The 57,021-nt window shown below is 34.5% G+C and overlaps 2 protein-coding genes across 7 annotated transcripts; both read right to left on the bottom strand.

The window, feature by feature from the left end:
• Window positions 1–21,646: 21,646 nt before the first annotated feature.
• LOC123541584 (uncharacterized) lies at window positions 21,647–45,787 on the bottom strand. Of its 6 annotated transcripts, XM_053526436.1 has the most exons (16): window positions 45,548–45,785; window positions 40,900–40,979; window positions 40,199–40,285; window positions 37,769–37,798; window positions 37,357–37,389; window positions 35,659–35,715; window positions 35,250–35,312; window positions 32,563–32,595; window positions 32,215–32,247; window positions 31,956–32,009; window positions 30,740–30,760; window positions 30,294–30,326; window positions 26,834–26,920; window positions 25,152–25,244; window positions 23,678–23,808; window positions 21,647–22,431 (listed from the first exon to the last, which is right to left on the bottom strand). In XM_053526436.1, exons 2-16 carry the CDS (start codon window positions 40,952–40,954, stop codon window positions 22,132–22,134), a joined length of 1,110 nt encoding a protein of 369 aa, XP_053382411.1. In that variant the 5' UTR covers window positions 40,955–40,979; window positions 45,548–45,785; the 3' UTR covers window positions 21,647–22,131. The 6 variants fall into 6 exon arrangements, with proteins under 6 accessions (XP_053382411.1, XP_053382413.1, XP_053382412.1 ...); XM_053526438.1 differs by lacking the exon at window positions 31,956–32,009 and having other exon boundaries at window positions 45,548–45,786; XM_053526437.1 differs by lacking the exon at window positions 32,215–32,247 and having other exon boundaries at window positions 45,548–45,786.
• Window positions 45,788–49,575: 3,788 nt separating this feature from the next.
• LOC123544333 (neuronal acetylcholine receptor subunit beta-4-like) lies at window positions 49,576–56,724 on the bottom strand. Its single transcript, XM_053527506.1, has 4 exons — window positions 56,351–56,724; window positions 55,006–55,246; window positions 53,115–53,212; window positions 49,576–51,964 (listed from the first exon to the last, which is right to left on the bottom strand). The coding sequence occupies exons 1-4, from the start codon at window positions 56,512–56,514 to the stop codon at window positions 51,181–51,183; spliced, it is 1,287 nt and encodes a 428-aa protein (XP_053383481.1). The 5' UTR covers window positions 56,515–56,724; the 3' UTR covers window positions 49,576–51,180.
• Between the last annotated feature and the right edge of the window lie 297 nt (window positions 56,725–57,021).

Here is a 57,021-nt window from a genome sequence, read left to right as displayed (position 1 = left end):
TTCCTTGTCGCCAAAACTCGCCATCAGTTTAGCCTGAATTATGGTGTAGAGAACCGAAAGGACACTCATAAACAGTAGGACAATGATGAACAGAAGGAAGTAGGATATTTGAAGGGAGTTATCGGGGAGGGTAACGCTGACAATTGTAACGAAGATACCGTAAGAGAGAAAGATCGTGATGGCAAAGGAACCTTTCTCGCCGGAACCAATCGGAACCAAAAATATACAGATATTTAGAAAGGCTAACATCAGCAAAGGCATGATCAGTGTAAATGTCGCGAAACTGGCTCTTCTCTGAAGTTTGAATTCCACATCTACATGGTACGTGTTATACAGCAGGTATCGCCTCTTGGAAACACTGGTTATCAGCCATGCGGAGTTTTCCGTGTATTCATCCAGTTTGACATCGTCAGGGTGGTCCAACTCAACAGTTGCAATTGTTTCGTCAGACACGTAGTATGTCAGTGCGCATGTCTGTTCATCGAATGGGTAATATTTGATGTCCACTTGACAAACAACGCTGTAAACAAATAAAAAATGATTTAAAACATTTCATTTTAATGGATTTGTGAGCAGAAGTCATCGCAAAGAAGCTCTGCCACTGAGGAATACTAATATATATACTCTTTATTTTAGTCTCATCAGTGTACAACATATATTACATAACAATAAAATATCAATAAAATGCACACTGCCACTCTATAAAAGAGTTATAAGAGACTTATAACTAAAACATATCAGTATTACTTTGACTATTATATAAAACAACATCTTAAAAGAAAGATGTAGTTGCTAATAAGCTCAAATAAAATGTTGAGACATGCCAATAAAACCATAAATGAGAAAAAAGCCAAATTTAAATTTAGTAGTACTAAAAAAAGTAAAATGATTTTATCTCATCAAATTGTTGATGAGCTAATTACCACCTTCTTCTTAGCAAAAATTATACATGAAAAAATAACAATCATTTAAATATCAAGAGCTGTCCGCAAGACAGCTTGCTCCACTATTCGGCAATTTGAAGGTAAAATAAATTTATTTCTCAATAAAGACCTCTACTTACATACAAAAGCTATGTCTATAAAGGAAGCTTCCGGGAACATGACCTTGACCTTATGTATAGTATGTCCAGCCCCTTACTAATGTATGATTATTGACAGACTTTTTTCAGGTTTGGTAATGAAATTAAGACGGTTACAAATAGCCGGGAAATTCCAAAAAGTTATTGCTATCACCAATAAAGACTAAAGTAACTAATGTACATTTAAGACTATTCATAACTGTGGTTTCTTGTATAACAAAAAAAAAACGTCTGATGTAGAAAAGGTGACAAAAAAGTATTTATTTGGCCCCTTTTTCAATTTATTAGGAAACTCCAGTCGATATCTGGAACAATCAGATCTCACAAGATTTTCAAATTCAATGCATTTTGAACTTGTACAGTCTCGTTTTTCACAGTGATAGAACCCTGATGTAACGCGAAACGCATTGCGCATTTGTCAATTCCGATTAACATGATTAAATGTCCAATGCATGCGGAATCTGTTGAAAGGATGTTGTTTATGTTCATAAACTCGTACGTGTAAGTGTAGTTTCATTTTATCTTGCAGGTAAATTGTTTTTTAAATTTACGTTCTTCGTAGCAGAGAATTTTCAATTCATTTCGGAGATTTGTTATTTTAGAATAGAACTGTATACCTGTAGATGCCTTCAGAAACCCATTGAACAAACCCTTCTGATGATATTTTGGATATATCTCTTTTTCAACTGCCGACAACACCATCGCCATCAAAAGCCTAATGTACAATAGAATGATACAAGAAACGTTTTACGCTTTGAATTTTCGAACTGGCAAATTAATAAGAATAGGTTTATAAGATGACTCGTTGCTTAAAGGTCCACACCACTTACAGTCTGACATTTACAAATTTGTCTGTCCTACTGGTCCTTTAAAAATATCTATACAAGAATGTTAATAATAACAGAAATACCTTTAATATGAGGAGACTTGGGGTCCATATTTCATATATCATCACTTTGATGCAGTTCGTGTCTGCGTAATCGCTAGGTTTCCAAGTAATTACTTCGACTTGCCAACGAAGCCGGAAGTATCCAAGAACAGAAAACTTCTGATGTGTCGAATTCCAGCAAGCTCTGTGGAATGAATGTCGAATTAATCTTGATGATCTGAGACTGGTTCACGCGTGGTCTTATTCTTGTATCGTACCTTAGAAGAAGCAAGTCAACAAGTGTTACAATAAAATTACGCTTATCTTTCTTCACACTATTATCAGTTATGCTTTCATTATGTATATATACTATATGCAATAAAAAGAAGTAGTTCACTGCGCATGTCCATGTCCATGTTTTACTTTCGTTTTCTTCAAAATATATCAAAAATAGGCGCACACGGCTTGTCTATAGGCGCATATCAGATATAAGCGCATAGTTTTAGCTTAAGTATAACACTTAAATATATCACAAAGCACAAGTAAACAAATACCATAGGGCAAAAAATAATGTTTCAAAATACTTCATTTTATTTTTTCTAATCATTAATCGTTTTATTTATTCGGGTGGTGTTTCAATAATTTCACAGAATCAAAGAACTATCACTTACATCATTCCTACAAGCCTCGTCTGTCCCGATGATTTGGTGAACTGTTAAAAATACCGCCCGAATAAATGCAGAAATTTTATACTGCTGCGATAGGTTTACGTTAAATGCTCTTAATTTCGTTTTGTCGCGAAACGAGATCTGACATTACAAGTAGAAGTTAAGAATTACAAAATTCTACTTTTAGCTGTACAATCATCTCAATTGTCGTGCTATAAAATTCAGCTTTTCAATGGAATTTCTTACTGCAAAAAGTTAAAATTAACTCTTTTTAATCTCTACTTTTCCTGCTAAATTTTGGGTGTAAATGTTGAAATTTTGAAGACAACAGTCGTGTCGAAAGCTTCAAGACTTTGTACGACAGGTAGATTTACAGGCAGAAAAGTTGAAAACTAACGCTCAGTTTCCAGTTGTCATGTGTCTGTCTGGCCGAAAAGTCAATTGTGGAAATAGGATTCCGTATTATGGTAGTTCTGCACGTTTGACAAATCGGATCATGGCGTAACGTTATTGCACATTATTTTGAAAATGGTGGAAGCAAGAGGTTTGAAACCTGATGCATGAGGTCTACTTTTCATGACAAAGTGAAGACTATTAGTCAAACCTTATAAATATAAATAGTTGAAAAAATTGAAGTTGTGTTCAACTGATTTACTGAGTTGAGCAAAATACGACCATGATTTATGGTGTTACATTATACCTTTTGTCTGTGGTTTCTCATTTTGGTCCACATTGCTGTCTGTTTCTGATTCTGAAATGAGAAAGAATTGTGTGCATTGTCTGTCAGTGTTTTGCTATTTTTTAATTTAAATTTAAGATCATTATGCATATGTCTACAAAGGACACATTTCACATGGAAAGTACATTTTGATCTCAATCTCTAGGACAAATGATATACCTTATATCTGAGTTTTTCTTTCCTTCTATAACAGGGGCAGTCAAAAGGCCATTTATTCCCAGAAAAAAATATTTTATATCAGGCAGTTGTCCCCAAAATTTGACTTTGTCCAAATACTGAGAGCTATTTCCCCAAAACATAGTCCTCTTCTTAAAACCATTCAGTGCCTATGAGGGAATCACAAAGATGGTAATTCCAACAATTTATGTCTTTGCGAAGATTTTTAAAGGTAGTGAATAAATAGGTACTAAAACTGGGAATACATATGTAAATATCATTCTCCTAGTAGGATTTCACCATTCTCCTATTGTTTTCAACCATTTATTGATGTCCTTTGAATTCATTAAAGATACAGCTGGAGGTAATGGCAATGGTGATTTTTTTTTAACCGTAGCTTTTTGAAACATTTAAAATCTATAACGCTCTGCAGAGCTTATGAAAGACCCTATTTAACCCTTACCCTGCTATATTTCTATAATGGACTGGTCCATCTTTCAATTTGGACAGTACCACTTATTACTCAAAGGGGTTTTCACTGAAAATTTACTGACTGAATAGCGAACAGTGCAGATCATGATCAGACTGCACGGATGTGCAGGCTGATCTTGGTCTGCACTGGTCGCAAAGGCAGAAATATTCGCCGCCAGCAGGCTAAAGGTTAAATAACAGTTAAAACCAGTTATACCTTACCCTAAGCAAATTACCTATATTCATTTACAGCTGGATCGGCTGAGCCTCAGGCAGACGAGATAAAGTGTCTTGCCCAAGGACACATCGCAATAGGAGTAGCCAGGATTTCAGGTACGCATTTTTCAACATCAGTAACAACAACGAACAACCGCTGTGTGTTTAACCCTTACCCTGCTAAATTTCTATAATTCACTTGTCCATCTTTTAATTTGGACAATACCATTTACTGTTATAAGGAATGCTTACCGAAATTATACCGACTGAATGGCGAATAACCCATACCATAATCAGGCTGATCCTAGTCTGTACTGGTCGCAAAGGTAGAAAAAATGCCACCAGCAGGCTAATTGTACACACTGCGTATAACAGGTGGGGGCAAGGGCACAGACACCCTCGGCCCGACCCTGGATCAGGGCATGTGTAAGAAAATAAAATAAATAAAAAACTGTAGCAAACTGTTAAACGTTGAATCTATTTCGTCTCTTAGTTTTGGGTTCGCTTGAAAGAAGACACTGTGAAAATATAAAAGGTGAACTTTTAAACTGGTGTAGCTGATTCCCATGAAAATTATTCTTAAAAAAGTAATGATAGAGTTCCGGCAAACATAACTCAATAAATCTACCCTTCCTTGTGTTACGGGCAGAGGTATAATGTGACAGTAATGAAAGCCGGTAAATTTAGACTATGTAATATCACAAATAAATGATCCAGACATCTCTAGTCTCTACATCTAATTTAAGAGTCAAATATGTTGTAACATTCAATACAGAGTCAGAGATCTATTCTCCACATCTAAATTAAGAGTCAAATATGTTGTAACTTCAATTCAGAGATCTATTTTTCAAGTGTATGTTGTCTTTTACATATTTATAAGAGTACCAAGAGTATTAAGACAACTAAAACCTTACCTTTGACCCCTTTCTTTAATTGATTTTGAGCATAACTCTTGGCTAGTGTAATGCAAAATTGCAATCTAAAGTGCAAAAAAAGACACGAGGCCACATGACGTAATTATATCTCATAGACGATGACGTCATTTCCATTTCGTCATACAGTATTACTTGAGCGCTCTCTTGTCGCTTGTAGTAGCATTTCACTGTTCAATTGCACATTATTCTTTAACAAGAAACGCGGCAATGCCACGAAACCAGGTTTTCAACACTTTTCATAAGAATAAACAAGAGTGCCAGAATGTCACAATATACGCCCATCAAAGCAAATTTCTTTACTCTAGAACCTGTATTTGCTGATGTAATTTTAATTTTGTGGTTGTTTAGTAATCATTGTAATTCTTTTGTTTTTCTAAGTCCACAAAAAACTCCTTACCAGGTAGAGATACCATAAAATACACCTAAAATTAGAAAGTAACAACTATGTTGTACCACAGAAAAGTGGTCTTGGTTTTTCCCTACGGTCAATTATAAAATAGTTACAATATAAGTTATTTATAGTAACAACTAAGGGAAGTTAAAAGAAAAAAAAAAAAAAAAAAAAAAATACAAAAAAAAAAAAAAATTGTAAGTCCACACAGAAATCCTTACCAGGTAGAGATTGGTCAAAATACACCTCAAAGTTGGATGTAACATGCATGTTGTACTACAGAAATGTGGTCTCGATTTTTCCCTACGTCTAGTAATGAAAAAGTTACAATATAAGCTATTTATAGTAACAACAAAGGGAAGTAATTCTAAAGAAGGGAACTGCGCAAGACACTTCGTCTCATGATGGTGTATAATTGTGCCAAGTTACATCAAAATCCCTCTATGCATGAAGAAGATATGCTGCGGACAAAGTTTTCATTCTTGTATCCTTTGACCTCTAAGTGTGACCTTGACCTTAGACCTAGGGACCTGGTTCTTGCGCATGACACTCCGTCTCATGATGGTGAACAATTGTGCCAATATTCATCGGAATTCCTCCATGCATGTAGAAGATATGCTAACCCTAACCCTAACCTAACCCTATTTTTAGTAACAATGACCTTGACCTTGATCCCAGAAATCCCAAAATCAATCCCAAGCTACAACTTTATATAAGTTTTCTATACACCAAGTTTCATCATGATAGCTCATTGACCGGAAACCCTTTTTCTATTTTAAGTAACAGTGACCTTGACCTTGACCCTAGAAACCCCAAAATCAATCGCAGCCTTTGTCTTGATATAAGCTACATACATACCAAGTTTTATTCAAATATCTTTACCGAAACAAAAGTTATTGACCGGAAACCCTTTTTCTATTTTAAGTAACAGTGCCCTTGACCTTAACCCCAGAAACCCCAAAATCAATCCCAGCCTTTGTCTTGATATAAGCTACATACATACCAAGTTTTATTCAAATATCTTTACCGAAACAAAAGTTATTGACCGGAAACACCAGTTTGACGCCGCCGCCGCCGCCCGCCCGCCCGACCGACATCTACCCCAATCTAATAACTCAGGTTTTTGTTGAAAACCTGGTTAAAAAACAACTTCTTAAAATATAGACGCGGAAAATTTAAAACAGAGCAGTATATTAACTAAAGCTACAACTTTTGAGAAATTTTTTGATGCTAAATAAGATATAGACTAGTGTCACGAATTAAGCTTTCAGTATTGACAAAATTCGATATTTAACAGAAGTTCAGAGTTATCGACGACCGTAAAATAGATCTACATCTTTTGACGAAGTTTGAATGTAAAATTAAGATATTTGCACGTAAGAAAGACTAATTTATCGGAAAATTCTAAAATAAGACAATAAATGACATCCATGTCGGAAAAACTCGGATTATTCTACGACAAATCACACTTGGGAACTTGTTATTTCGATTCTAACACGACACACTAGTATCAACAGTGTTAGAAAAAATGGAAACTACTTTTAACGACCGTGCTATGCACCTGGATCGGATGACGTCATTGCACGCGAGTGGTTTATTTCAGAATAACCCGAGATAGATTTTGCTCTACATGTATGTTGGTTATTCGCTGGTCGTGTTAGAATACAGGGTACGGATAGCCGGAGTGAAATGACATATGACTCTGTTCGATATCAACAATATGAAAGCATATGATTTTGTTCGATATCATCAATATAGAAGTATATTACAGGCAAATGATTGTCACAGAAAAATGAATTATGACCTTTCTGTATATCACCAGTATAGAAGTATATAACAGGCCAAGGATAGCCACAGTAAAATGACATATAACTTTATTGGATATTATCAATATAGAGGTGTATTATAGGCCACGGATAGCTACAATAAAATGCAATATGGCCTTGGTTAATAGCATCAATATAGATGAATATTACAAGCCTCGGATAGCAACAGTGAAATGCCATATGACCTTGTTTGATATAACCAATAGAAATATATAACAGGCCGCAGATAGCCACAGTTAAATGACATAGGTCTTTGTTGGATATCATCAATATAAAAGTATATTTCAGGCTAAGGATAGCCACAGTAAAATGACATTTGACTTTTCTGTATATCACCAAAATATAAATATATTACAGGCCAGGGATAGCCACAACGAAATAACATATGCCTTTGTTCGTGACCGGCCATATAATGATATATTACAGGCCAAAAGCCCGCCCGCTTAGCTCAGTAGGTAAGAGTGTTGGTCTACGGATCTCGGGGTCGCGAGTTCGATCCTCGGGCGGGGCGTATGTTCTCCGTGACTATTTGATAAACGACATTGTGTCTGAAATCATTAGTCCTCCACCTCTGATTCATGTGGGGAAGTTGGCAGTTACTTGCGGAGAACAGGTTTGTACTGGTACAGAATCCAGGAACACTGGTTAGGTTAACTTCCCGCCGTTATATGACTGAAATACTGTTGAAAAACGGCGTTAAACCCAAAACAAACAAACAAACAAATATTACAGGCCAAGGATAGCCACAGTAAAATGACATGATTTTGTTGGACATCATCAATATAGCAGTATATTACAGGCCACGGATAGCCACAGTGAAAGGCCATTTGACTTTATTCGATAACGTCAACAGAGAAGTATATTACAGGCCTCGGATACTCACAGTGAAATGACTTATGACTTTGTTCGATATCATCAAAATAGAAGTATATTCCTGACCAAAGATATCCACAGTGAAATGACGTATATATTGGATATCACCACCAATATAGATGTATATTACAGGCCTAGGATAGCCACAGTGTAATGCAGTATGCCTTTGTTCGATATCATCAGCACATAACTATTTTACAGGCCACGCATACTCACAGTGAAGTGATATATGTGTTTGTTCGATATCACCAAAATAGAAGTATATTACAGGCCCAGGATAGCCACAGTGAAATGACGTTTGTCTTTGTTCGATATCATCAGTATAGAAGTATATTGCATACCAAGGTTAGCCACAGTAAAATGACATATGACTTTGTTTGATAAAAACAATATAGAAGTATTTAACAAGCCCTGGATAGCAACAGTAAAATGACATATGACTTTGTTTGATATCAGCTATATAGAGGTATATTACATGCCAAGATGCCAAGAATTCTCACAGTAAATGACATATGTTACGCCTGTATAACACATGTATAGAAGTTTATTACAGGCCAGGGATAGCCGCAGTAAAATGACATATAATTTTTCTTTATACAGCCAATAGAGAGGCATATTACAGGCCCAGGATAGCCACAGTAAAATGACATTGACTTTGTTGTATTGTATCTCCAATATTATTAATCAATGGGTTTGGTACTGACCCTCTACGGAAATATGTAGTGTCAGTATGCTTTATAGAGGGCGAGGGTATTGACCCTACATATTTCCGTAGAGAGTCAGTAACACACCTAATAATTGATTGGTTTTACCGACCACTTAATTACTACTCCCTGGCAATTAAGGCTCTCTCATTCATTGAATAGTCAACCAAAAAAATGAAACGTTAAATCATAATTTAAGAAGAAATACAAATGCAAATTTCCGCCATTTTTTATTGCAATTCTCATGTAGGGTAGCCGCGGATAGCCACAGTAAAATGACATGTGACTTTGTCAGATATCAGCAATATAGAAGTATTTTACAGGCCAAAGATAGCCACGGTGAAATGAAATATGACTTTGTTGGATATCAGGTATATAATAGAGGTTTATTACAGGCCAAGGATAGCCACAGTGAAATGGCATATGACTTTGTTCGAAATATATTGCAGGCCACGTATAGCCACATTTTAATGACATGTGACTTCGACCTTGGCCTTGAGCAGACATAGCTGACTCATGAGGTATGCACATTGTCTTGATGAGGTGATCATTTGATCAAAGATGCACGAAAATCCTTCAAGGGATTTAGTAGATACAGACTGGACACAAAATGGAAAGCTCAAAATTTGACCTTTAGTTTTGACCTTGACCTTGAGCCGACATTGCTGACTCATAAAGTCTGCACATTGTCTTGAAAAGGTGATTTTGTTACTAAAGTCTAATGAAAATTCTTCAAGGGGTCTAGGAGAAACAGACCGGACACAAATAGAAAAGCTCAAACCGTTGACCTTGAATTGTGACCTTGACCACGAGCCAACATGGCTGACTCATGAGTTCTGCACATCGTCTTGATGAGGTGGTTAATTGACCCAAGCTTCTTGAAAACCCTTCAAGGGGTTTGGAGATACAGAGCGGACACATTAACAAAATGGAAGGCTCAAACCTTTGACCTCGAATCTTGACCTTGAGCCGACTGTGACAGGAAAGGCCGTACCGGCGACAGTAACCATCAGAACAAATCAACACCCTTTACAATATTTACAAATTTATTTACATAAGATGATTATTAACAATGAATAGATATGAAAAGAAAAAAAAACTGATTATAAGAAAGAAAAAAAAAAAGTTCAGTATCTCTAGATACAAAAGTTCTTAAATTCCATTCTAATCTGACGTGACACAGTTCTTTAATTCAATTGTGAACTTTAAGTAGCACAAACAAAACGCAGCTTCTAAATTCAAAATACAGTCCCTTTAAACCGTGAATACGTTGATTCCGTGTTGGCTCCCTATGGTGGTAGGTGATTGCATCCCTGAGCTGACTTCAGAGGATAACAAAAATCATCGTCTTTGCGGTTTACGGCACAACCATGGGACGAAAGCTCTGCGCTGGGAATATCACATCCAGGCGAGTGAAGACAAGTGAGCCTCGGGCATTGTACTTCCGGGTTATGACATCACCAGGTAAAATCGTCTGGCGGAAGAAGCTAAAATATATAACATATGGTAAGCACCATAGCAAAACAAATAAGTCAGGGCATAAAACTGCTCCTTTGGGTACACCATACCTCCGTAGGCTCCCATAAATAATACGTGCTACTTATACAAAACATATGTGCTACTAAGTTCAAACGTCACATGATTAAAATACGTCACTTATTACTTCCATTATTACAAAGATTACTTACTTAAAAGACTAAAGTTAAAGTATGAAAAAGATATGAAAAGTATATGATGAAACATTATAGATACGGACATGATAAACTGCAGCTATTATTTACAACTACAAATTAACAAAATTCAATATAAATCAAACGTTATATCATAGTTGGCATCCATATAATATCAAATGCCATACACTACAACGGACATTAATTAGATGTGCTATAGACTGGCACACAATTACAAATTACAACAATATATTATATACACAGTACTAGACTTGCCATATAGATTTATACATAACAATACAATGCAGTAATGGCGTTCCATAATTAACAAAAATGTTTGACATAAGTTTTTGAAACAAAGTACTTTATAAATATCATGTTACAAATTTCAGTACAAATTTTACATCTTATATAAACGAAACATTTTAGATTCCTCTTTCGAAATAATTTACAAAAGTCTGAAAAATTTAATAAATCATCCTGACATACCGAAACTAGCTAAAATCATATGCCGAAAAGTAAATGTTACAGAATTCTGTAGAATGAACAAAAATTTACCAAAGAAAAATCGTAATGCAAAAATCATACAAAAATCTAACAAATAAATTTCTTACCTCGATCGAGCATAAAGGGGGGGTCGCAGTTAGGTGTCTGCGCAAAATGTTTTTTGATTTTCTCTATATTTTATGACAATATACCTACATGTATTAAGTTTCATTCACAAGTGTTACTGTTATCAGTTTTGACTTACTTTTATAGAAATTTACATTTAAAGTGGGTGGGGTAATTTGACATGTCACCAGCCCGGAACACAATCTCCGCCGCGTTTTTAAAAATGGTTCAAACTTTTTACCTGGAACTTTCGTGATAAAATAACTATGCAATGGACATTTACACAACATGTTGCGTTTTAAATTGTCTTGAATACTTTTTTCAACACAGAGCCACAAAGTGGCCTAATCAAATTTACTGGTTTTCAATGGACGAACTTCACCAAAAACCTAAAACATTTTTTATTAGTTGAGATATTTAGGTGTTATTTTCAGCAGATATTGTAAGCTAAATAAACAGTAAAATGACAATATATCAGTACACTCTGATTAATATTGGAAGAGTGGTACACTCTCAAACTAGGGAAAAGTGGGTGGGGTAAATAAACATGCGAAGCTAAACATTCGAAGCAACACAACTATAGGAATAATAATTTTGCAGTTCAAGAAATGGCCTCAGATTATCTACTTCTATCTTAATTATTCCCGTATGAGTGGTGGGGGCATATAGATTTGGTCTTGTCCGTGCATCCGTGTGTCTGAGGGTCAGTCCGTCGCCCGAAGTTCTTGACGCACCTAGCTCAAAAAGTATTTGATATAAATTGATGAAAAATTGCATGAGCTTTTATCGTGATATGTACTTGCGTACCTTTTATTTTTTGTCTGGCTCCGCCCCTTCTTTCCAGAATTATGGCCCCTGACATAGTCAAAAACACATATTTTCACCTTGTGACACGCCTAGCTCAGAAAGTATTTGATATAGATTGATGAAACCTTGCATGAATCTTAACCATGATATGAACTTGCGCACCTTTTATTTTTCTACGGTCTATACACCCTTTTTCCAGAGTTTTGGCCCCTGAAATAGTCAAAAATGCACATTTTCACGTTGTGATGTGGATAGCGCAAAAAGTATTGCATGAATCATTATTGTGATATGAACTTGAGCATCTCCTATTTTTTGCCTGACTCTGCCCCCTATTTCTAGAGTTATGGCCCCTGAAATAGTCAAAAATGCACATTTTCACCTTGTTGTGCGCCTAGCTCAGAAAGTATTACATATAAATTGATGAAACCATGCATGAGTCTTTATCATGATATGAACTTGTGAACCTCCTATTTGACGTCTGACCTCTATTTCCAGAGTTATGGCCCCTGAAATGGTTCAAAATGCACATTTTTACCTAATGACGTGCCTAGCTCAGAAAGTTTGATGTAAATTCATGAAGCACTGCATGAGTCTTGATTATGATGTGACCTTGCACACTTGGCATTCTTCTTGAGAACCTTAGCGCTTATTACAGAGTTATTGCCCTTAAAATAGCCAAAATAGTGGATGTTTTGTTTGCGATGCTCATAGTTCAAGAGGTATATGGCCTAGAATGATGAATCCTTTGTATAAAATGTTTGTTGAGGCTATATCCCCTTAAAACTGCAAACATGAATCATTGAATTATTGCCCCTTATTTTTGACAAATGTACAAGTGGGGGCACACCGTGTGTCCTACAGACACATTCTATATCAAATACTTTCTGAGCTAGGCGTGTCACAAAGTGAAAATATGTGTTTTTGACTATGTCAGGGGCCATAACTCTCGAAATAAGGGACGGAGCCAGACAAAAAATAGAAGGTACGCAAGTACATATCACGATAAAGACTCACGCAACTTTTCATCAATTTGTATCAAATACTTTTTGAGCTAGATGCGTCAAGAACTTCGTGCGACGGACGGATGCTCACATGCACGGACAAGACCAAATCTATATGCCCCTACCACTCATAGAGGCATAATTAAGATAGTAGTAGATAATCTGAGGCCATTTCTTGAACTGCAAAATTATTATTCCTATAGTTGTGTTGCTTCGAATGTTTAGCTTCGCATGTTTATTTACCCCACCCACTTTTCCCTAGTTTGAGAGTGTACCACTCTTCCAATATTAATCAGAGTGTACTGATATATTGTCATTTTAATGTTTATTTAGCTTACAATATCTGCTGAAAATAACACCTAAATATCTCAACTAATAAAAAATGTTTTAGATTTTTGGTGAAGTTCGTCCATTGAAAATCAGTAAATTTGATTAGGCCACTGTGTGGCTCTGTGTTGAAAAAAGTATTCAAGACAATTTAAAACGCAACATGTTGTGTAAATGTCCATTGCATAGTTATTTTATCACGAAAGTTCCAAGTAAAAAGTTTGAACCATTTTTAAAAACGCGGCGGAGATTGTGTTCCTGGTTGGTTACATGTCAAATTACCCCACCCACTTTAAATGTGAATTTCTATAAAATTATGTAAAAGCTGATAACAGTAACACTTGTGAATGAAACTTAATACATGTAGGTGTATTGTCATAAAATATAAAGAAAATCAAAAAACATTTTGCGCAGACACCTAACTGCGACCCCCCCTTTCTAGCAAGAAAATAATTCAGACATAGATTCGTCTATAAAGTCGTAAGGTGGTGTGCGCAAGGCATATCTAGTCCAGTCTATTTAAAGGGTAATGTCCCGCCAAATACTAAATTTCATGGGATTCACGGCTAAGCCGTGGACTCTTACTATTTCTATTTTCACGGGATTCACGATATAGCCGGGGAATCTAACTACTTTGGCGCGAATTTAAATTGACAATTTGAGGCCCATTATAGTGGTTTTGGGGATAAAAACATAAATTACTGAAGTTTATAAAATATCAACTTTCTTGTTACTGAACCGAATTTAATGAAATTAACATGGAAATTTAAGTTATGAAATACAGAAAAATATTAGAGGTATTTTATGCATGAAATCTGACATTTACCTCAATAACTCAAAAATTTACAAAAAGATGATGCAATACCTGCATTTACAATACATATAAAATAAGGCCCGTATGTCAATTTGTGACACCGACATGGCTGTGTCATGAGTTCTACATATCGCCTTGATGAACTGGTCATTTGACCCAAGTTTTATGAAAATACTTCAAGGGGTTTAAGTGATATGGATCGGACACGAAGTGTTACGGACGTACGAACGGACCAGTCATTTAACCCTCCCCTCACCGCCGTAGCCATGGCAATTAACTAGGCCCCAGAATTGTCATATTATGAACAAATCAATTTTAGAATTTGGTGGTACGGCACCGTCCCAGCGTGGATAGCCAGAAATGTATAGGGTAGCGGATAGATAAATAGGCAATTAGTTCATCATTCTGTTCACATGGGTTTATATCAATTTATATTTAACAGGTCAGCATGTATTATGTACCCGTGTTCTAGAAATTAGATCAGGTATGGAAAATGTAAACAACGGAACAATGAACTGTAACATGTAACAAAGTGAACATAATTCAGAATCTGTTTTTCAAATTGAAATTGTGTTTTCAGTTTTTATAACTGAAAAATCTAAATGAATTTTGAGTATGTAGGCTACTTTGCAAAGTGAATGTGCAGTTGCTAAATGTGCACGAAGACGGATCAACATTCCGGAATCTTGTTGACACATGGTGAGTTTTGTATTTTCATAGGTTGGATATGGACCACCCGAGTTGGGAACCGGAACTGCACATGAATTTAGCTGAGAATTTTCCTTGGTGTCAGTTGATATTTGGTGAGGATTTTAGACATCTTCATTTTCTGCTCTGTTGTCGTTCCTCAGCTGTACGACCGAACAGATGCTTCGTTACGATGTCCGGTTATAAACATTATATGCTCACATCCGGCATCATGCAGCCCCGGGAGCACGAAGGCAGTGTGGGTTGTGTCTGAAAATGCAATGGTACCGTACAATAAGATACAATTTTCGGTGTTTATGTAAATTAGTCGTAAACTTCTTGACAGGATATATATCAATGGACCGCAGAAAAATGCCATTCAATTCTTATTTGAAGATCTGTGTGAAATATTCAGTATTGATTTTTAGAATCCAACTTTTTTAAAACAAAAAATTGAAATGAAATTAACTGGAAACATTATTACCGCGTGTCAAAACCTGCATTTCCTGAAATATCGCCCATAAAACTGGTGAATTGTTTGGTGCTGACTGATTCAGTGTTGTACCAAATCTGACAAAAATCTGGAGCCTCCAAAACTAGTCTGTTTACATGGCAAAATAGCTTTTCAGCTCTTTGGTCATAGTGAGCCATAAAAGCCTTCAAGTTCTATACAGTACAATTTTCACTGTCACCTTCTATAGCATAAATTCTCTTTTCATTTGTGACGCCACTTTGATTTTGTTTTTCCTTTACGTCATGGGTAAGACGAATGTACTCCCTGCCTTCCTCATCAGCACAAATCTGAAGGCTGTTGCGGTTCAACTGTCGGTTAAATTCAAGGCCCCGAGATACAAACTGTATACTGAGGATGAACCAGGTATCTGAGTGCTATAGGATCATTCGCTTCCAGATAAGAAGGTATGTATTCAGATCTTTAGGTGGAATGATTGGTTCGTGGGCAGTTGCTAGGTTAAGTCAGCTTTTAGGTTAGATTTTAGTTTCGCGTCTAAACATCATTTGCCTCCTGAAAAGCAGTATCACGGACAATATCTATGCTCCTGCTAATGTCACGGAAATGTCTGTTAATGGCTGCTCGTGCATTTTTCATTGTGTTACGTTGGTATTCTGAAGCTAGGTTTGTGTCTTGAAATTTTCTTTTACTCTCTGGTGTAATTTTGGGTTGTGCTTCTGCATAGAATTGCTTTAAATAGTTGTTCAGTTGCCCCTTTTGGGCAGTTTCCAGATTAATTTTATGACCATATCTCCCAATGCTCCATTCTTAAAAACAATAATTCAGTTATCATATAGACTACTAGGTACTTGTAAATTTGGCATTTTTAAGCATGCAAGAAGTTTAAAGAAGTATATTACAATTTAGGTATAAGGCCTAAAAAAGGATTGTTTGTTTCCGGTAACATGCTAAAGAAAAAAAAGAGTAGGTATGTTGGTAAATTTTTTTGTTTCTTTGAATGTTTATTAATTGGCACTTTTTGGAAACTACTTTTGTATGTAAAAAAATGAATAGAAATAAGGGGTTATTTTTTAGAGCATAAGTGAGCTGATTTATAACATTAAAGACAATGGCTTATTAAAAGCATAAAAAATGCAGTTTTACAACGTTTTGTTAAATATTTGAAGAAATAAAAACTCCTACAATGTCATTTTGGGTTGGGCCAAACATTTCGGGTAGGTCGGGATACCGGAAACAAACTTTTTTTCTACGCCTAATTGGTATTTGTTTGATACAATGTTTGTTAATAATTAAAATATGATTTTATGTTATATTAAAGTGAGAATTTCAGCAGGCTAATTAGAAAAAGGTGGTAAATCAGCTTAAATGCATAGCTGACTTGGTAGAAAACTTGAATCATTACTGAAAACCCCCATATCAATTTCTTTTCCCATTTTAGCGCTCCGTTTTAGCTTTATAAACCAGAAATCAAAAAATTATCTTAAGTGTTTTTGCCAGTTCCACTGACCAGATAGCTCAATTGGCAGAGAAACCCAAAATTGTGGAAATTACATATGGTAATTTGCGTTTTGGGGAGGTTCCTGGTTCGAATCCTGGTCTGGCTGTGCAAACTGTCGCATTGTCAAGTTTAACTTGATTAACTTTTATCGGTTTTTTATGGAGGATACCGGTTAAATATATAGATGCATTTTTTTTAATTAATATATTGCTGTAACACAGTATTTACCTTGAAATAAACTTATTCCACACTTGGTATTTTGTTTAGTCTTGGGGCATATTTGTTCTCTTTGATTTTTAATTTCTTCTGGTGACAAGTTTTTAAATCTGGGAGGAGCAGCAGTCTGTGTTACATTTACAGATTTAGCTTCAACAACTACAGTTTCTGATTGTTCTGCATTATTCCCTATGACTTCACTTTCACTTTCGTCTTTGGTGCCAGTAGACTCCGGGTTGTTAGTGGTTTCACTTTCAGTTTTAGATTCGCTTTCTATTTCAAGTTCATTATCGAAAGGAAGAGCCAAGAGGGCCTAAATGTCATCGGAAATTTCTTCTTGACTACTTTCTTCTGGCTCATACAATTCGAAAGTGCCTTGCTTAAACAAAACAAAATCTGATTCCCCTTCGGCCATTGTTGTTGTTGTTGTTGTGCAGACGAAGTTTACAGAACGCTAGATGCGGCAGCAAATATATACATGTTTAAAAAAAGATTAAAAGGAAAAATAAAATAATTCATATAAAAATGAATAATTCATATTAAATATTTTATTTTTTTCCATTTTTGTTCCATGATATATGGTCAGAAAATGTACTAAAACATCATTAACATCGGCTAATTGAAACTGAAAGTGCGTGGCCCAGAAACGAAAAAGTAGTCCGTAAAGTTATGAATATTAATTAGATCTAATGAATACGTTGTGCTGAAGCAGCCAACCAGAAACGCGCAAATCTATGAATTTAGTAATAGTTGTAATTATATCGGCTCTAGTACCGGCTTTGGTTTCGATGATGGCCGTGTCTTTGGTACAGGATTCGGCTTAACTGTAATTCAAACATAGGTATAGTAGGAATGTGTATTGTAAGGGATCAACCAGTAAAGACACAGAAAGTTAAATACCACTCTTTTTACGATACAGGATGACAAATTTGAATATTACATATATAACTACTAAATTGAGTAGGCAAATATATTTTGATGTTGCTTTTTTGTTGTTTGTTTGTTTGTTCGTTTTTTTAAATAACCAAAGAAAATGCATTAATGATAAATTACTTAACGTGCTCATTGTCTTTCTCTTGATATTTTATTTTGCATAGAATTTTATCTTATGTCAAATGTAAAAATGTTAGTAACTGAATAGTGTTCCTGCTACAATGGATTTGTCGTTGCAGCGAGAACGCACAAGAAAGAGCGATACTGTGGCGGTCTTATGTTAGTAAAAACAGTTGCTTACGTTTTGGTTTTGGTGGGACGTTTCTGTATGTACCTGCAAATGTAATAACAATTTATGGAGGGTATTATCCGCCACAATACAAACTTACATGTTTCAAATTAGTAAATGTGAAGTCCATGCACCTTGATGATAACTTCTAACTCCCTGTGAATGAAAATTGCTTTTTTGCGCCTTTCGAATTGATAATTATAAATTACATGCACCAAAATAACAAATTCTTACTTCCTTGGGTGTAGACTAAATGTTATAAATGAGAAATTTGAGTTTACACTTATGCAAATCCCAAATTCTTATTCCCGTGCATGTACATTTGATGTTGCAACTTGGTAATTACCAAATTGTATTTCGTTCAAATGTGTTTTTTTACTGCCACAAGACAACTCTTGAATTGTATGTTTGAAACTTTTGGATACAATAGTCCATCTTTAAAACAAATTTTGTATCAAGGATGCTAATATTAGATCGTTACCCACTGTATTACTTTTTCGTCATAACCTACACAGGAAGTTAGAAGTTGTTTCCCAGTTTCATGGAATATGTATTTATTTGCGCTATATTGCTTCCAAACGCACTATGACAAGTATCAAAGCGTATTTTCGGGCGTACAATGCTCCCTCTATATAAGCATCGCGTACACCAAATAATGAAAGGGAAATAAATGAGCCGGGTTACATGGCTGATCCGAATCAAACAAATATGGAAGCTTAGAACATGTAAACCCACTACCGATATTTGACATTTATATGTATGATGCACGGACTGTGGACTCATGTGGTTTTCATAATAGTAGAATAAACTTTCGTTTGTTAAAAAAATGTTTTCGAAATTAGTTTGAAAGAAACATTGTAATGAGTATAATATATACAACATTATGAACAAAAGGTATGCTATATCATTTTGAAGATCAAGTCATGTGATTCGATTCATTATTAACTAAACACATAAATTCATGGCTCACTCTATATAAGCATCGCGTACACCAAATAATGAAAGGGAAATAAATGAGCCGGGTTACATGGCTGATCCGAATCAAACAAATATAGAAGCTTAGAACGTGTAAACCCACTACCGATATTTGACATTTATATGTATGATGCACGGACTGTGGACTCATGTGGTTTTCATAACAACAGAATAAACTTTCGTTTGTTAAAAATTGTTTTCGAAATTAGTTTGAAAGAAACATTGTAATGAGTATAATATATACAACATTATGAACAAAAGGTATGCTATATCATTTTGAAGATCAGGAACATGTGATTCGATTCAATATTAAATAAACACATAAATTCATGGCTCACCATATACTTAACTAGAAGCTGTAAATAACAAGACAGTTACTATACATGTATTATCTGTGAACCAGCTATTTTCTCCCGATTTCTGAAATATGACGAAATCCCTGCATAAATATGAAAATGTTTTGTTCATTAGTATGCATACTGAAGATATTATACGTGATACAGTGTTCACATTTTATAATGATGCCCTACAGTCTTAGTCATGTTTCATTACTATACAGGTTGAAGTAAACTTACGTTGTCAACAAAGTACTGAGTTACATTCGAATATGTAGATCACAGATTTATTTTATATACTGACTATTTACTCATTTACTCAGTTATAGTTTATAAATATGCTTTTGTAAACAGCTCCACGTGACTTAAGGTTTTTACACGATTTTACGACCATAGTTAAATAGTTCATATAGGCATCTCGTATGTAAAAGACATACATTGTGGCGTTCGATGTCAAAAATAATGACATTAATACAACACGATTCAGCGGAAATGCAGTACAAAGATTTTCTGTTATATTTTATATTTTACAGACGTGATAAAATGTTTAAATGTAAAAAGATTAAAGTTATGTTTCATTTTGCCGGACTGCCAAAGCCGTAGTTGCACTGAAGTAATGAGTAAGTAACTGGGGGCATAATGCACTTATAAGCCAGTTTCATTTTTTCCAAGTTTTAACACCCAACACCCAATCAGGTCATATTGTAATAACAAGAAGTATAACACCGGATTTGCAATTGATATAACCAAAGGTATTGGGTATTCCGATGAGTGGTGCGTGATCCAGATAACGTTTAAATAGCCCTTGTAGGGGTTTTATAGTCACACCGACACAAGTTAGGTCAAATCGTTTATAGATTCCTGCCATAACTTACATTTTAACAAATGGTGACATATCTAATCCATATAACTTTAAAATATGATGTTTATCATGCAAATACTGACTGTTCCACTAAAGATTTCATATATCTTGTACATGTATTAAGTGTAATATTTATTTTATTTATTTATTTAATTGGGTTTTACGGCGCACCAACACAGTAAAGGTTATATGGCGCCAAACAGGACTGCAAATTTTGGTTCCACATCTAACTTACATCGATATTAACTTCCAGATATTTCAAGCAGTTCAAAACTACATCATGGAAAGTAGAAGATTTTCATGAGCACTTGATTATGTAATATAACTGGCTGCCACCATTTTACAATCCGAATGAATCTTTATACTTTAATGCATTCTCTTTCTTTCTCTGCTTATCTCACTTTAAACTTATACACTCATTAGCCATGGGTGCTTATTTCACTTTTGTACCCCTTTATTGATATTGTTCTTATATATAGTTCTTTGACTAAGCGCTAAGATTTATTATATTGCTTAAAGATAATATTTCAGACAAGATCATAAACACTGCCGTACTGTACCTACAACAATATGTTTCTGTAGGAGAAGACCTCTATAAGCTGTTGCTTTCGGCTCTGATCCTTTTTCAGGCATTATCTTACGTACCATGTATCATGAATTGTAAATATTGCAATTTTGTTTGAAATAAACTATGTTTAAACTAAAACTAACTTACATCGAAATAAAAACATGAGGTATGGAATCAAGATTTGCATACCTGCTGGAATCACAGAGTTACTGCAAAACCAAGTGTTAAGACCCTATAAGTCGCCTCTTACGATCATTCAAGGGTAAGGCAGTGGTTCCGATTCTTTTCATAGACAGATCGTCCCAGAACCACATGGGGTGTATTAAGTGTAATGAACACTTTGTTTGTCAACGTAAACAACAGATGCAACAAAACGCACGGGTAGCCATAAATATGATACCATCAATGGTTTCCTATGAGTGACAATACTCAAAGTCTTTGTCAATAATCCTTAAGTCTTTGTCCTTATGTCTTCGTCAGTGTTTCTCTGAGTTTTGGCACTACTTAATGTTTGCTTAGAATTTTACGGATTCTTGGGAAGACGTTGTAGCATCTGATCAAAGTGACTGCCCTAGAGAAAACTTTGTTCATTTCCTACTGTTATAACCAGTTGATGTAATATTTTAAGAAGGGGTCACGTAAACGTTACAACTACACTTTAATATTTATTTTATATTACATACATTTATCTTATTTTTAAAAAAGTAAAAATTATATATATCAAAAACAAAACAAACGTAATAGAAACAAAGTGGGGTAGCACACTAGAAAGGCCAAATGTTAAAACACCATTTAGAAGTTTAAACCGGTTAAGGATACACCAAACACTATCTCTTATCCTAAAACATTGTTCTAAAATACAGCGCAATGTAATTATAAAGGTATCTCCGCCTTACCGAACACCAAACATGCGTGTCTCAAAATAGTCTGATAATAGACACTTCTATAAGCACATACCAGAATGCGAGTGATATCATACTATAGGATATCACCTTACAATCTTCTATATATTTGCAGAGGTTTTAGTTAAATAGAATGTTAAATATATTATCAGCGTTTTTCAGTTGTTTTATTTCATAAGAAGAAATTCATTCAACATTTCCAAGTAAAATATCCATTTTCGTTTTATTTCGGAATTTATTGTTTCGGAGTTTCTTGTTTTATCATGGTATCAAACTGTTCTTTGTTCCAGTCCATTCTTGTCTTAACACCTGGTATCCCCAGTTTGTCCGCATTCTTATATTGATTATGGTCAAGGTATTCCTTTCCAACTTCTTTCCACTTCCCTTGCTTTATCAAGTTTGTAGTTTTTGGTCCCAGATCACCTCTGTACACTGCATTCACCACCGCTGCTTTTACATTGGACGGCAGCTTGTCGTAAACATCTTTTCCCACCTTATTTCTTGCTCTTGGTTCGTATATGTTATCGACATCATGCTGGAATATATTTATTGTGCGATATTTGTATTGCAGATTTTGTCATAACATGATTCAGTTTTTGTTTTATCAAAAAAAAAAGAGTTAATATATGTAAAATATTATGTAGTCTTAACACTGGAATATAGCATGCCGAAATTGTTTCAGTACAGTATTAAGATTGGTATTAACTATGAGAAAACTGTTTCTGTAAACTATTAAGATTGGATTTTAACATGCAAAAACTGTCTGCAGCTGAGTAAAGTAATATAGGCATAGGAAATAGAGATCAATATAATTGCACCTTTACTAATCCTACCAGGTGTTCTGTATTACAAAAGTGCTTCTATTGTGACATTTTGATACAAGCAAAACTGTATTACCTGCACTATTAATTACCTACCGGTACTTCATTTTATTATTGGCTTGTTAAAAGTTAATTTTTTACCATATGTAAGTTGACAGAATCATAGGAACCATGTTTTGAGGGGTAAATCAAGCACAATTGCATAAATCCTAAAAGTTTTTGTTGTGCAAAAAAGTATGATATTATGTCTAAAACAGTTTTCATTTTCCACTCAATTGTATAATTGCAAGGGAGGTAAACTAATAGATATCTCTGCTTATAAGCACTAGCCCAAGACAAGAGTTGTCATTCTTTGTAGATCACAACTTTAAATTAATAATTAAAACTTCTGTTATTGATATCAACAAAACTATCATAAACTTCACATTTGTGAAATCATTTTTGGTTATTTCAAGGACTTGGAAATCAATTTCTAGACTTTATCTAATGTATTACTATCATTGAAAATTTTAGGGTCTATCTCTAAGTAATATGACTGGTATTATAGCATGCAAAAACTGTTGCAGTAAGTATTAAAACTAGTGCATAGTATGCAAGACCTATTCCTGCAGGTATTAAAACAGCTTTATATCAAGCTGAACTGTTTCAGTAGGTATAAAAAAAACTGCTGAAATCAATAAAGTACCGATCCATTATTAAAGTTATCTTAAATTATAATTAGTGGTATCATTAAGTACACTACATCATAAGATATCACAATGTACATTTAATAATATAATACAACGAGTAACGGATATCACAAAATAAATTTATGGTATCACAAGAGTGTGCATAAATATTAAAACGGCATCCCATAACTTTCAGTCTTCCACTGAATCCAACATTTTTTAAATATATCCTTTATATATTATTAGACTATATGTTATATTTAGGAAATGACATAGATATTATTTGACTTACATTAAACAGAGCACGAGCTTGTTCCTTTGTTATTGTTTGTTCTCCAGACTTGACTTTGTTAAAATCAACCCCTGGCACGTGCTTCTTAAACGTTTTCTCTGCATCGGGTCGGTTTAAGTTAAATCCTATACCTGAAAAATAACATTTTTTCATGTTCGTTTTATATTTTGCTTCACATTCTAAAATTGCCGCCATTGATGATTTTGTTGTGCTTAAAGTGGAAGTAAGAGGTAATTATTGATGTAAACTGGATAAGTTTGTTCATTTGTATTGAACATAATATAATATCAAATGTGTTATATTACTCACGCAGGCATTTACAGAGAATTTGAATTTTGCATCTACATGTATGTAAGTAATGGCATCGACTCATTTTTTTTATATTAGAATATTGCATTGTTAATAGTAATGATATCGACTGATGTTTTAAAAGTAATGTTTAAGTAACTGTTGTATTTTCAATTGGTAAGAGACAAACTCCTTACATTTTACCAAAAATCTAGGGGCTGCTTTGGATCAAAGTTTGTCTAGAGAAGCTATTTGTTATGTAATTATGGAGTCTAATGTCCGGTAAAATGTACTGTTATCTTATAATCTCTACAATGAAACTATTATTTATGGCCATCCTCCATTTTCACAGTGCAAATTTATTTGGCATCATGGTCTTAGACAGAAATTCTAAAATTTTAACTGGTTACTTGTTCAGAAAATAATGGATCAAATAACATTCTGTTAGATTTTCAAAATTAAAAATCTCGTAGTCCCTGATTATATGATGAACATTTTATTACACAAGATCCTTTCCTTGCTGTAAAGCCATACTCAGTCATTGTGGGTCTTTCTAAATAAACAAAGTCAAACGTTTTTGTTTCAAATGATTTTCTTTTCTAGGCTGTATAGTAGAACAAATTACCTTCTTCAATCAGGGTCATCAGCAAATTAAGAACCTTTAAAATATCAGTATACATGTTTTTTCTAAGAATTATTATACATCTTTTTTGTCTACAATGATACAATCCCATTACGCGAGAAAGAGATATTTTGACTATCAAAAATATTTTCAACCTTGTTGACACTTGACCAAGCGAAAGTGACTGTCAGGTCATGTGACCGCGCTGATATTTTGAATGTCATGTAAGGTCAATTAACTGCTTCATATTTTTAGCCAAATGATTGCCTCCCTGTACACATATAGTGGTGACGTAACAATTCAGTGTATACACAGTCACAGGCGATTATAATAAAATAAATGTCATATGGCAGCGTGCTGCGAAAACCAACATAGTGCGTTTGCAGCCAGCATGGATCCAGACCAGCCTGCGCTTCCGCGCAGTCTGGTCAGGACCTATCCTGTTCGCTAACGGTTTCTCTAATTACAATAGGCTTTTAAAGCGAACAGGATAGATCCTGGATCCATGCTGGTTGCAAACGCACTATGTTGTTTTTACATGGCGCGGCTCAGTTGCATACATACCTATGGTAGTATCATGAACTTTCGGATTTTTTGGCTGGGCATCGTACGCTTTTAGTCTCATACCTTCATATTTTTCTATCACTTTCTTTATATCTGGATAGAAATATATAACACATAAATATTTTCTAACTTTCTTTCTGTTACGTCATTAAGCTTTGTTACGTTAATATTTCATTTTTAGCTCATCTGATTTTTTTAAGAAAAATGATGAGTTATTATCATCACTTGATCGGCGTCGGCGTCGGCGTCGGCGTTGCCTGGTTTAGTTTTATGTTTAGGTAAGTTTTTCTCCAAAACTATCAAAGCTATTGCTTTAAAACTTGCAAGACTTGTTCACCCTCAATAGCTGATTCTGTACAGCAAAAAAAAACATAACATCATCCTGCTTTATGCAAGAGTAATGACTCCTTTTGGGCTTAGAAAATATCAGATTTCTTGGTTAAGTTTTGCGATTAGGTCATCTTTCCTCCATAACGGTCAAAGCTATTGCTTTAAAACTTGGAGCAGTTATTTGCCATTAAAAGCTGACTATGCACAGCAAGTACCGTAACTCTACACCGTTTTTTGCAAGAATTATGGCCTCTTTTGGTCTTAGAAAATCAGATTTCTTCGTTAAGTTTTGTGTTTAGGTCAGCTTTTCTCCTAAAGTATCAAAGCTATTGCTTTAGAACATGCAACACTTGCTTACCGTCAAAAGCTTACTCTGTATAGCAAAAAACATAACTTCATCTTGCTTTTAGCCAGAATTATGGCCTCTTTTGGACTTATAAAAACATAAAAACACACGGGTGGGACAGTATCTCTATTTAAAAAACGTCAGATGAGCGTCTGCATCCGCAAGGAGGTGCTCTTGTTAAAATCAGATGTTTACAATCAAAGCTTATTTCAAGAGCTACAAAAAGGTTAGGAATAGATACCGACTCCGCATTTTACATTTTATTATCTTTCAATTTCTATAAGAAATAGTAGATCGACGTTCTAAATAAAAAAATTCTTATAGTTCACTGACTTTTAAAATTAACAATTTATCTGAGGTTTCAACACCTTGAAGTTCTAAATTAAAAATTTCTTAGAAGTTAAAATACATTTGCGTTCAAAATTATTATTTTCTGAGACATTGTAGTGCATTGGCATTCTAAATTAAAAATTTCCTTGACATTATTGTGCACTGATGTACTATTAACAATGTCTAAGAAATTATAGCACATCGGCATTCTAAATTAACAATTTCTTTGAAATAATAGTACTCTGAGGTTTGTTGTTCTATTTTGTCAAAACAAATGACATACATCTTGAGGCTGCCAATTTCGAACTTTTCTGTTGAGCTTAAAATTGCGATTACATTAAGTGAAGAAAAACTGGAAAACTAAACTACATTATACATTAATCTGCTTTTCAATTTTTACAGATATTTTATTAATAATTGAGCCATGCCATGAGAAAACAAACATAGTGGCTTTGCGACCAGCATGGATCCAGACCAGCCTGCGCAGTCTGGTCAGGATCCATGCTGTTCGCTTTCAAAGCCTATTGGAATTAGAGAAACTGTTACCGAACAGCATGGATCCTGACCAGACTGCAAAGCCACTTTGTTGATTTCCTCAGGGCATGGCTCATATTACGATTAAACACAAACGAAAAACTAGGCTGTTCATAACACATAATAATTTCCAAACACTTACCTGTTTCAGGTTTCGTGATTTGTTTTGGCTTTGGAGCTGGTTTTGGTTTCGATGATGGCGGTGTCTCGGGTATAGGTTTCGGCTTAGCTGTAATTCAAATATATGTACAGTAGGAGTATTTATTATAAGGAATCAACCAGTAGAGACACAGAAAGTTAAGTACCACTCTATTACGATACAGAACGACAAATTTGAATGTTGCATATATAACTGCTAAACTGGGTAGGTAAATATCAGATATTTTTGATGTTTTGTTTAATAAAAATAACCAAAGAAAACGCATTAATGCTAAATTACTTAACGTGTTGAACTTCATTGTCTTTATCTTGATATTTTATTTTGTATAGAATTTTTATCTTATGTCAAATGTAAACATATTAGTAACTGAATAATCACACTGGATAACCGGCAATCTTGATGCCCGCTGGACAAAAATTTTCGCTGGAAATGTAACTCTGTAAATCGGTAAGCTGTAAATCGGTAGGTAAAGTTTTTCATTTATTTCTATTGAAACGAAGCCAATTCTTGCAAATCAACTTGACAGTTTTGTCAAGGAATGGACATAGCTTACATTTACAATTTCTGGGCTAAAAATGATCGTTATGTTTTTAGAAATTCGCTAACCATTTCTTCAGTTTGAAAAATCGAACAAAAATCCAAAGTTTCGCGCAAATTGTTTTGTTTGTTAACAGGCTGTGAATATTTTTATCATCTGGTTTAACAGAAGTGTCCTTTCGGAACAGCTGTGTGAAGTTTCAGGGTTCTAAGTTCTTTCTGAAAAAATATATTAGCCGTTAAATAGGCATGATCGAGAAAATATGTCTGTCGAAAACGGCCGCTGTATTTGTATTTGAAGTCAGCTGTCGGCTATCGAGAATACAGGCTTATCAAAGTAAATGGTGTCTTGTAGACATATTATATGCCTCGTAGTGTCTCTTCTTCATGTATATTTTGTATCTATTTAATCTATCTGTATTTTTGCGATTTCTTTCGTCTTTCATTTGTGTACAATGTGTATACTTACAGTCAGTAAACAGTTTAAAATTACATACTTATTAATAAGTACTGATCTTATTGTCATGTCGAATAATTCTGGCTGATTTCATTATCATTGTCCTTTCGGTTTAGGGTCTTAAAGTTGCTTAGTTCCTTTCGTACGTCCGCCCGCAGTATCTTGCACGGGCTGTGATTCTACATGCATGGACTGATTTTCAAGTATTGATTTTTAAACTTCAAACATGTGTTACAAATGCTACAAGTATATGTGAGCCCCAATCACGAATGACCACCTCCGATGTCTTTATCACAAAACAAACTTTAACGCTTAGCTATATATAAATATTTTGTGTCGGACTGGCAATTTCTACATGCATGGACCAAATTTTGGACTTAGAAAATATCATTAAAACACACTGGTTGAACAATATCTCTATTTAAAAAATCAGCTGAGCGTCTGCATCCGCAAGGCGGTGCTCTTTTGAGCGATTTTCCACGCGTGTACGATGCCGAACATTCACGTGGGTTAGCCACCATATGGCTATCATCCGAAAATGTTTCAAGATTACAACAATCATCATTATACTAATAAATCCTGACAGGTGCAGGTAAGTTGCAGAGACATAATTAGTGGAAGAGGTTTGGGTACAATATCCAGTACACGTGAACACTTTCCTCGTGTGCAGAACCTGAACTTGTCCTTAAATTGATTCTTGGATCTAAGATATCCCAATGACCTCTGCAAAGTTTTGAACTACGGACCTTCGGATTGACAGTCCAAATCGTTATCATTATACCTCTGAGCCACATTAATACACGAATCTTAGTATACCTGAATACACTAAAAGTCTGTGTTTTATGGAAGCATACAATAATACTGTGTACGTGAAAAGCATCCATTTTTTTATACAAAAAGACATTATGTATGTAAAACAATGTACAATACCTAGCGTTGAAAAAAATAACAGTATAATATCTTGTTGACAGAAAGAGCAAATGCGTGCACTGCACAAAAGCGGAGTAACACTTGTGACATAAAACCTGAGATCCGGGATTGTATGGTCGTATAAACAAGCAAAGAAGAGTTCCGATCTACCTTGTTATATGTTGATTAAAGCTACGTGTGGCTGGCATGTTAAGAAATACTGACTGATTAGATAAATCATGTGACATTTTGCAAAGTTCTGCTTATTTAGATTTTAAACAATCTTTACAACCGTTTGCCTCTATATATCAACAACTTGCAGTTTTAGACCATGTATAAACTGGTATTTGTTGAAAAAGTATCTATGAATAAAACAAAATAGCAGATTTACATTAGGAGCAATTAAATAATTATGTATGAAAAAATAAGATTATACACCTATCTAGCACCGTACTAAGAACACTTTTTCAGAACAAGAATGTGCATTTAAGATTCATTAAAGATATTCAAAGGACTGACGACCAGAAGCAATCATTTGCACTTGCAAAACCCGAAGTGAAAGTACTTTCTGTAGTAGCCCGGAGGCACCTGTACTGGTTTTCCTTCACCATCAAAAGCTTGAAAAGTCACAATATGTACTGAATTGTTTCGGTGTGACTGCAATCCCAACAAAACAAAACAAAAAAAACTATATGGATGATTTTCGCATGGCGGAAAAACGGCGAGAACGCGTGTACTAAGTTAAAATTCATACCGGGTGTAAAGGAATATAGTCATAAAGCCTCTTGAAATGAAAGTGCCAGTTTTGAAAATAATTACGTTTTCGTGAAATCACTTCCCATAATACTTTTTACATACAAAGGTATTCAAAATCATCGGAGTTAATGGATATTCTATAAATGTTTCGAGTTCAGCGACAGCACTAGCGGCCGTTATCGACAGTCATATTTTTTCGACCATGCCTATTTAACGGCTAATATATTTTTTCAGAAAGAACTTAGGACCATGAAACTTTATACAAGTGTTCCGAAAGGACACATCTCGTCACCTCAGTGCAAAAAGTGAATAACTGCATTGACTTAAAGAAGGACTTATTCACTTTTTGCACTAAGGTGACGATCTGTTAAAAAAGATGAAAAAATGTTTTCACAGGTTGTTCATAAACAAAACAATTTGCGCGAAACTTTGTATTTTTTGTCCGATTTTTCAAACTGAAGAAATTGTTAGCGAATTTCTAAAATCATAACGACCGTTTTCGGCCCAAAAATTGTAAATGTAAGCCATGTCCATTCCTTGACAAAACTGTCAAGTTGATTTGCAAGGATTGGCTTTGTTCAATAGAAATAAATGAAAAACTTTACCTACCGATTTACAGCTGGGTTACATTTCCAGCGGGTTTTTTGTCCAGCGGGCGTCAGGATAGCCGGTTATCCAGTGTGATAATATTTTTGCTAGTAAGAATGGATTTTTTGTTGCAGAGAGAACACAAAAGAACGAGAGTTACAGTGGCGGTCTTATGTGAGTAAAAAGGTTGCTTACGTTTTGGTTTTGGTGGGACGTTTTTCTTTTTACCTGCAAATGCAAAAACTATTTTGGTACATCTACTTGTTATAAAGTTCCAAGTGCAATACAGTTTTATCTTTTCTCAATACAATTTGTTTGAAATCACATATAATGCACAACACATTGGTTATGACCTGAGAACTCTACGTTTATTCTATTTAAGGATGGATAAGAGGTTAAACAACATTTCTACCTTTAGCAAAATTCTGTAACAAAAGTTTAACATTTACCTGCTAAATTTCTATAATGGATTCAATTTTGACAATACCATTTATAATTGGAAGGAACGTTTGCTCAAACTTTACTGACTGAATAGCGAACAGTACAGACCATGATCAGACTGCACGGATCTGTACTGGTCGCAAAGGTAGAATTACTTGCCGTCATCAGACTAAAGGTTAATGCATTTATAAATAACTCACCTGACCAAAACCATCCTGATCCTGAAATAGAACAAATGAATATCATGGTTACTATTATACCAAATAATATGCAAATGTATGTAAAATGAGCGGAACAAAGCAAGAAAATAAAATTTAGGGTGAACTTGAGGGAAAGTAATATTTGACAGGAAACAAAAGGAGTGGTGGGTGATCTAAAAGCTTAGAACAATTGTAGGTAGTGGTTACACGGCTGATCTGAATCAAACAAATCTGGAACACGTAAACGTACAACCGATATTTGACATTTATATTTATGATGCATGGTCTCTGGACCCATGTGGTTCTGATAACAGTAGAATAAACTTTCGTTTGTTAAAAATTTTCGAAATTAGTTTGAAAGAAACATTCGTAATGAATTACACCAGACATGATAAGTAAAATATATACAACATTATGAACAAAAGGTATGCTATATCATTTTGAAGATCAGGAACATGTGATTCGATTCATTATGAACTAAACACATAAATCATGGCTCACCATATACTTAGCTAATAGCTGTAAATGACAAGACAGTTACTGTACATGTATTATCAGTAAAATATTTATTTTCTTCCAATTTCTGAAATATGACGAAATCCCTGCATAAGTATGAAAATATTTTGTTCATTATTATGCATACCGAAGATGTTATACGTGATACGGTATATATACATTTTATAATGATGCCCTATAGTCTTAGTCATGTTTTTGTCTTTATATCATTACTATACAGAGTGAAGTTCATTACTATACAGAGTGAAGTAAACTTACGTTTTTCAACAAAATACTAGTTACATTCAAATAATTATGTGGACCACAGATTTATTTTATATACTGACTATTTACTCAGTTATAGTTTATAAACACACTTTTGTGAACAGCTCTACGTGTCTTTAAATTTTACACGATTTTACGATTATTAAATATTTCATATACGTATTTCGTATGTAAAACGAATACATTGTGGCGTTCGATGTCAAAAATAATGACATTAATACAACACGATTCAGCGGAAATGCAGTAAAATATATTTTGTTATATTTTACAGACGTGATAAAATATTTAAGTTTAGAAAAGATTAAAGTACCATGTCATAACTCAATAGACACACTGTAGACATGGTAAAAGGATGGTACAGTCAGAAAATTGGTAATACGAATTTACATTAAGCCAGTTACGGATAAGTATAATGAGATTAACATTGTAATTGTACCTTTAGATTTAGGTGTTGGCTCTGGGGTCTTCTTAGGTGCTGGTTTCGGCTTTGCTGCAATAATAAAATATGATTTGCACATTAGAAATGACTTGAATGATGATAAACACTCATCCATCAACAAAACATTCATTTCTGAATATATGCATTTGTACATATATTCATTCATGTAATCATTTATACATACATTAAAGTGGGAGGACAATTCATAATTGAAAAAACTTCAATTACGAAAACAATACATTTAAGAAAATCTTACGTTTGGGTTTCGGTGGGACATTTCTGTTTTTGCCTGTAAATACAATAAAAACAGACATGAAGGATATGCAGTTTGATTCATGAAGAAACTTTATTGCTACTTGCCAATCTTTTTTATGCCTAAAATGTGCTCTAAAAAGATATTTCAAAAGAAAAAGATAGATATTTCATATCACAAATAGTTTGAGATGCTATATCGTGGTTCGGTTTATGTTACTGTTTTCGGTTTGCAATGCTTATTGAATAAAGTATCAAGTTTTCAGTCAGGAACCCGAAACAAATGCAGTATTGGAATGAAGGCATGATTTTGCTATTGACATATTACAGTAAACATTAAATAAAAACTTACCGCCCCACCATCCAGATTTACGTTTTCCAGAATCTGAAAGGGAAACACATTTAGAATTTAACAGGTTCAGAAAACAAATGGAAAATTGTGTTTTCATTTGTTTTAGATCAAAGAATTGAATTGCCAAACAAAAATTTAAAACGATCTTGAGGTGATTTCTGAATTACAGAAATACACCTTATTTTGTCTTGTTCTATTGCCAGAACTCATATCTGGCTTTGACGGGAGGCGTAGTATTGATCATGCCATTACTATAACAACTGCCTGATAAAGCCTGTCTGAGAAAAGCAGGCTTTCTCAAGTCAGTGACTTGAGAACACTTTGCACTGTTTAAACCTATGATTAAATCCATAGACATCACATTATGTCCATCTATTATTTATAAATTAATACACCCTAATACGGCACTGAAGTAGGTCTTTAAAATCCCAAATATAAAAATGCGGAAAAACAAACGCTAACCTTGTGTTTTGTAACCGACATCTCTGTTCTGGTGAACACGAAAGAATAATTTTGATTTGCTGCCAAGTGAAATTTTATCCGAAGTTCAGTTGCTAGACGGATACCCATTCTCACCAGGCAAACGTTTGAAGTGATTTAAATACACACGCCATAACGCCGCTTGGCAGAAAAAATAGGCACTACCGTTTCGTCGATGATTTTATTCCATAACAGTCCATTAAAGATTTGATGTAAGTGCAGAGAGCTAAAATCTTGAACAAACGCTTTGCATGAGTCATTTTCCGTTTTCTACGAGCGTTTCCGTTATAAAAACATTTTTGGTAATTGTAAATATGGTAGGCAAACCCTATACATTAGTGACACGGTCTTACGTACCTATTAAGAGCGCGTTTATAAAAATAATTGCGTAAATATGTCTTTTAGCATTACTTAGCATAGTTATTCTCAAAAACAAGACGGCGTCGTTTTGAAGAAATAAATCAAAAAAGAAGTCTGGCAAAACAGCAAAATGTTTACCTTCCCTACAGTTTGCACTTTATTTCGCATAATGGTAGGATAAAAGTTGTTAATAAATTATGGCATGATAAATAGAATAACAGGTTACTGTCTTTTGAGAATGGGTTTCTCAGACTCGGGTAGATATGGTCCGGAAGGAGCTCGGATGGTCATTCGCGCTGAGAAACCCTTTCTCAAAAGACAGTAACCTGTTATTCTCTTTTTCCCCTTTAATAAGAAAAAAAGTTATCAGTCATCTCTTTCATTCATGTCATTTGTTTCAAAATTTAGAAAGTGAAATGATATCATTACTTAGATATTACAATGAAAGACAATGTAAAGTTATCAGAAGGTTTTATCTAAAAGTATTCATTTAATCAATAAAATATGCAGAAAACTCTCAAAAACGTCAGTCGCGCTATGGAAATTTGATATAACATAACAAGAATTAAGTTGGAATTTAGGTACACTTTATATCGTATAAATTAAAATATCTACTTCAACAACATGGGCTTATCGTTTTCGATATCAATACATATCGTGCGGACAAGGGTGTATTTATTTATTTTTCTTTCAATCTTATTATCCGTTTTAAAACAAGAGCTGTCACTATTATCGACAAATGCCGCCGAAGCGTGCATTGTCTGCGCAAAATATGCCAGAATAGTTTTGGGAAGGAACCATTTTGTGATCTTGACCTTAGAGGCCAGGGTCATAAACGCGATACACCATTATCAATATAGTTAACATTTTTGTCAAGTAATTTTAAAATTCCTTGATAAATGGACGAGACAAGAAAGAGACCATGTTAACCTTTGGCTTCTAAGTGTGATCTTGACTTTGTCTGCATCTTGCACATGACATGTCATCTCATTATAGGGAACATTCATGCCAAGTAATTTTAAAATCCCTTCATCGGTGACAGAGTTATGGATCGGAGAAGAAACAGACATGTTAACCTTTATGACACACGACACGTCGTTTTATTATGGGGGACATGTATACTAAGTAATTTCAAAATCCCTTGATAAATGGAAGAGTTATGAACCGGCGAGAAACAGACCCTGTTAACATTTGAAGTGTGGCCTTGACCTTGGAGCTAGGGGTCCGGGTCTTGCGCATGAAATATTGTCTCATTATATTTAAATTTATGTCAAGTTATTTTAAAATCCCTTCATGGATGTCAGAGTTATCGACAAGACACGAAACAGACCCTGTTAACGTTTGACCTTGGAGCAAGGGGTCTTTATCTTGTGTATGACATGTGGACTCCTTATGGCAAAAATTTATGTCAAGTTATTTTAAAATCCCTTTATGGATGGCAGAGTTACACTCCGGACATATACACGGATGCATGCACGGACGCACAGTGCAATTTTAATATGCCCGCCTTCGGAGGCATAATAAAAATGAAATGTTGATGCCCATTTGGACGCATGTCCCTTTAAATGATATTGTACGAAAAAGTGTTTTTGTAAACACGATTGTTCTGTTACAATAATGTGTTTATAAAAGATTGTATAACATAATTACATGTTTTTATCAGATTCAGGCAAAACGCAAGAGTTTTTGTACCTTAGAAACAATCTAAAATAAAAATATATATATATATTTATATTTTAAATTCTCTCTTCTGACGTCAAATTAGCCTAACAAAGTTATTTTTATAAAGGCTTCGGAATTATTGAAATAATGTTATAAATGCGAGTAAATAAATAAGAGAAAAATACCAGCAGGTTTGGGTTTGGGTTTCGGTGCTGGCGGCTTTGGTTTTGGCCTTGGTTGTGGCTTTACTGTAGATAAAAAGAAGTTACATTTTAAAAAAAGTAGGTTTATTTGGGTACGCTTTTGTATATGGTTTTAATTTATTTCACTAAGTAATTGTAGTGACAACACATTACCAGTATAACATACTTTGAACTATTAAGAAAATGAGAAAATATCTATGTAAGAACTATTGCAACAGGATGAAATCTAGGATTTACACGAATTTATAAATTGATCGTTTGTTTTCGAAATTAAATTTCCGAGACTGAGACTTGCACGAGTAGTAAGCATAAGCTTAAATAGTTCTGATGTCTCAAGGCTTCATGGTTATTTAAATAATAAGTACGAGCAAATAAATGAGAAAACAAATACCTTCAGGTTTTGGTTTTGGTGCAGGCGGTTTTGGTTTTGGCTTTGGTTGTGGCTTTGCTGTAAGTAGAAATAAGTTACATTTAAAGTTAAAGAATGTTTAACTTTAATAATATATGGATACGCTTTTGTATATGGTTTAAATGTATTTCACTAAGTCATTGTAGTGACACAAGGCAGCCTGAAAGACAGCATACCCCCCGCCACTGAGAGTGAAAGGGTTGATGGTATTAGGTGGAAAAATTAAACATTCAAGATGTGACCTTGACCTTAAGCTGGCAGGGGATAATTTTGATTTCTGCACATTGTCTTGATAAGGGGAATATTACAGCCAAGTCATATTAAAATCCTTCAAGACTTACAAAGCAGACATAAAATGGAAGGCTTAGCATTTGACCTTGAGTTATGACCTTGACCTTAAGCAAACATTGCTGACTCAAAGTTCTGCACATCGTCTTGATGAGGTGATCATTTGACCCAAATTTCATGAACATTTTTCAAGGGGTTTAGGAGATCCAGAGCGGCTACAAAATGAAAGGCTCAAAGTTTTGACCCTGAGATGTGACCTTGACCTTAACCTGACATGCATGGCTGACTTGTAAGTTTTGCACATCGTCTTGATGAGGTGATCATTTGGTTTAAGTTCCTTGAAATTCCTTCAAGGGGTTTAAGAGATACAGAGCGGACACAAATTAGAAGGCTCAAACATTTGACCCTGAGTTGTGACCTTGACCTTGGACCGACATGGCTGACTTATAAGTTATGCACATTGTCGTATTAAGGCAATTATTTTACTCAAGTTTCATGGTTATCCTCTAAGGAGTTTACGAGATACAGAAGGCTCAAATATTTGATCTTGAGTTGTGGCCTTGACCTTAAGCCGACATGGCTGACTTAAGGTTCTGCCCATTGTCTTGATAAGGTGATTATTTGACCAAAGTTTCATAAAAAATCCTTTCAGGGGTTTGGGAGATACAGGGCGGACACGAAATGTTACGGATGGACAGAAGACGGAAGGACCGACGGACGGAGATCATTCTTATAACCCCCATCACTCGTGGCGGGGGCTGGGGGTTAAAAATATTGCCAGTGTAATAAGCTTTGAACTCTTCTAGAAATCAGAACAGATCTATTAGTACTATTGCAACAGGATGAAATCTAGGATTTATACGACTTTTAACAAGACTTTTGTTCTGGAAATAAAACCCGAGACCAAGATTTGAACGAGAAATAAGCCCAAGTATTATGTCACAAGGCTTTTCAAATAATGCGAATAAAAATGTGAAAACAAAAACCGAGCAGAAAGAAGGTTTGCGTTGTTGCCTTGGATGTAGATTTTCTTTAAGAGTCAAATTTAAAAAAATCAGGGTTTAAATTCATTATTATATTGGCATGACTTAATGCATGATTTCAAAGTAATTTCACTAACTTATTGTAGTTTTACTTACTTTTTATCTATAAAAGATAAGGAAGACTCCTAATTGTATGTATAAATACCATTGCAATTGATAAATTCTAGGGCTCACTTTGATAAAATTTTATAACACGAGTCTTCATTTCTAACATCGAATAAGAATGCTTTGCAAAATTCATGTATCAACAGTAGATTTTACAAAATTCAGATTTTAACAAAGCTTATAGGATATGGCCCCAAAAAGCAGAGACTTGTGGTTGTAAAATAAACTATAGAAGAAAACTTACGAGCAGGTTTAGACGGTTTACTTCTGCTTCCGCCTGGAAATACAAAACTAGATAACTTGATCCCATTTTTGTTAAGATTTGCAATAATTATTTTAAAAGCCAGTATTTATAAGTATATTGCCTGCCGATGTCTGTTATTGCAACTGATGTTTGCAAGGCAGTGTGACAGATGAGGCCTTTCAAATTAAATTCAGGTCGAGAATCCACCGAAGTTGGAATCAGCACTCAATTTTAAAAAATGTAATGACGGATAATAATTGTATGAAGTTTTAAGCTTTTCAGTAGCAAGTTGTAACAAGCTTCTATCGTTTCTTTAAAATGAAGCATCTATTCGTTTTAAAGAACTACAATAATTAGAATAATAAACACAATTATGTTGTTTTGTATCAATAAAACATGAATGCATGCTTACCCCAAATTCCAGAGCCGCGTTTACTTGAGCCTGAAATAGTAACATAATATCATTAAGAGATCACAAATTTTTAAAAACATGATTAATACTAGAGCTATCACTAAAGGTGATGAATGTACCCCCACATGCATTGACACAGTACATTGCAATTTGACGCACACGAGATTGCATAATTATGTTGACTGTATGTATATAGACTGTATGTATACAGTTTAGCAACAAAAAACAAAGTCCCATAACTATGCAGAATATTTATCTAAAAGAACATAACATGCACCATGCACAACTAGGGTTGGCACTGATTACTTGTGTGAAGTTTCATTAAATTGTGTGCAAGGGTTCGGAAGATTAGGCGCACACAACACTGCATATGCAGACTGTATGTACATAGTATGTTAACAAGAAACAAAGTCCCATAACTCTGCAATTTTTGTCGTTGAAAGAACCTAACATAACTGTTGTTACTGATCACTTGTGTGAAGTTTCATTAAATTGTGTTGATGGGATGAGGAGAGATGATGCGCACAAGACTGTGTCTATGTATATAGTATAGTAACAAAAAAACAAAGTCCCATAACTCTGCAAGTTTTTTTTTTCTGAAAGCACCTAACATGCCCCATGCACAACTACTGTTGTTACTGATCACTTGTGTGAAGTTTCATTAAATTCTGTCAAGAGGACGAGGAGAGATGGTGCGCACAAGATTGTGTCTACGGACAGACAGACGGACGTTCCTACATATGGATACTTACGAGGAGTGTTCGATATGAATTGCTTATTGTCCTCTAGCTCGATATCCACGTGGGGCACGATAAAAACCAATACCTACCTGTATAGGGTTATTCAATACCTACACAACGGTGTGTAAATGTACATGTTAGACTAAGTGTAAGACATAAAATTTGCCATTTGAATACACGCAATCATTGATCACTGTAGTAAAAATGGTTGGTAGAAGCGTCGACAAGAAAGATGAAATACGGGCTTACATCAAAGCTCTCTCAAAACTTGGTTGTTCTTTGAAGCAGCTGATGACTGAACTTTCTACTGCTTATGGACCTTCTTGTGTGTCTTATGACACAGTTCGGCAGTGGAAAAAGAAATTTGAGTCTGGTGTAGAGTCCATCAAAAATGCACCGAAATCAGGTAGGCCAAAATCTGCATCTCGTAAAGAAATCGTTTTCAAATTAAAGGAAATCATTGAAGGAGATGCCAGATTTACAGTTCGTGATATTGCACGAAAGGTAGGCATATCACTATCAACGGTTTACTTTATTTTGAAGAAGCATTTGAAAGTTAGAAAGATTTCTGCTAGATGGGTGCCACATCTGTTGACTGATGAGCAAAAGAGGCAACGGGTTAAAGTGGCCAAAAAGCTGCTTCAACTGTTTCCAAAATATGACAAAAAGCAGTTTGCCAATGTCGTCACAGGTGATGAAACCTGGGTCCATTTTTTTGAGCCCGTCAGAAAGGTTAGCAATAAGATCTGGACCACTAAACACAGCAAACGCCCAATAATTGCCAAACGTTCTTTGAGTGCGAAGAAGGATTTGTATGCAATCTTCTTCTCTGGTGAAGGAGTCGCAATAAAAGTGCCGGTGAAAAAGGGCAAAAGCATCACCGGAAAGATCTACAAAGACGTAGTACTGAAGAAACTGAAAAAGTATTATCAGAAACGACGCCCTGCCACTGGTTTTAAACATGTCCGTCTTCTACATGACAATGCCGTCAAACGCTCATACCTCCGCAATAGTTACGGCGTTTTTGAAGAAAAGTGGCTACTCTTTTGTTCTCTCTATTGTTCTTTTAGCCACGTAAGAGAAAAATAGCCACCTAAAAGCCTTACGGAATGAATGACATCAAAGAAAAAGTACAGTTACCTATTGTTCCTATAGCCACCTAAGTATGCAAATGTGAGCTCGGACAGACAGACAGACCGACGGACGGACAGACAGACAACCTGAAACCAGTATACCCCTCCCTTACAACTTTGTTGTCGGGGGGTACAATAAGTGTTTTGTTTTTACTATATATTAGTTAATGACCAGATTAAATAAGATATGGATGGACTAAAATTGAATAGCAGAGGATTGATACAAACATCATATTAGATGACTTGATAGGCTCACGGTAGGATATATTTTGGTAGGTGCACAATAGAATATAACTTAGTAGACGCCCCATGCGATATTACTTAGTAAGAGAATTATATCATATCACTTGGTACGCGCCACATGGCATATAGCTTGCAAGAAGTACCATTGCACAGGGCTTGGGAGAAGAACCATTCTAAAATAGTTTGGTAGAAGAGACTTGGTAGAGGTACCTTTGCACAGGGCTTGGTAGGGGTGCCATTTGCACAAGGCTTAATAGAAGTGCATGATGGCATCATGGCATGACAGAATATATTTTTAGATGTATGCAGCTTACTTGATCCACTGCTGCTACTCTTCTTGCTGGTTTCCCTACTGGATGACTTGCTTTTGCTTCCACCACCGCCGCCCCACCATGCCAGACCTAAAACATTTGATATGAACTATTCATTAAAAGAATAAAAACATTGTGTTCCTGTATTATCAAAATTACCTTCAAAAATCAATTAAAATGTCATTTTATACAGACACAAAGTCTACAAAATATAAATAAAAAATCAACAAATACCGTTTAAGTTTGAATTCATAAATATGATAAAGATGCTTGAAATTAAAATCCTCATAGCGTAACTAATATAAGCATTTTCGGATTTTATTATTGTTGATAAGTAAACACTGTGTAGAACTAAATATTTTTCCTACAATTACTATTAATATAAATCATATTCTTTCTTTGAAATTCGAAAATATGACATAAATCTGGAAGCACGCCCCTTTAACCCTTACCCTGCTAAATTTTTATAATGAATTTGTCCATCTTGCAATTTGGACAGTACCATTAACTGTAAAAAGGAGTGATTACCAAAAAGATTCCGGTTGGATAGTGACCAGTGCAGATCATGATCGGACTAAACGGATGAGCAGGCCGATCATGATCTACACTGGTCGCAAAGGCAGAATCAGTCGTGTCCAGCATTGTAAGGGTTAATACTAGTTTATGTATTCAGATATGATATGTTTCAGATCCATAACAATTACCTTGATTTATAACGCAGAATATAACTACGACACGCAGAAGCTTGTAAATGTCCATTTTCTATCTCTTTTTCTGTATGGTCCTGTAATAAATAAATATTTTGCTAGAGATAGAAATAGTTGCAACGTGGATATAAAGCTGTACAAAAAATGTGGCAGTTGTCCCAAGTCTACATTGTTGTTTACTGCTAAAAGTAAATTTCCGAGTAATAAGGCTCACTAAAACAGTCCTGCACGTGCACTCATACTCAAATGAACGTACACTCACTTCTTAAAACTAATTACGATAAACGGTAAAAATTATTCTTCACTTCTTCCAAGTTATGGTATCTCTTGCACTGATAAATACTCTAATCTCTTTACTCAAGGAATTTTTACGTTTTAGGTTTTCAGACACTAAACAGGGAAAAGGCGCGAAAAAATGGTAGTCGCATATTTGCTTCTCGGCGTCTTTTTGCTCTTTAGGGCATTTCGCCATAACTAAAATTCCACTTTTTAATGAAATCACATAGCAGGTCTTTGCATTGCCATTTTGATAGCACTTTCATCAAGAATTAATTGCAATACGGACGTATTCACTGAAACTATGAAATGATCATAGACCAGCTCTGTCATTTTAGTCTCATTTTTTAACTGATTTGTCAGTGAGTTTGTGTGACTGAAAATATTTTTCATCAAAGATGACCTGCAACTTTTCTTTTGATGTTTCTTCAACACTGATGATGTTCTTCAATAAAAATGTAAGTTACATACATTAAGAAAGGATCCTGGTATGTGCTGAATTTCAAGTGTGTCAGTGTTAAATGGAATAAAGAATAAAAACTATTTATCGTGTTTATGTCGTATTACAAAACATTTCAAACTTCGTTATTTAATCCTGTATTTGTCACTAGAAGTATATAAGTGATCTATGTTTAATACAATAGGGGATATCACGGTCATCAAGTTGTCATTTCTCATACTTGTTTTTATTTCTAGATATTCTTTGTATACCATGGGGAATATATAAAAGCACAGAATCTTTTTTCTCTTGCAATGAATTGCTAGGTTCGCTTCTTGTGGTATTGACGGACTGAATGATTATTGTAACGACGAGTCCCAAAATCGAATGGTCCTGTGCCAAGACGGAACGTAAAAAATGCACCTCTATGCAAATTTACAGTACAAGTATACTTCAAAATATTCTTTAAAATTCTGTAAAATGATGGTCAGTCCCAAAATCTAATGGTCCTGTGTCACTAACGTCGCAACTGCACCTCTTGTCAGATTGCCAGTATGAATATCATTCAAAATACCCGCATCAAAAGTTCTTAAAATATAATTGACTTACTAGCGTTTCCTCTACCTGCATTTTTAATTATAGTAATTTCTTTCATGTTTTTAAAATTAACTATAACTTGGATCTTTCATACATAAAAGAGCATTTTTTCCCAGCCAGTACAAAACATAACGACTATACAAAATTCAAAATATCTGCCAGTGTTTCCACAATTTTAACAGATATACTAAGTCGCAATTTTTATATAGAAAGTGGTCGTTTTTTTATGATTTTGGTCTTTGATGATTTGCTTATCATGGCTATTGTTTGCGGAACAGTTTGCCTCTGGTTATCAAGGATAGTACAGTCTTGAGTAATTTGAAGTCTAAGTTCACTGAATGTTTATTAACTTACAGCTCTTTTTCTTATCTTTACTATATTCTTTATTTGTTTTCCTTATATGCAGTGTTACTATTTAATATGTTAATAAATTAATAGATCTATGAGCCACTAAGGATGAGCCCATTAACATTTCCAGTCAATATGAATTCTGACTAATTTTAGTTCTTAATGACGAGCTACGGATCTAATTTTAGTTCTTAATGACGAGCTACGGAATAACTGAGCTCTTCTATATTTCCGTGATGGTTATTTTGCATGCAAGTATCTAGTTACAAACTGACAGTGACATATATTAGGCCAAGACAAAGTGTATGATGTTTCAACATTTTGTCGAATAGATGTTACAGTAGCAGTATGGGATGTATTTGTTGTAAAAAGATGAGTTTAGACCACACTTTGTTTCTATGGGGTAAGATAGTTATTCATCTGTGATATTTAAACTATACCGAAAAGAGATTGATTGAATACGTTTGCAGAGGAAGTTGTGAAAAGCACATTAATTCAGGGAGAAATAACAGGTCACATGATTGTGAAATGGGACTTTAAAAATGCTATTTTTATGTCAATTCATCCATTCGATTATAATTGATAATATTCTTAATTATTGTTCTCATAGATTTTTTTAATTTGATATCTACGAATTGTAAAAGCCCGTAAAGACATTGTTTTCGTGCGGGAAAAGTTATCTTCCAATATCTCGTATTCACTTGTTTTCTGTCTTTCTTTCTGTTAGTGAACTTATCACTTGAATTCAACCGCTGGTCGGTTTACTTTCATGTGCAGTTATTTTAAATGAACTGTTATCAGATATAAAGCTAGAGCTAATTAACGTTCTCTAAAATTTACGTCACGCATTCTAATCCATCTAATGGGCACGTGACAGTGTTTTGAATAAAGAACTGTATAGTTCAAATGCTGAATGTCATTAAAACATTAATTTTCATTTTGCTCAAATACGTTCACTGTATGTAATAAAAACGAAAGCCATAGATTCCTAAAATTTGAAATTCTCCCAACAATCTTGCTTCGGTTACGTATAAACCAAGGGTAATATAGACATATAGACAGTACTATTAATTTGGTGTTTCTTCTTTCGTTTTTTTGTTGTTTTTTTTTAAGCTTTTGGTTACTTTCAAAATTTACGCATCTTTTGTAATAGATTACATTAACAAGTAATTACACATATCATTTTCAACTGACCTATATCATAATTCATTGTTGTATGAATGAAAAATGGTGTGTATATACGTAAAGAAAACGTCGACGGACTATAAAACTAATACAAAATGTTATTCAGGCATTGTTTTTGTCCTTTTCAAATATTGTGTAAACGTGTGTTAACAGAACAGAGAGATTCTCGCACTAAAGCGCTGAAAACACAACTTTTTTATATATGCGTTCTCCACGGCAATGCGTAAACGTGTTTCGACCCTGTAACGGAAAATTGAAAAGGAACTGGCGCCAACGTGATCAACCAATGCTCGCATTCCCACGCATTTCATGAATATTAATGACGTTGAAATACAATTCATTCAAATTTTTTTGCTATAATAACTTTTTTTAAGTTTTTAATTTTTTTTTTTATTATTTTTATTTATTTTTATTTATCTATTTTTTTTTATTTTTTTTTTTTGAGTTGGAGTGCGAGGTGGGGGGATTTCGCGTTATAACATCTGTAGAATCCGACGAGGAATTGGTCAGTGCCCCTACATAAATATGCAGATATATTTAAGGATGCGATAAAAACAGCGACTTCAATGACCTTACAAATTTAGGGTCCACACTGGGCTTAAAAATGTTTGAACCACTTTTGCGAGGCGCGCGTGGGAGTGTGGGAGCCTGAAGGGCTCCATTAGTAGAATTAATAAATTGGGATATTCTAGCTATATTTAGGGTATTTTAAATGAAAGTACTTGCATATAATATGTGATTAGATTGTAATTAAGAGAAATTGTAATTGTAATTAAGGGTATATTGTTCAGTCTCGCCCAACCAGTGTCCGGGCAAAAAAATTAACCTGCGTGCATTTCATTTTCTAACATTGACTACGTAAAATTGAAAGTATTGAAGCTCCTTTTCCAAATAAGTACTTAAACTTAAAAAGCACGAAAACCCATTTAACATTTGACAGTCCTTTTTAGATATTAAATGTGTATTGTCCTGAATGAATACATTAAATTAACCCTCTAATGATTAACAGAAATTAATGTATATGCAAATCATAAATTATATTGTATATTATATTGTATAACGCCGAGTGGTTAAGGTCGCTGACTTCAAATCATTTGCCCCTCATCGATGTGGGTTCGAGCCTCACTCGGGGCGTTGAATTCTTCATGTGAGGAAGCCATCCAGCTGGCTTACGGAAGGTCGGTGGTTCTACCCAGGTGCCCGCTCGTGATGAAATAATGCACGGAGGGGCACCTGGGGTCTTCCTCCACCATCATTAAAGCTGGAAAGTCGCCATATCTTTGATACCTTTGGTCTAGTTCAGTGATGTAAAATACATTAAAGTTCTTATTTATTATCTTGATATCGTTCATAACGCAATATGAAAAGAAAAAGGACAAATGCACAACAGATAATAGCAACATAATCAACAATCCACATGGAATTATGGGAACACGTTCACAGCGGACGAGCACACTGACACAAACGAATGCTATTATAACAGAGAACATTTATTTATTTATTTCATGACGTTTTTATGATATTTGGATACTATTAAACATTTTTTACAATAGAAACGAAAACTATACAGAATTTCGTGTCTTACAATAGCTGTAAGATATTTGCAGACTATTGCATCGCATGATAAAATGTCTTTAAACGTCAGTTTTATCCATTACAATAAACAAAACACCCAAAACTGTTAATCTTAAAACCGTCTGTACTTGTCAAATATGATTCCATTAATAAAGTAAAATGTTCAACATTAAATAATAATAATAATAATAAATGATAAATGATAATAGTAATGTTTTTACTTACCAGGTGAAAGACTGAGGTGATCTGTATTTTGGTATTCACATTTCTAACATTCATATACCAGCTCCGTACATGAACCTGACCTAGTAATGAGACATCATTAAATAATATTTCGAAATAAAGACAAAACCCTTATTGGGCTTTTCCACGAAACTAAGAAAACATTACGTTAATGAATAAATGTTTTTTGTTTTGTTTTTTTTTTTTTTAAATTGAAAATTATTGTTCCTCGGTGAAAACCCGAAACTGTATAAAACTTAGTAGACGGATGTTTTGATATGTTAATGTCATAATTTGTATTCATTATACGTAAATGATGATTAATTGATGTGTACTTCATTAAACGCATTCCATCGCAAATCTGTTTGCGCAGTTTTGTTTACAATTCATTTTACAACATGTTAAAACGCATGCACTTTATTAGATAAAAAAAAATTATCAAAACAAAAGATAAGGACAACAGTCAAAAATATAAATTCTCAAAAGGTATTTTTTCTACAGTGGATCCTTAATGGATCAGTCAAGTCGTAAGAAGCCCCGACAAAAAAGCAAAAGACCGCGAGTTCGAACCCATTCTTAATATAAAGTTGCCTGTTGATTTGAAAAATGTTAGACATGATTTAGAAACTTTTATTAAATTATATTGTAACTTCTTTTTAAAAAATGGGGTTTAATAATCTAATTGGTACCTCTGCATTGATTAAACACGTATTTTAGATCAATTCTTAATATCATTAGACCCCTAGGTACCCCCAACCCCAAGTCAAAAGTAGTATTTCAGGCACAAACTCTAAATTGCCTTGGTATGTAGTTATATTCCCGCCATAAGACTGAGTTCTTACTAATTTTCAACACCCAAAATGCAACACCCCTCACCGGCTTTAGTGGGATTATATTACACATATGGCATTAAATGGATTCCGTATACTAAAGGACAAGAATAAACAACACTGAGTGAAAGTAAAGAGAAACATTTCTTAAGTTAAATGGCCACAAAACCTATGACTAAATTTTTGCTTTTTTGCTTGACACATTTATTTTCAAACGGCTTCTTCCAATAAAATGTAAATATTAATATGCTATTAATTAGTCCATAGATCATTTTAACTAATTTCCCCTCCCCCTCCCCAATCTGACGACAGTTTGTTCAAAGTTTTGGCCAATACATTTTTCTCTCTTTTTTTCTTCTTTTTTTCTTCTTTTTTGCTATACGACAATTCTTATAAACAAGTCCTTTTTAAAAATAGGAAGTCCTGATTTAATGTAAAAACTCCTCCTCTTTCAGTTATCTTAAAGATAAGATAAGATAAGAAATTTATTTATTATAGTGACATGTGTAACAACAATGATATGATAAATAGAAACAAGAACAAGAAATTTACACCCGGTCCAATGGACCTATTCGTCACTTTGTTTAAAACGTACATGTATTTACAATTTTCAAAATTATTTGCACATGAATATCTAAGAATGGCGATTATAAAATTTGGAACAATCGTAGAATAAAACAATGAAATGAAGCTCCCCTATGAATGAAGACTTAATTAAATTAGTTTTAGTTAATTATCAGTGATATGGATCAATAAGACTTAGTATTAGGATATTATTTAGGTCGTTGTCCATTTTTTGTAAACGGTTCCAAAAACGTAGGATACATAGCTTCCGCTTCTCAACCGTTGGTAGCCACCCTGAGTCACCGTACATAGCCAGAATTGGAGCGAAGCGGTGGACCCCAAAGAAATACCTTAAAGCACGATGCTGAATGTTGTCAATGCTTTGAAACTGCTTGAATCCCCATGTTGAAGCCCCATACGCTAGAATTGGCACAACACAGCTGTTACATAGCTTTTCATACGCATTAAAGCCGACATCTTTCAAGTTGTGTATTTTACTACTCACAGAACCCAGTGCTCGACCTGCTCTTTTTGCCAAGGTTTCACAGTTCACAGAAAATGGGTTTTTCTTATCAAAGATTACGACTAAATATTTGTAGTGTTCCACCGTTTCCAATATATTATCACCAACCCTGAACACGTAATCAGTACGACGTGTGCGCCCTTGCCGGAAGTGAACACATTTAGACTTGTTTGTATTTATAAGGACGCGCCATTTCTTGCACCATGAGTGAACCACGTGCAACATTGATTGCAGTTTCTCTTCAGAGTCCGATATGAGAACTATATCATCTGCGTATAGCTGTATTGAGACGTTTACGTTTCCCATATTTACCCCGAGTTCAAGTTCACTAAATCGTTGGCGAACACCGCCAAGAGTGTCGGCGATAACGTGCACCCTTGTTTTAGGCCAGAGGCATAATCAAACCAGTCTGTTAACGTGTAACTATTCGGCAGGTCCTTACTAGAAAATTTTTTGCACAGGCTAAAGAACTTGCATATATGCTTTTTCCATCTATGTTGTGCAACAGCAATTTATATAACAGCAACTTTCTGTCTACATAATCGAAGCATTTCTTCAAGTCAATAAATGAAGTATGTACATTTTTATTGTTACGTATTACGCTTTCAAGTGTAAATATGTGGAACGCCCTGCTCTGAAGCCGTTTCGTTCGTCTGCCAGAAGATTGCTATGCTCTAGGTGTGACGTCACTCTTTTATTGATAAATGGGATACACCGGAATGATTGTTATGTGTGTGTTGGGTTTGGCTTTACACACCTACAACTCTTGCGATTTGGCGGGTTTCCAGCATTTGAGTAGCCCTCAAAGCATTATTGTACACGGGGTAAATGTTCATAACAAATTTATCTATTGCCAAATTGGAAAACAAAAATAAAAACACTGAATTGTTTATGGTTATCTAACCATTAAGTGAAAAAATAATCCATTTCATGGCAGTATATCAGATCCAAGGTATGTCGAATACTGGCTGTAAAAACACACGTCTACTGACATTACATGAAATGTTTTAGTATGAAAAAACTAGGATTTATCTCAAAGTTAGTGTTTTTACATTATGACAATGTACGTTTGTGTTTAAAGACCCCACCCCCACCCCAGTGAATCCTTCTTAGACCTAAAATTTTGTTAATCCAATATTTTCTTTCAAAGCCAAAGCAATGACAATGTAATTCGTACGTGACCCTGTATTAACCAAATAATTCAGTTCTTAGTCTATTGACATAACTTGACCGTATTAAGTAGCTGTTTTTAACATTTCCATTCGTATGAAAACAGCAGGAAATCTACCTATATCTAGAAATGTCATGTTTAGGTGACCTTGTTTTTTATGAATAATTCAGTTCTTCAGTTCAATGACACACATTGACTGTATTGAGTATTTGTTTTAAATATTTTAATTCGCATGAAAACAGCAGGAAATCTACTTATATCTGGCATCTGTTCTGGATGGTATTGTCACTGTAACTGTTATCGTCTATACAATTATAGATAATAAATGGAAATGGAAGACAAAATTGATCGATGAAGAACAACGTAGAAAATGTCTTTTTCATCGGCACAACTTAAGTCATGTACATGCAATACACTATGTCGAGCTACTCTCGGAGCGTTGAATTATTTATGTGAGGAAGCCATCTAAGTGGGTGATTCTACCCAGTTGCCCGTCCGTGATGAAATAATGCACGGAATGGTAACTGAGGTCTTCCTGCACCATCAAAAGCTGGAAAGTCATCATATTACCTATAATTTGTGTTGGTGCTACGTGAATCCCAACACCAACTACACTATGCTTTCTAATTTGTCACCTATTTTCGAGCCTACGAAAGTACTCGTATGTATAAAATAGTGTAATCATGAAAACTGTGCAACTCACAAATTTCGAAATTTCTTATACATGTCTCCCAAAAACTTAAAATTCTTGTTTATTTGTTGTGTGTCAGTTTTTAAATGTGATACAGTGAGATTTAATTTTACATAAACTATTTGCGGTACGGTGAGATAATAAGCGGAACTTTTCTCATCAGTGTACGTGCATATTTAGAGGCTTTTAAAACACAAATAATATGTTTGCCATTAATTAACACTGAAAGTTTTGGGGGAAAAACATTTTAAAGGATAATGAAAAACAAACGCACTTGAAAAATGTTTTATTAAGATATACAACTAAACAAACGTGAAACACACACTCAAAACAAATTAAAAACATGTAAAGTAGAGTATGGTTGGTATCGCCTTGCGAATGACTTTTTGTTAGATAACAGTCCACCGATAATAAAGCACCTAGCCAGCATTACATCCGTCTGATTGCATGAAGCGTCACGACAACTGAATCAAATCCCGCTTCTGTTACTAAATGCCATTAAAATTGCTCCATATACCATGTATGATATAAAGTTTTTATAAAAACTGTCTTGTATCCCATTTCTGGTATTAAATGCCATCAAAACTGCTTCATATCCCATGTATGCTATAAAGTTTGTTTGTTTTTGTTTTTTTATTAAAAAATGTCTTGTTTCCCACTTCTGAAACTAATTGCCATCAAATTGCTCCATATCCCATGTATGATATAAAGTTTTTTATAAAAACTGTCTTGTATCCAACTTCTGATACTAAATGCCATCAAAATTGCATCATATCCATGTATGATATAAAGTTTAATAAAGAAAAAAGTGTATTAAATCCCACTTCTGATACAAAATGTTATCAAAACTGCGACAAATCCCATGTATGATATGAAGTTTTATGAAAAAAAGAAACAAAAAACAAAAACACTTTATCGTATCTCACTTCTGATACTTATAGTCATCAAAACTGTGTCATATTCCATGCATGAAGTGAAGTTTCATAAAAATATTATGTCCCATTAATATCGTAAAGTGTCAAACAAACAGTGCAGAACATGTATCTCTATAATGTTAGATAAAAACGACATAAAAACCTACATGATAGTAATAAATGATATTAAATGTCATAAAGAAAGCTATATGTATTTATATACACAAGAAAAATGAAAAACAAAATTAACAAAGTCATATAAATCAAACAATGCTTACTCCATACATACAACAGGCCTTCATGTAGAATAAATAATGCGTATTTCAAACTTCAACAAAATGCTAGAATTTTAATCAAAGAAGATAGCTTCAAGCAGGAAAAAGTGGATATAACAGTATTATTTAATGGGCTACTTAAACTTTTAAAATCATCTTTAAAAACTAGAAATTACACACAGTGACACAACAGAATGCAAAGATCATTAAAAGGTAGAATAAAACAACAGAATCAGTAAAGCATAAAAATGTTTGTAAGAAAAGAAATACTGACCCACCGATCAGAATAAAACGTATTAAGATCAAAAACATGTCATAAAATATTTCTCCAACCAGTATGACCATATTACTACCAAAGCAATAAGAAATTGGCACGTGCTGTAGGCCTGAGTCAAAAGTTTATAATTACGCTATAAGATTTGATAAAAATATCCAATCGGGCAGCTCAAAATGTAGTCCACGGGGAAATCTGTAAGCTTGATAACTTAGATTTGTCAATGTTCAACAACTTTTTCTAAAACAAAAGATAGTGAGTGGGTGTATATTGTCTTGAATCCAATTTACAAAATGGACAGCTTGTCAAAGAAATAAAGTTTTTATTTTGAATAATTTTGAACTGTGTCAATTTTAATATCGTATCAAGCCTACACATCGAAAAGCAGCAGAAGCTATATGTAACTGACCCTTTGTAGAATAAGACAGAAAAATCCCGATGTGGAGAGAAGTATCATTGCGAAGAAGACGATGAATATGACTGTGTCCAACTTTTCGAGAAACATTCCCCACGTGTACGTTTCTCCGGTGTCATCGTCATCTACATCAACTATGCCTACTTCAGGGTCTTTGTCAGTGTCACCTTTCGTCGGATCAAATGGCATTACCTTATTCTTGGAAGGATTTTTAGGATGAGGACGAAGGCAGCTGATGGTACATTCCTTGTCGCCAAAACTCGCCATCATTTTTGCCTGAATTATGGTGTAGAGAACCGAAAGGACACTCATAAACAGTAGGACAATGATGAACAGGAGGAAGTAGGATATTTGAAGGGAGTTATCGGGAAGGGTATCGCTGACAATTGTAACGAAGATACCGTAAGAGAGAAAGATAGTGATAGCAAAGGAACCTTTCTCGCCGGAACCAATCGGAACCAAAAATATACAGATATTTAGAAAGGCTAACATCAGCAAAGGCATGATCAGAGTAAATGTCGCGAAATTGGCTCTTCTCTGAAGTTTGAATTCCACATCTATATGGTACGTGTTATACAGCAGGTATCGCCTCTTGGAAACACTGGTTATCAGCCATGCGGAGTTTTCCGTGTATTCATCCAGTTTAACATCGTCAGGGTGGTCCAACTCAACAGTTGCAATTGTTTCGTCGGACACGTAGTACGTCACTGTGCATGTCTGTTCATCGAATGGATAATATTTGATGTCCACGTGACAAACAACGCTGTAAACAAATAAAAATGATTTAAAACATTTTAATGGATTTGTGAGCAGAAGTCATCACAAAGACGCTCTGCCACTGAGGAATATTAATATATATATACTCTTTTATTTCAGTCTCATCAGTGTACAACATATATTACATAATATACATAATAAAATATCAATAAAATGCACACTGCCACTCTATAAAAGAGTTATAAGAAACTTATAACTAAAACATATCAGTATTACTTTGACTATTATATAAAACACCATGTTAAAAGAAAGATGTAGTTGCTAATAAGCTCAAATAAAATGTTGAGACATGCCCATAAAACCATAAATAATAAAACAGCCAAATTTAAATTTAGCAGTACTAAAAAAAAGTAAACTTTGATTTTATCTCATCAAAATGTTGATGAGCTAAGTAGCACCCACTTCTTAGCAAAAATTATACATGAAAATAAAACAATCATTTAAATATCAAGAGCTGTCCGCAAAACAGCTTGCTCCACTATTCGGCAATTTGAAGGTAAAATAAATGTATTTCTCAATAAAGACCTGTACTTACCTACAAAACTATGTCTCTAAAGGAAGCTTCCGGGAACATGACCTTGACCTTATGTATAGTGTGCCCAGCCCCTTATTAATTATGATTATTGACAGACCTATTTCAGGTTTGGTAATGAAATTAAGACGGTTACAAATAGCCGGGAAATTCCAAAAAGTTATTGCTATCGTCAACAAAGACTAAAGTAACTAATGTACATTTTAAAATTATTCATAACGGTGGTTTCTTGTATAACAAAAAAAAAGTATTTATTTGGCCCCTTTTCCAATTTATAAGGAAACTCCAGTCGGTATCTGGAACGATCAAATCTCACAAAATTTTCCAATTCAATGCCTTTTAAACTTGTACAGTCTCGTTCATCACAATGATATATAACCCTGAAGTAATGCGAAAAGCATTGCGCATTTGTCAATTTCAATTAACATGATTAGATGTCCAATGCAAGTGGAATCTGTTGAAAAATGTTGTTGATGTTCATAAACTCGAACGTGTAAGGGCTGTTTTCATTTTATCTTGCTGGTAAATTGTGTGTTAAATTTACGTTCTTCGTAGCAGGGAATTTTATTTCGGAGATAGGTTATTTTAGAATAGAACTGTATACCTGTAAATGCCTTCAGGAACCCACTGAACAAACCCATCTGACTGTATTTTTGATATATCTGTATTTGAACTGCCAACGACACCATCGCCATCAAAAGCCTGATATACAAAAGAATGAAACAAGAATAGTTTTACATTTTAAATAAGTTAAAAACGGTTTTTCGAAGTGGTGCTGACTCTTTGCTTAAAGGTCCGCACTCCCTACAGTCTGCCACTTACAAATTAGTATGTCCTACTGGTCCTTTAAATTATTAGTCCCCTACTGGTTGAAAACCAGTTTCGGGGACTATAGGAATGCGCTTTTCCGTCATTCCTTCTTTCCGTCATTCCGTCATTCCGTCCGTCCGCAATTTCGTGTCCGGTCCATAACTCTTTTATCCGTGAAGGGATTTTATTATTACTTGGCATAAATGTTCCCCATGATGAGACGACGTGTCATGTGCAAAACCCAGACCCCTAGCTTAAAGGTCAAGGTCACAATTGGAGGTCAAATGTCAACAGGGCTTTTTTCCTGTCCGGTCCATAACTCTCCCATCCATGAAGAGATTTTAATATCGCTTGGCACAATTGTACCTCATAATAAGACGATGTGTCGTGCACAACTTTCAGACCCCTAGCTCAAAGGTCAAGGTCACACTTAGTAGTCAAATGTTAACATGGCATGAACAGGGTCTGTTTCGTGTCCGGTCCATAATTCTTTCATCCATGAAGGGATTTTAATATTACTTGAAACAAATGTTCCCCATGATGTGACAACGTGTCATGCGCAAAACCCGCACCCCTAACTCAAAGGTCAAGGTCACAATTGGAGGTCAAAGGTCAACAGGGTTTTTTTCCTGTCTGGTCCATAACTCTCTCATCCATGAAGGGATTTTAATATCAATTGGCAAAATTGTATGTCATAATAAGACGATGTGTCTTGCCAACTTTCAGACCCCTAGCTCAAAGGTCAAGGACACACTTAGTAGTCAAATGTTAACATGGCATGAACAGGGTCTGTTTCGTGTCCGGTCCATAACTCTGTCATTCATTAAGAGATTTCAGTATTACTTGGCACAGATGTTCTCCATGATGAGACAACGTGTCATGCGCAAATCCCGGAGCCTTGCTCAAAGGTCAAGGTCATACTTAGAGGTCAAAGGTCTAATTCAATAATGACTTTGTCTGGAGCATTTCTTCTTTATGCATGGAGGGATTTTAATGTAACTTGGCACAAATGTTCACCACCATGAGACGAATTGTCTTGCGCCAGAACCAGGTCGCTAGGTCTAAGGTCAAGGTCATACATAGAGGTCAAAGATCAAATTCAAGAATGACTTTGTCCGGAGCATTTCGTCTTCATGCATGGAGAGCTTTTGATGTAACTTGGCACAGATGTTCACCACCATGAGGCACACTTTTTTAGAATTACGTCTCTTGTTTGTTACTATAAATAGATTACATTGTAACTTTTTTATTACTGGCCGTAGGGAAAAATCGAGACCACTTTTCTGTGGTACAACATGCATGTTACATCCAATATTTAGGTGTATTTTGATCTATCTCTACCTGGTAAAGATTTTCTTTTTTTTTTTTTTTTTTTTTTTTTAGGATTAATTTCACTTTGTTGTTACTATAATAACTTTTATGATAACTTTTTGTATAATCGGCAAAAAAAAAATCTAAATGAAAACAACTGTACGTTTTTATATCTGCAAATTTTAATCCAAGTGCTTTGTTATATTATATTGTATATATAGTACAATATTGTTTATACATCATAGACAGATATCAGTTCATTATGTTATACTGCAGTAGAGAAAATTAGGTGCCTTCCAGTAGGGGACTTTGTATTGCATGGCAATACTTCATTCACTTGTTTATACAAGAATGTTAGTGATAAATAGAAATACCTTTAATATGATGAGACTGGGTGTCCATATTTCATATATCGGCACTTTGATGTAGTTCGTTTCTGCGTAATCGCTAGGTTTCCAAGTAATAACTTCGTCGTACCAATGAAGCTTGAAGTAACCAAGTATAGAAAACTTCTGTTCAGAGGTGTCGAATTCCAGCAAGCTCTGTGGAACGAATGTCGAATTAATCCTGATGATCTGTGACTGGTTCACACGTGGTCTTATTCTTGTATCATACCTGAGAAAAAACAAGTCAACAACAATAAAAGTACGCATGTCTTTCTTCACAATATTTATTTGATATTTTGCTTTTCCGCGACAAAAGGAAAAAATTGCCGGCACTTTTCATTTTGTTCCGTGCAATGTTCACTATGCTGGTCCCAAATACGAACCAAAACACAAGTAAACAAATACCATATCGCCAAAATAGTATGTTCCAAAATACTACATTTTGTTTTCTCTAATTATATATCATTTGATCTATTCGGGTGGTATTTTAATAATTTCACTTAATAAATAAACTTACATTTACATCATTTCTACAAGCCTCGTCTGTCCCTGTGATTTGGAGAACTGTTAAAAATACCGCTCAAATGCAGAAATTTTATTTTAAGTTGACGTTATATGCTCTTAATTTCGTTTTTGTCATTACAGGCAGACAAGTTGAAATCTAACGCTCAGTTTCCAGTTGTCATGTGTCTGTCTGGTCGAAAAGTTCATGGTGGAAATAGGATTTCGTATTTAGGTAAGTCTGCACATTTAACAAATCGGATCGTGGCGTAACGATTATTTATCCGGATAACATAGAGTAAATCCACGACACGTACGGAAAGGAAAATTGTCTTACATATAATATCGTCTTCATGTTCACGTTTTTAGTTTGTTTTCCATATTTTCTTAGTTTTTTAGTTTTTCTTAATTTAAAAATTCCCATATTCAGCGTTTAGTCAACTTTACATTGTAGAAAAAAAATGAAATAAATTACGCAGCTACATTAACTGTGACACGCGGAAAGTGCAGAGTATCGCTGTATGATATTTGTTTTCCTAATATTCCTATTATTCTTTGAAGGTGTCACATTATCAGCATTTAGTCAACCTTTACATGAAAAAAAAACTTGCAGATCTTCGTTAATATAAAACATATATCCTGTATGACATGCGAAAAGGTGCAGAGTATCACTGTATGAAAGTACATAGTTTAATAGTGCAAAAACATGAACATTTTGTTAAATCCGATAAAAGTAACCTCCATAAATTTCAGATTTTCATTTTTATGTTTGCGAATTCGCTTCTTTTCTTGCACCAAAGCAACGTCCAACTACAAAAAAATAATCTCTTACTCATTCAATAGATCATTGAACAACTGTTTCATTCCATCAAGATCTGTCCCAACATTATCATCTTCAAAGTCCTCAGGCATGTCCGGTTCTGTTGGTAATTCTTGACAAAATACGAGTGTAATACTTTGGTAAAGTAGCAACAGTAAAAGTAACGAAGACTTCATCTCTCAAACAACAATGTATCACAGATTTATTTCTGTTTTAAAGTGTTTAACTCCGTTATTTTAATGTTTTTATATTTTTTACCAAATATCTCATATTTTGATGTAACATGTATTAAAGAAATAATTAAATATTGAAAATCATGAAACCCTGCCAGTGTTACAAGTGGTGTATGCTGGTCTGTTAATTTCTCTTTGCAGAGCTGATAATAAATAGTTCTTTTTCCAACTTTTATTAAACACCATGTTGCTGACAGATATTCAATAAGTATAATGTATACAAGTTTGTTTTTTAAATGCTGTCACAGGTTGGAACTTTAAATAACAGCTGTTTTATTCACATGCTTTATAATCTTACACAATAAGAATATTACTATTTATAGGATTATTGCACAAGGCGAAAAACGTGCGCGCTTCTACAAATTTGATATAATAGTTATTGTCTATAAACACCGTTTTCATTAAGATGCAGGTTTACAATAGTGATGGTTAAAAATACATGACTCAGTG

Source organism: Mercenaria mercenaria, chromosome 16 (genome assembly GCF_021730395.1).
Source record: "Mercenaria mercenaria strain notata chromosome 16, MADL_Memer_1, whole genome shotgun sequence".
Taxonomy (NCBI): Eukaryota; Metazoa; Mollusca; class Bivalvia; order Venerida; family Veneridae; genus Mercenaria; species Mercenaria mercenaria.
This window is presented reverse-complemented; position numbering and strand designations above follow the sequence as displayed.

Coding starts and splice junctions, on each gene's coding strand:
- LOC123541584 (XM_053526436.1), bottom strand. CDS start 40,954: ATGGACATTTACAAGCTTCTGCGTGTCGTAGTTATATTCTGCGTTATA. Junction 40,286..40,899: donor ATTCTGCGTTATAAATCAAG/GTAATTGTTATG, acceptor CAAATGTTTTAG/GTCTGGCATGGTGGGGCGGC. Junction 25,245..26,833: donor AATCACGAAACCTGAAACAG/GTAAGTGTTTGG, acceptor ATTTCTATCCAG/ATATAAAGAAAGTGATAGAA.
- LOC123544333 (XM_053527506.1), bottom strand. CDS start 56,514: ATGAAGTCTTCGTTACTTTTACTGTTGCTACTTTACCAAAGTATTACA. Junction 55,247..56,350: donor TTCAATGATCTATTGAATGA/GTAAGAGATTAT, acceptor GTTTTTTCTCAG/GTATGATACAAGAATAAGAC. Junction 53,213..55,005: donor CCAGTCTCATCATATTAAAG/GTATTTCTATTT, acceptor TTTGTATATCAG/GCTTTTGATGGCGATGGTGT.